The following is a 67,027-nucleotide window of genomic DNA, read 5'->3' on the forward strand; positions in this document are numbered from 1 at the left end:
CTTGGGCATATACCCAAAAGATGCCCCAACATATAACAAAGACAAATGCTCCATTATGTTCATAGCAGCCTTATTTATAATAGTCAGAAGCTGGAAAGAACCCAGATGCCCTTCAACAGAGGAATGGATACAGAAAATGTGGTAACATCTACACAATGGAATATTACTCAGCTATCAAAATCAGTGACTTTATGAAATTCATAGGCAAATGGAGGGAACTGGAAAATATCATCCTGAGTGAGGTAACACAATCACAGAAAAACACACATGGTATGCACTCATTGATAAGTGGCTATTAGCTCAAATGTTTGAATTACCCTAGATGCCTAGAGCACATGAAACTCAAGACGGATGTTCAAAATGTGAACGCTTCAGTCCTTCTTTAAAAGGGGAACAAGATACCCTAGGGAGGGAATAGGGAGGCAAAGTTTAGAACAGAGACAGAAGGAACACCCATTCAGAGCCTGCCCCACATGTGGCCCATACATATACAGCCACCCAATTAGACAAGATGGATGAAGCATAGAAGTACAGTCTGACAGGAACCGGATGTAGATCTCTCCTGAGAGACACAGCCAGATTACAGCAAATACCACTGAACTGAGAACCGGACCCTCATTGAAGCAATTTTAGATAGGACTAAAAAAGCTTGAAGGGGCTTGAGACCCCATATGAACAACAATGCCAACCTACCAGAGCTTCCAGGGTCTAATCCACTACCCAAAGTCTATAAATGGACTGACCCTGGGCTCCTACCTTATATATAGGTAGCAATGTATAGCCTAGTAAGAGCACCAGTGGAAGGGGTAGCCCTTGGTCCTGCCAAGACTGAACCCCCAGTGAACATGATTGTTGGGGGGAGGGCGGTAATGGGGGGAAGATGGATGGGGGAACACCCATAAAGAAGAGGAAGGGGGCGGGGTTAGGGGGATGTTGGCTTAGAAACTGGGAAAGGGAATAACAATCGAAATGTAAATAAGAAATACCCAACCTAATAAAGATGAAAAAAAAAAACAGTTACAAATATTATAAAATACCTTAGGGTGACTCTTCAAAACAAGTAAAATATCTGTGTGATGAGACTTTCAAGTCTCTGAAGAAAGAAATTGAAAAAGATCTCACAAGGTGGAAAGAGCTCCCATGCTTATGGATTTGCAGTATTAATATTGGAAAAATGGTCATCTAGCCGAAAACAATCTACATATTCAATATAATTACCATCAACATCCCAAGTCAATAACTCACAGAGTTAGAAAGAGCATTTGCAAATTCACTTGGAATAACAAAAGGCCCAGGATAGTGAAAACTATTCTCAAAAATAAAAAAAAAAAAAATTGCTGGGAGAATCACCTTCCCTAACCTTCAGCTGTATTACAGAGCAATGGTGATAAAAGCTGTAGGTATTGGTACAGAGACAGTCAGGTAGATCATTGGAATAGAATTGAAGACCCAAAAATGAACCAATACACTTATGGTCACTTGATCTTTGACAAAGGAGCTAAAACCATCCACTGGAAAAAAGATAGCATTTTCAACAAATGGAGCTGGTTCAACTGGAGGTCAGCAAGTAGAAGAATGAAAACAAATCCATTCTTATTACTCTGTACAAAGATTTAGTCCAAGTAGACCAAGAATATCCACCTAAAACCAGGTACAACCAAACTAATAGAAGGGAAGGTAGGGAAGACCCTCAAACACGTGGGCACTGAGGAAAAGTTTCTGAACAAAACATCAATGACTTATACTCTAAGGTCAAGAATAGTCAAATAGGACATCATAAAATTGCAACGCTTCCTTAAGGCAAAGGACATTTTCAATAGGACAAACTGGCAACCCACATATTGGGAAAAGATCTTAACCAATTCTACAACATATAGACGGCTAATATCCAACATATACAAAGAAATTAAGAAGTTAAACTCCAGAGAATCAAATAATCCTTTTAAAAAATAGGCTAGAGAGCTAAACACAGAATTCTCAACTGAGGAATATTGAATGGCGGAGAAGTACCTAAAACAAATGATTAACATTCTTAGTCATCAGGGAAATGCAAATCAAAACAACCCTGAGATTCCACCTTATACCAGTCAGAATGGCTAAGATCAAAAACATAGGTGACAGCTAATGCTGACAAGGATGTGGAAAAGAACACACCTCCATTTTTGGTTGGATTGCAAGCTGGTACAACTGCTCTGGAAGTCAGTCTGGTGGTTCCTCAAAAAACTGGACATACTACTACCTGAGGACCCAGATATACTACTCCTTGGCATATACCAGAAAGATCCTCCAACATTAAACAAGAACACATGCTCCACTCTGTTCATAGCAGCCTTATTTATAATAGCCAGAAGCTGGAAAAAATGAAGATGTCCATCAACAGAGAAATGGATACAGAAAATGTAGTACATTTATACAATGGAATACTACTCATTTATTAAGACAATCACTTCATGAAATTCATAGACAAATGGATGGAACTAGAAAATATCATCCTGAATGAAGTAACCCAATCACAAAAGAACACACATAATATGTACTCACCACAAGTGGATATTAGCTCAAAAGCTTGGAATATCCATGATATAATTCACAAAACACAGGAAGCTCAGGAAGAAGGAAGACCAAAGTGTGGATACTTCAGAACATCTTAGAAGGAGGAAAAATATGCTGAGGAGGAAATATGGAGATCATATTGCGACTGAAGGAAAGGCCAGCCATAGACTGCCCCACCTGGGGGATCCACCTCATATACAGCTACCAATCCTAGACAATACTGCAGATGCCAAAAAGTTCATCCTGACAGGAGCCTGATATAGCTTTCCCCTGAAAGACTCTGCCAGAGCCTGAGAAATACATAGGTAGATGCTGGCAGCTGACCATTGAACTGAGAACAGGGTCCCCAATGGAGAAGTTAGAAAAAGGACTGAAGTAGCTGAAGGGGTTTGCAACCCCGTATGAAAAACAACAGTATCAACTAAACTGACCACCCAGAGCTCCCAGAGACTAAACCACCATCCCAAGAGTATACAGGGATAGATCTATGGCTCCAGATGCATATGTAGCAGAGGATGGCCCTTTGGGGCATCAATGGGAAGAGTGGCCCTTTGCCCTGTCAAGACTTGATGCCTCATCAGGGGGAATGTCTGTGCAAAGAGGTAGAAATGGATATGGGGGTAAGTGAGGGAGAACCCTCATAGAAGCCGTGGCTTGGGGGATTGGATAGTGGGTTTCTGGAAGGGAAACAGGGGAAGGGAATAACATTCAAATGTAAATAAAAATATCCATTAAAAAAAGGAAGAGAAAAAAAGAAAATTAATTTATAGTTAAATATTTCACCATGAAGAAAACTCCAGGCATAGATGCTTGATTAATTCTATCAAAGGTTATCACAAATGCAATGCTCGTTTAATTCAAGTCACTGTTAAAAGGACTGTGCATGGCAGGACCAGGACAATTGTTACCTAGAGCGAAGGCACCACAAGACAACGAAACACATTCCATAATGCTTAGAAACAAGGATGAGATCATTTTACACAAATGATTAGCATGCTACACCTAACTATATTAAAAATAGTATAAGTCATGAACACAGGGATTTTGTGTCAGGAATAAAGTTTCAAGAATGGTAAGTGGTACAATTTACCATATTGACAAACTTAAAAATGAAAGATCTGAGCTATTCAATCATTTTAAAGACAGAAAACACATTTGGCAAAATCCAACATCCATTCTTGATAAAAAACAAAAATGTTCATGAAATCAGGGATATAAAGAGCCTTCCTTTTTTTGGTCAGTGATATCTCCATAAAGCTCTCAGCTGGCACACAGCCAGTCATAGAAACTGCAGTGCCTTCCTACACACACAGAAACAACACAGGCATCCACCTTTACCCACTCTATTTATTATATCATAAACTCAAGTTGTTTTAAGCAATTTTAACATAATTTTACATTTCTACATAATTTATTCTCATTATGATCTTAAGATAATTTCCCTCTCAATGTTTACCTTGATTTTACATGAGTATTATTTTCTCTAACATTTAAAATAAACATGTAAGACAAAAAAATATATTTTCTGAAACACATTATTTATTTATTTATTCATTAATTCATTTATTTATTTATTTATATTCCAATCACTGCCCAACTTCATGGTCCCCCCTCACAATGTCCATCCCCTATCCTTCTCCCCTGAATATTCCTCTACCCTGGTACATCAAGTCACTGCATATACAGTTTCCCACTAGGGCCAGACAAAGCAGTCTTCTTAGGAAATGGATTCCACAGTCAGGCTACAGCTTTAGAGACAGACCTCATTCCAGTTGTTGGGGACTCATATGGAAAATGAATTATATTGTTGCTACATATGTGCCTGGGGCCTTGGTACAACTAGCATATGCTCTTTGCTTGGTGGCTTAGTCTCTGAAAGCACCCAGAAGTTCTACTGTTAATCTTCCTGTGGAGTTCCTATCCTCTTTGAGGCCTTCAATCCTTCCCACAACTCTTCCATAAGAGTCTCCAACCTTCATCTAATGTTTGGCTGTGTCTATCTGCTTCTGTTCCAGTCAGCTACAGAGCAGAGCGTCTCAGAGGTCAGTTATGCTAGGCTCCTTTCTGTGGCCATAAGAGAATATAGTTAATAGTGTCAGGGATTGATTGATTGGGTCTTACTTCAAAACCAATACTCCAAAAAAACTGGAAAATCTAAAGTGGATGATTTTCTAGACAGATACCACTTAACAAAGTTAAATCAAAATCTAGTAAACTATCTAAGCAACCTCATAACCTGTAAGAAAATAGAAGCAGTCATTAGAAATCTCTAAACCAGCTTGCAATCCCACCAACAATAGAGGAGTGTTCCTCTTTCTCTACACCCTCACCAGCATCTGCTGACACCTGAGATTTATTTTCTTAATTTTCTTAGCCATTCTGGTGTGAGGTGGAATCTACAGGGTTTTTTTTGTTTTTGTTTTTGTTTTGTTTTGTTTTTTTGGGGGGGGGTTTGTTTGTTTGTTTGTTTTGTTGTTTTGATTTGCAGTCTAGAGGTTCCTCAGAAAATTGGACATTGCACTACCTACCCAGCTATACTATTCCTGGGCATATACCGAAATGATGCTCCAACATACAACAAAGTCACATGCTCCACTATGTTCATAGCAGCCTTATTTATAATAGCCAGAGGCTGGAAAGAACTCAGATGTCCTTCAACAGAGAAATGGATACAGAAAATGTGGTACATTTACACAGTGGAGTACTTCTCAGCTATCAAAACCAATGACTTCATGAAATTCATAGGCAAATGAATGGAACTAGAAAATATCATCCTGAGTGAGGTAACCTAATCACAAAAAAAGCACACATAGTATGCACTCACTGATAAGTGGGTATAAGCTGAAAAGCTTGAATTACCCAATATCTAATCCACAGACCATATGAAGCTCAAGAAGAAGGATGAACAAAGTGGGGATGTTTCAGTCCTTCTTAAAAGGGGGAACAAAAATATTCATGGGTGGGGATATGCAGATAAAGTTTGGAGTAGAGACTGAAGGAATGGTCATTCAGAGCCTGCCCCACCTGGGGATCCAGCCCATATATATGTAGGTACCAAAACTAAACAATATTGATAAAGCCAAAGAGAACATGCTGACAGGAACCTACTATGGCTGTTTCCTGGGAGGCTCAGCCAGAGTGTGACAAATACAGAGGCAGATGCTAGCTGCAAACCTTTGTACTGAGAACAGGGTCTCCATTGGAGGAATTAGAAAAAGAATTGAAGGAGCTGAAGGGGCTTGCAATCCCATACGAACAACAATACCAAGCAACCAGAGCTCCCAGGGACTAAACCACTCCCCAAAAGTACTCATGGACAGAACCATGGCTCCAGCTGCATATGTAGCAGAGGATGGCTTTGTTGGGCACCAATGTGAGGAGAAGCCCTTGGTCCTGCCAATCCTGGACCAGCCCAGTGTAAGGGAATGTCAGGGTGGTGAGGCAGGAAGTAGGGGATGGTTGAGGAGGGGAATACCCTTATAGAAGAAGGCGAGGTGATGGAATAGGGGACTTATGGATGGAAAATCAGGAAAGGGAATAACATTTTCAATGTAAATAAAAAATATCCAATGAAAAATGGGGAAAAAAGTCACCCTAAGCTTAATTTAAAAGTTATTTTGGAAGGATTGATTCAGTGAGTAGGAGTGCTTCCTAAACAGAATGAAGACCCAAGGTCAAATCCTTAGCATCCAGTGAAGATCTAGCATGGTCATGTGACTCTACTCCCCCACCCAACCCCCACCCTCAGCCCTCCTGGGCTGAAGTGGACAGAGATAGTGGGGTGCTCGTTTGGGTTTGCTCCTCTCAGTCTTACTACAGATTTCATGAGAGACTCCATTTCAAAAGATATGGCAGGGAGTGAAAGCGAGACACTTCACAACCTCTTCTAACTTCCACCCTCTGTTGGACACCTGGAAACGTGGTAATATACTATGTACTTCCACTACACATACACTTGTAAAATAAATGAATTAAAAACAACAAAATAAACTTATTTTGAAAAGAAAAAAGAAGTCTCTAAACCAAAAAAGAGTCAAGGGTCAAGTGGTTTTAGTGCAGACTTCTACTAGACGTTCAAAGATCTAATATCAATACTCCTTAAACAATTCTACAAAATAGAAACAGAAGGAACACTACCCAAATCATTCTATGAGGCCAGAGTCACCCTGATACCTAAACAGCACAAAGACTTAATAAAGCGAAAACCTTCATACCAATTTCACTTATGAATATTGATGCAAAAATACATCAAATGAGAAACAAAACTACTAAGTGGACACCGTGTTATATACAAATTGTTGTTTCATATCTGATCTCATGGGATTTATTTGTACTGTTCCAATTTTGCTTTTTTACTCAAATTTTAATTCTTCAAACATTTTCCAATGATAAAATCAATACAGACTAACAAAGATTCTGCATGCTAGGAATCTTTGGCAAAATCACACATTATTTAGTATTTTTGACCATAGAACTCAATTGACCTGTGGTGCTGTTAGTTATGAAAGGAAAAATGTATTATGTAAAGTTAATTTCCTGCGAACTACACTCAACAATCTGAAATGAAATGGACTATAACTGTCAAGATGTGCGGTAAAAATATAAAAGCAGCAGAACTGTTTTCCACTCTGACAGTTATGCTTAAACGTTACTTCTGACTCTGACAGGCCATTTGAACTAGCACTAATTTATGTCAGATTAGTCTCTCTCCCTCTAGCTCTCTGCTAGCCGCAAACTCTTTTGTTCCAGTTACCAGTTGGCAACAGAGGAAATGCCAGATGGTCTAGGTCAATTTTATCTTGTCTAGGTGGTCATTTTCTCTCTTTATTAACTGGCAGTGAATCTATTCTGTGGATGTACTGTAGATTGAGAATTTAACATGTAAATCTGATTGTTGGGTTATAGTTTGTTGAGTCTTGATTTTAAATGGTGGCTGGAACCATAGAGTTCACAGGTAGCAGAGAGCAACCGGGAGAGATACTAATCCGAGATAAATTAGTGCAAGTTCAAATGGCCTGCCAGAGCCAGAACTAGCATTTAAGCAAAAGAGCCAGGGTATGCATGGAAACCAGTTCCACCACTTTTCTATTTTTTACCACATCAAGAGATATAAAATGAATAACTTTCAATTTTCTCTCTTGATAATTATTTGAATGCTAAGTACTTCAATGTGGGCATACAAAGTTGATAATATTAAAATCATGAAATATGAGCTGGAGCCCTAACCTCGCTAATCCCAAACCCTTAGGAGAGAGAGCTCACTGCCCGGACAGGTGGGCACTCCTGAGACTGCAGAGCGGGAGAGACCACCAGTACTGTCCAACCCTGCCTACATCCTTGGCCCAAGAGTAAACTGTATAGGGCCTCTGGGAATAGGAAGATAGGGGCACTGGAGCTGCAGGTGCTCCAGACACTGCCCAGACCTGAAGAGACTGGATCAACAGTTTTCTGCACCCAAATCCCGTGGGAGGGAGAGCTAAACCTTCAGAGGGGCAGACATGCCTGGGAAGCCAGAAGAGACAACAATCTGCCCACATTTCTGACTCCAGAGGAAAACACCTAATGCCATCTAGGACCCCGGTGCACAAGGGCTCTGGGAAAAGGTGTCACAGGCCCTCCTGGTTGCTGCCTTCACTCAAAAGCAGCCCCCAACGAGCAACTTGAGCTTCAGGACCACAGGTAAGACTAACTTTTCTGCTCCAAGAGACCTGCCTGGAAGACTAAGGACACAGGCCCACAGGAATGGCTGAAGACCAGTAGACCGGAAAGACTACACACTCAAAAGCAGAACACTCTGTTCCCATAATTGCTGAAAGAAAACAGGAAAACAGGTCTATAGCACTCCTGACACACAAGCCTATAGGACGGTCTAGCCACTGTCAGAAATAGCAGAACAAAGTAAAACCAGAGATAATCTGATGGAGAGAGGCAAGCGCAGGAACTCAAGCAACATGGCACCTTCAGAGCCCAATTCTCCCACCAAAGCAATCACTGAATATCCAAACACACCAGAAAAGCAAGATCTAGATTTAAAATCATATTTGATCATGATGCTGGAGGACTTCAAGAAAGACATAAAGAACTCCCTTAGAGAAACACAGGAAAACATAAATAAGCAAGTATAAGCCTATAGAGAGGAATCACAAAAATCCCTGAAAGAATTCCAGGAAAACACAATCAAACAGTTGAAGGAATTAAAAATGGAAATAGAAGCAATCAAGAAAGAACACATGGAAACAACCCTGGATATAGAAAACCAAAGGAAGAGACAAGGAGCCGTAGATAAAAGCATCACCAACAGAAAACAAGAGATAGAAGAGAGAATCTCAGGAGCAGAAGATTCCATAGAAATCTTCAACACAACTGTCAAAGATAATGTAAAACGGAAAAAGCTACTGGTCCAAAACATACAGGAAATCCAAGACTCAATGAGAAGATCAAACCTAAGGATAATAGGTATAGAAGTGAATGAAGACTCCCAGCTCAAAAACCAGTAATTATCTTCAACAAAATCATAGAAGAAAACTTCCCTAACCTAAAGAAAGAGATGCCCATAAACATACAAGAAGCCTACAGAACTCCAAATAGATTGGACCAGAAAAGAAGCTCCTCCCATCACATAATAGTCAAAACACCAAATGCACAAAATAAAGAAGGGAAAATGTCAAGTAACATATAAAGGCAGACCTATCAGAATCACACCAGACATCTCGCTAGGGACTATGAAAGCCAGAAGATCCTGGACAGATGTCATACAGACCCTAAGAGAACACAAAAGACATCCCAGGTTACTGTATCCTGCCAAACTCTCAATTAACATAGATAGAGAAACCAAGATACTCCATGAGAAAACCAAATTTACACAACATCTTTCTATAAATCCAGCGCTACAAAGGATAATAAATGGTAAAGCCCAACATAATGAGGCAAGCTACACCCTAGAAAAAAACAAGAAATTAAACGTCTTGGCAACAAAACAAAGAGAAGAAAAGCACACAAACATAATCTCACATCCAAATATTAATATAACACGAAGCAATAATCACTATTCCTTAATATCTCTCAACATCAATGGTCTCAACTCTCCAATAAAAAGACATAGATTAACAAACTGAATACGCAATGAGGACCCTGCATTCTGCTGCCTACAGAAACACACCTCAGAGACAAAGACAGACACTAACTCAGAGTGAAAGGCTGGAAAACAACTTTCCAAGCAAATGGTCGGAAGAAGCAAGCTGGAGTAGACATTCTAATATCAAATAAAATCAATTTTCAACTAAAAGTCATCAAAAAAGATAAGGAAGGACACTTCATATTCATCAAAGAAAAAAATCCTCCAAGATGAACTCTCAATCCTAAATATCTATGCTCCAAATACAAGGGCACCTACATACATAAGAGAAACCTTAATAAAGCTCAAAGCACACATTGCACCTCACACAATAATAGTAGATTTCAACACACCACTCTCATGAATGGACAGGTCATGGAGACAGAAATTAAACAGAGATGTAGACAGACTAAGAGAAGTCATGAGCCAAATGTACTTAACAGATATTTATAGAACATTCTATCCTAAAGCAAAAGGATACACATTCTTCTCTCCAGCTCATGGTACTTTCTCCAAAATTGACCATATAATTGGTCATAAAACAGGCCTCAACAGATATAGAAAGATAGAAATAATCCCATGCGTCCTATCAGACCACCATGGGCTAAAGCTGGTCTTCAATAACAATAAGGGAAGAACGCCCATATATACGTGGAAGTTGAACAATGCTCTACTCATGGATTAGCAGGATTAATATAGTAAAAATGGCCATTTTACCAAAAGCAATCTACAGATTCAATGCATCCCCGTCAAAATACCAATCCAATTCTTAAAAGAGTAAGACAGAATAATTTGGAAATTCATCTGGAATAACAAAAAACCCAGGATAGCTAAAACTATCCTCAACAATAAAAGGACTTCTGGGGGAATCACTATCCCTGAACTCAAGCAGTATTACAGAGCAATAGTGACAAAAACTGCATGGTATTGGTACAGAGACAGACAGATAGACCAGTGGAACAGAACTGAACACCGAGAAATGAACCCACACACCTATGGTCACTTGATTTTTGACAAAGGAGCCAAAACCATGAAATGGAAAAAAGATAGCATTTTCAGCAAATGGTGCTGGTTCCACTGGAGGTCAACATGTAGAAGAATGCAGATCGTTCCATGCTTATCACCCTGTAAAAGTTTAAGTCCAAGTGGATCAAGGACCTCCACATCAAACCAGATACACTCAAACTAATAGAAGAAAAAGTGGGGAAGCATCTTGAACACATGGGCACTGGAGAAAATTTCCTGAACAAAACACCAATGGCTTATGCTCTAAGATCAAGAATAGACAAATGGGATCTCATAAAACTGCAAATCTTCTGTAAGGCAAAAGACACTGTGGTTAGGACAAAACAGCAACCAACAGATTGGGAAAAGATCTTTACCAATCCTACAACAGATAGAGGGCTTATATTCAAAATATACAAAGAACTCAAGAAGTTAGACCACAGGGAGTCAAATAACCCTATTAAAAAATGGAGTTCAGAGGTAAACAAAGAATTCACAGCTGAGGAATGCCGAATGGCTGAGAAACACCTTAAGAAATGTTCAACATCTTTAGTCATAAGGTAAATGCAAATCAAAACAACCCTGAGATTCTACCTCACACCAGTGAGAATGGCTAAGATCAAAAACTCAGGTGACAGCAAATGCTGGGGAGGATGTGGAGAAAGAGAAACAGTCCTCCATTATTGGTGGGATTGCAAACTAGTACAACTATTCTGGAAATCAGTCTGGAAGTTCCTCAGAAAATTGGACATTGAACTACCTGAGGACCCAGCTATACCTCTCTTGGGCATATACCCAAAAGATGCCCCAACATATAACAAAGACACATGCTCCACTATGCTCATAGCAGCCTTATTGATACTAGTCAGAAGCTGGAAAGAACCCAGATGCCCTTCAACAGAGGAATGGATACAGAAAATGTGGTACATCTACACAATGGACTATTACTCAGCTATCAAAATCAATGACTTTATGAAATTCATAGGCAAATGGAGGGAACTGGTAAATATCATCCTGAGTGAGGTAACCAAATCACAGAAAAACACACATCGTATGCACTCATTGATAAGTGGCTATTAGCCCAAATGCTTTAATTGTCCTACATGCACAGAACACATGAAACTCCAGAGGAATGACCAAAATGCAAATTCTTCACTCCTTCTCTAAAAGGGGAACAAGAATACCCTCGGCAGGGAACAGGGAGACAAAATTTAAAACAGAGGCAGAAGGAATACCCATTCAGAGCCTGCCCCACATGTGGTCCATACTTATACAGCCACCCAATTAGATAAGATGGATGAAGCAACGAAGTGCAGGCCGACAGGAACCCAATGTAGATCTCTCCTGAGAGACACAGCCAGAATATGGCAAATACATAGGCCAATACCAGCAGCAAGCCACTGAACTGAGAACAGGACTCCCGTTGAAGGAATCAGAGAAAGGACTGAAAGAGCTTGAAGGGGCTTGAGACCCCCCTATGAACAACAATGTCAACCAACCAGAGCTTCCAGGGACTAACCCACTACCCAAAGACTATACATGGACTGACCTTGGGCTCCAACCTCACAGGTAGCAATGAATAGCCTAGTAAGAGCACCAGTAGAAGGGGAAGCCCTTGGTCCTGACAAGACTGAACCCCCAGTTAACGTGATTGTTGGGGGGAGGCCGTTAATTGTGGGAGGATGGGGAGGGGAACACCAATATAGAAGGGGATGGGATAGGGTTAGGGGGATGTTGGCCTGGAAACTGTGAAAGTGAATAACAATCAAAATATAAATAAATACTCAAGTTAATAAAGATAAAATATTATGAAATATTTTAAATAAATTAATCTTAGAAAAATAATTTTATTTTTCTCTTATCATTTTTTTTATTATTTAAAACAAATTTTAAATTTTAATGATATTCTTTCCAGCCTCAAATCTAAAATCCACCCCCTCCCCCTACTCAACCAACTTTGTGTTCTTTCTCAAAAAACAAAACAAAAGAAAACCAAAAGAATAAAAGCCTAAACAAACAACAAAAAAAGATAAGATATGCTCAACCAAGAAAAGAAAATAAACCACTACACAAATAAGCAAAACAAACAAACAAAAAAATCAAACTGCAAACAAGTAAATGCACAGGCACAAAAAAAAATCTAGATTTCTTTTATGCATTCATCAGCTACTGTTGAACATGAGAGACCTGCACAGAAGTGGTTGATATACACAGGGTCACTCCATTGTGGATTCATTCTTCCTCCCCACAAGAGATAAATGATATTAGCTTTTCCCATAGAGGCTTGGTTTTCATCTATCCATCCATCCATCCATTCATCCATCCATCCATCCATCCATCCATCCATCCATCCATCCTTCCATCCATCCATCCATTCATTCGTTCATTCACTTAATCTTAAGAAATATAATAAAGTAGATTTAAAACCATCACGTCAAAGTTTGGACTGGGCAAATCAACAGAAGAAAAAGAGTCCAGGAGAGGGTTCAAGATTCAGAGATCATTTGTTAATACACTCACCAATCCCATAAAAGCACTAAACTGGAACTCATAATAAATGTAAACATGACCTGATGCAGGCCCTGTGTTTGCGTCTTTGCTTTCCATGAATTCATATGAGTGTTACTCGTTTTTAAAGGGCCTTGTTTTCTTGTTGTCTCCCATTTTCTCTGCTTCTACACTCTTTCCTCCTCCTCTTCTTCAGGATTCCCTGAGAACTAATAAGGATTTGAAGGGATCATCCCATTTAGAGTTTTGTGTTCCAAGAACTCTCATATCTCATTTGGTGCTATGTGTTTCAAGGACTCTCTCTCTCTCTCTCTCTCTCTCTCTCTCTCTCTCTCTCTCTCTCTCTCTCTCTCTCTCTCTCTCTCTCTCTCTCTCTCTCTCCCCCAAACACCCACCACCCTACCATATGTATGGGGGGGTGCAGGGGGGGACTCTGTATGCTCCCATATGCTGAAGGAGGAAGCTTCTTAAATGATACCTGAATAAGGCCCCTGATCTATTAGAAGAACAGAATATCATTAAGAGTCATTTTATTCCTATTTTTAAATTTATTTATTGAGAACAGTGGCACTTGGTTTTACCCTAGGTCTTTAGGTTAAAAACTGTTGCCTCTGGATTATTTTCCCTCTGAAATGATAGGAAACATATCCTCAAGATATCACTTGTTTCTACAGGGTATTGATGAAAAATAATGACCAAATACCACTTTCTTTGTTTTTGAACAGGGGGTGCCATGGGTAACAGAGGACATTGAATTAGATGATTCAATGTCATCTAGAGGTGAGATTTTGTTTTTGCTTCTCTCTCTGCATTTTAAGGATCTCACCTACCCATTTTCTCTTAGAAATATTTCTCTCTTCTTCTCATAATTTAAAATGTACTTTATTTTGTCAGGAAACTTTTTAAATGAAAATAGTGAGAATGTGAAGAATTCTACAAGTTCCAAATGTAAAATTCTTTTGGCTTCAGGGAAGTTTAAAATTAAACTGGCTTTAATTATCGCATAACAGTATTGAATAGCAAAATCAGTGTAAAAGCTTGAATAGAGAAAAACAGTTTTCTCAAATCAAAATTATTGTACAATATAAAAACTGATGTCTCATCTTCAGAATGACTTAATAAATGCCATACCTGTACAAATCAATATTGATGTTTTGTTCAATATTGGTTTTCTAAGTATAAGTTTTTATGCGTGTCTATATATGTTTACATATCTATTATTTGGTGCAAGACATAATATATACATGTTTCTATATGAGGGGTAGACAGTATTTTTCCTATACAAATGAACTTAGAGCCAAAACTTATTATTACTATCTATGACAACAAATCTCATTCCTTTGTGCCAAAGTCTTCACTAATCCTTGAATTTGTTGTTGTTCAGATAGATTAGCAGTTTGGTCTCAATTTCACAATAATTGGGTTAAATGTGGAGTGATATGGCTTGCTTCTTACATGGTTTCTGAGCATCCCAACTCATATCATAATCAGCAACTGCTCTTATCCACTGGCCAATCTCATTAGCACTGTAAGTGTAATATTTTACTATTTGTCAGAAACCACTTTAGATCTTCTGCACATTTTCCTGATGGCATTCTTGATTTCCTTATTCCTGAATGTGTAAACCATAGGATTGAGCAGTGGTGTCAAGACATTGACAAATATAACCACATATTTCTCGTATGGGAATGGTGATGTAGTTCGTGCATATATTAATATGCATGGGACAAAGAACAAGACAACAACTGTAATGTGGGATCCACAGGTGGAGAGAGCTTTAAGTCGTCCTTCAGTACTGTGTGCTCTCAGAGAGAACAAGATGACACCATAGGAGACAAGCAGCAAGGAGAAGATAATGATGCAGATAGAACCACTATTTGCAAAGACCAAAATGACAAAAATGTGTGTATCAGTACACGCAAGCTTGAGTAATGGAAATAAGTCACAAATATAATTATCAATAACATTGGGTCCACAGAACGGTAGCTGCAATGTAAAGATAATTTGTGTAATAGAATGTAAGAATCCCCCTGCCCAGGCTACCCCCACCAAAACACCACAGAGTCTCCAGGTCATGATGGCAGAGTAGTGAAGGGGTTTGCAAATGGCCACATAGCGGTCATAGGCCATGGCTGCCAGGACAATGACCTCCACACCAGTGAAAAAGTGAAAAGCAAACAGTTGTGTCATGCAGCCTTTGAAGGAGATGGACTTCCTTTCATAGAAGAAATCTAAAATAAGCTTGGGTGTGACAACAGTCGAAGTGCAAGTATCCAGTAAGGACAGGAATATCAAGAAGAAGTACATGGGAGAACCAAGCAATGCAGGGCTGTAGATGATGGTTGCTATAATAACAATGTTGCCTCCAACTGTTGCTAAGTACACCAACAGAAATACAGCAAATAATATCTTCTCAATTCTGGGATTCTGAGAAAGCCCCAGGAGTATGAACTCATTGACAATGCTATGGTTTTCCATGAATCTCAAAAGAAAGCTGGAAGCAAAATATGTTCATGTAAATCTGTAATAATGATAAAATGTCATATAAGTTTGTGATATTTCAATCAACAATTATTGATTGATTTTATTATCATGCAAGCAGAATATTAAAAAATTAAAGATATAGTTCTGAGATAAGTAGGATTAAGATATAAAATTATTGATTACTAAAAATTAATTACATTTTATATTAAGAATAAAAAAATCTAAAAGTATATCCTCTAACTTGCACTAGATAATAGAAATAGTTTACCTTTGAAGTTGCCATTTTTGTCATTTGCTATGAGTTTTTGATATGAAATATTTAAAGATAACTTAAAACTATACTGTACATGTGAACAAAATACTATAACTTGTTAATTGTATCATACATTCAAATGAGATGATGCAGCAGTGTGGATCCTGCTGTGACTGATTGAAGCATTGCCTAATCAGCCAATAGGAAATAAAAAGCAATTTGCTATAAGGTGCTCTTAACATTATGTTCATATTTTAAATTTCTTTAAAAGTACAACATAGATTGGAACTTCAGATAAATTAATTTATTCTTTGTCATAATGAAATAGCTGTGGTGCTGGTGACTATCACAAATCAAGTGATACATATGTTAAAAGAGGTAAACATTTCCCTCTTAACTCATCATTTAAAAACATGATCAAAAGTTTATGAAGATTATGCTGTTGTCAAGGGAACGGAGTGAGATTACTGAAAAAGTAAATGACTGCTGCTCAAGACTCAGCCTTATTGTCAATGTAAGAGGCATACAATGTCTGTAAAAGTTACAATAAATAATTAAGGCACAGGAAACAATTAAAACAATTCAGGAATTTAAGAGACAGAGGCCTCCATACTGACAGGTCTTCCTAGAATCAGAAAAGTATGAAGCTTTCTTCCCTTAGTGACAATTTTATTTCATTGTTGTCTATCTAGTCTACTTTCTATAAACATTAAGGCAACCTTTTATGTTGTCTGTGTTTGAATGGAGTATATTCATGAAGTAAAGAGAGTTAATGCTTATTCAGAAGATGATAGACCAGTCACATATGGAAATTTCTGGCAACACATAGTTGAAGAGAAATAACTTATTCAGTATAATTTAGATTCTTAAGACTCAATTAATTGGCATTCACTTATATGGTGTTAACTTGTTTAAGAAAATATTATTCTATATGTCATGATTTAAATTTATATTAAGTTACCATAAAGGATGTTCATAAATACCTTATATGCTCATCTCTAAGTGTTTTGTAGAAGGTCAAATGAAAATGTTAAAATGTCATTCATATAAAATTTCCTTATTAAGAGCAATTTATTAGTTTGAAGACTCAGCTGCCTTACCTATAGACAGCTGTTCCATAGACATTGCATAAGTACTATTAATAGAGGATGGTGAGTATGAACCCTGTATCCATCCACAAACTAAAGCCAAGGAAAGAACAGTATAAACATATTCTATGAGGAATTAAATCAGACAGTGATCAAAAACAATTGACAAAGAGGTTGATTTACATGTTATCATTCGGAGACAAAGCAAAAAGGCAGAGATGTGCAATGAATAAGAAAAAGACAAGGCATGCTATGTATACATGCTTGAAAACATCATAATGAAACATGGCATTTCTTTCAATGATGATACCTGGAAATAAAAGGAGAAACTGCTCTGGACTTCTGATATTTATATTCAGATACAATTTCTTGCCATTTTTATACAATAGATCAGGTTATGTTATAACCCTAAAAATCTGTAAGCCTTAGGATTCGACTACAAATGTTGATTGCAGCAATAGTGTTGGGGTTTGGTGTCTACAGATGGGATCCCTAGGTGGTAGAGTCTCTGGATAACTTTTCCTTCAGTCTCTGTTCCATCCAAGAAGTGCTTGCAGACAGAACTCTGATTTCATTATCCCCTGAGAGGCTCTGTCAGCACCTAATCAGAACAGATGCAGATACAGCCAACCCATAGCCCTGGAACCTCAGTGGAGGAATTAGGGGAAGGACTGAAGGAACTGAGGCAGATTGCAACCCCATAGGAAGAACAATAGTATCAACTAACCTGACCTCCCAGAACTCCCAGAGACTAAACCACCAACCAAAGTGTACACAGGGCAGGACCCATGACTCTAGCTATATTTGTAGCAGGGGATTTCCTTATCTAACATCAATGAGAGGGAAAGCCCTTGGACCTGTGGAGACTTGATATCCCAGTGAAAAGGAATGCTAGAATGGTGAGGCAGGAATGTGGGTTGGGGAGCATCCTCATAGAGGCAAAGGAGAGGGGGAATTAAATGAGGGGTTTGCAGAAGGAAAACCAGGAAGGGGGACAAAATTTAAAATGTAAATAAATAAAATAACCAGTTTTTTTAAAGGTGATTTAATGGGAAGCTCTTTTGTGAAAATCACATAAAAAATAATGATAACAGTTTCATGGTGGTGGCACATGCCTTTACTCCTAGGCATGTGAGTAAGGAGGAAGAGGCACATAGATCTCTAAGAGTTTGAGATGAGCCTGGTCTACAGAGCAAGTTCTAGGACAAGCAAGAGTACATAGTGAAACCATGTCACAATCCCCTCCCCCAAATAATCAAACACTAAATGAAGAGAAATTATGTATTAAAAATAAGAAGCCTCATGAAATGACACAGGGCTTAGAGGATAATAATAGTTTCAACTCTTGTATTTGTATAGCAAAAGTTCATAAGTGATTTTATTTATACACACAATGTTTAATTTCATTGATTGTAGTAGGAAAAGATGTCTTCAATTCTCAATAGATTCTAACAATCTCAATAATCCATACCACAGTGCATTTGCTCCCATATCCAACCACAGGCATTTCTGTTAAGATTTTTAAATACCAATTTTTTAGTGAGTGCTTCTAATATATGAAGAGAAGTGAATATGCTTACTATAAATTATGTATATGTATGTAATTAACTTTTATGTTCTATTAAAGATGCTCAGTAGTTCTTAAATAATGACGTGATCATTTCTTTATTAAAGTGTTTCTAAAATGTAAGTTATGGCATCCAGAATGGAAGGTACTATGTAATCATATTCATGATCATAAAGTTTATGACATTATCATTTAGAAGTTAACTGGTTTAAAGTAATGAGTGAGCTGAATTGAGTTACACAACATATACAAGGATAATAGTTGAAATTCAGTCTAAACAAGTAAAATTTTCTGTGTTGAGGCAATTGTGTACCTGTATACTTCACTGTGTTTTCATATGCATACATGGCAAACAGTGTAACTATATGCAATGAAACTGAGGGAATGATATCCGAGAAACTTCTATACATTTTTGTATGTGCTATTCAAAATTAGACTACTTAAAACTGTTAGAGATGTTTCTAAATATCTATTTTCTCTATGGGTGCTTCTAAGGGAAAGAGTAAATATGTTAACATAAATTGTGGACAAGTGTGAAATTTTCTAAAAATGAGCTAAATATAATTTTTATAGGTATTCCACAATTTGGCATGTAATAGCCATGTGCAATTGAGTCATCCGTGAAACCTCAAAGAGTTTGGGCAAAGAATATCAAATGATTGTTCTATATTTTAGAAGAGCTCACAAGGTCAGATATAGCACAGCCTGGAAACTAAGTCATCACGTAACTTCTCATGATATTGAACTACTTCACCTCCAAGTACTGAGATTACAAGCTTCTGCTGCCTCATGAAGACCAATCAATAATCTTTGTAAGCATATTGTATCAAAAAGAACATGTGACTATTCATATCAGCATTTATTTAATCAGTGCCTATATATCCAAAGTGTAATGAAATATTAATCCATCAAAAGAAAAAGTCTTTTTATAATCAAATTTTAAAATGTATTCAATTACTGTGATACCACATCATTCATGTGGACATTAAGAACACATATGACAATAATTGGAGCCCCTAAGCATGTTTTCAAATAGGATCCACACCCAAAATTATATTCTAAAATTTAGATGAGAAACTTTTACAATAGAACTTAATATGTTTTCTAAAATACTGAAAGATGAAAAAAGGCGAACAATCAGAAGAGTTAAGATATGCAAATAAGACTATTACAAATTACTATCACATGAGTATAAATAGAACTAATTATAGGACAGTAAAGATGAAGAATTTTATAAGTTTAAGAGAGAAAATAAAATGAAAATGAAATGTTCATTTATAGATGCATGACATATATTCTATAAGATATATTTAAGGTACCATAAGTGGTAGATTTTACATGTAGTAAATGTTTTAATCAAATTATTTAAAATTAAACATTACGATTTCACCCATAAAATTAAACTACAATTTGAAGCTTGAAGATTACTCACAAGATTCATCAAAAGAGGACTAAATGAGCTAACTAACAGACTATCTTATAATAACCATTTTATTCTATTGTCACCTTCCCATGAATGACCATACTATGGATTAATACTTTCCCACTTATAACAGTCTTTGATATCAAATCCATACTGTCATGTAGGGACCAATTAATTTTCTCCATAATTCTCATATACTTCATGACTTTCTTTCCTCTAAGAGTCCTGCACTTTAGGATTCTCTATTTCTGATCTGGTTCAGAGGTTCATCACAGCAGAAACTCCAGCCATCAAGCCATTTCCTGAGAAGTGAACAGGGGGGAGTGTGTCTCCCTGGTTCTACCATTCATATCAGGTCCTATTTCCTTTCCATTCAAAGTTATAGACCCAATTTATCCACATATAGTAGAGTGTCTTTGCTGTCTATGTAGTACATTTATCATACAAAATCATCAGAGGAATGAGAAAGGTTATCATTAGAAAATGTTGATTTAAAATGTATGCCAAAAGAATACTGTTATTATGAATGAAGAAATCCCATATCAAATTGTCCCATGTCTTTAATTCTGTGAATACATCTTAATTCTTATATGAGAGGGTTATCATTCAGTAAATGATGCATTTCCTGTCTGTGTTTGTGGCTAAGCAAGTTATTTTCTATGACTCTCTAGGAAAGCTGTTCTCTTCACATTCCTTATCATTTTGGTTTCTTCTCAATAGTGCTTTTTAATTTCCTTAAATGTATAAATTTACTTCCCTTACTAGTGCTGAAGTGTAAGGGAAAGTATTTTTCACATTTCTCTTAATGTATTTCTGAAGCTGGCTTTGATGTCTTGGTGAGGCATTTCATTTTAAGAGCAAGATGAAGCCACAAGTACCAGCACTGAAGCAGTTCATAACTTTAACTATTTAGATTTCCTGATCAGCTCTGAGGTTAAACCTAATGCTTATGAGAAATTAAGTAGAAATAATTAAACCAGAAGACTTCATTGTGGAACTTTTCACAATCTCTATTAGTGGCATCCCCTGTAACATGTTAGGTGTATTTATGGAAGTAGAACACTTTGAATTTACTATCAGCACATCTGTGAGACAGGAGGGCAGTTCAGTTCATCACACCCCTGTGTCACACATTTATCACACAAGTTCAAAGCTTCAATCCAATCATTAAAATGCAGTTATCTCAGCTCCATGGGCAGCTGATCAGTTCTCAAAAGTGAACAATTCTTCTTACATTTCCTCATGTATCATCTACTAACTTATACCATTGATCACAGGATCATTATTAAGGAAAGAATCTAAGTAGTTAAGTTTATGTTTCTTTCTCAAAAACAAATAGTTATGGTGCAAATAGACCCTGATTTTATTTAGTACACCTCACTGCCCACAATGCCCAATTATTAAACCATTATATCACAAATTAAAATTCATTTCTGAAAATTTATAATATACCTGCTGTACCTCACCAAGTATCTATCACTTCTGTGAAAAATTTGAGGATATCATACTTTCTGGTGAGTCTTGACAAAGATTCTCTGCTTGTTTCCATCCATTCCTTTCACATTTGAGGGAAATTGGAGGGCAGCACTGGCAGTGAGGGTGGAGGATGTCATCTCTCCTTCTCAAGGGCTCTGTTCATCATGGTTGTTGAATGAAACATAAACTCCTCCCTTACTGCATCAGAAATTTAAAGAAGTTTCCCTGAGACATCCTGAACCTATGAGATGAACTTTTAATCTTCTAAGATTTGTAAAATGCCCCCTCCCACACACATTACCAAGATACAGTTCTATGCATTTTTTTAACTTTCTTACATCTATGTTTGTAGAGAGCAAAACAAGCCCTGAGTTAGTGAAATCTTGAAAGCATGTGTATTTTTTGACATAGATATGACCATACAGAGTACTCTAAGGCATACTATCTGTGGTATTCTGGCAAAGCTTTCCCACAAAAGTACAGTCTAAGACTGTTCATCTACAGAGAACTCCTACAGAGATTAGCTAAGCCACCTTCACCTTGCACTGTATATAATAAACGCTCTGATGGTCGAGGTTGTGGTGTTAGTACGTTCAGCTTCATCAGAGTTCACATCCCACCTGGCCCTAGCTTTGCTGGATGTACATGCAGTTCTGTCTTTTCTTCATTCCTTTGCTGTCCTTAGACAGGGTTCTAGAACTGAAGCCACATGTGATATGTGCATCAAAATTATGTTATTTATTCTCTATGAGCATATTTTATTTGTTAATATATTCTTATATCATTAGTTTGAAAGATGGTAAACTATTTGACATTGCAAGAAATTCAATTTTCTATGCTAAATTAGTACAGGCTGCTTTTGTCAGAAATTATATACCAATTAATCTGTAAGGGAAATACACATCATTTATGAAACACTGTGGAAGGCTATTCATTAAAGAAGTAGGTTATATATAAATATATGTGGTATATGTTAATAGGATTGCCAATTTTCTCTAAGAATATTTTTACATTTTACTTAGTTTATAATTTTATGTATTTGTATAATGTATTATGATCACATTATCTACTCATTTTCTTCTCCTTGTAATCTTCAGGATCTTAGTATTATTAGCACATGTCTTTTTACTATATGCTTGTCTTTTTATTGACCACTGAATTTAAAGGGATTTGATTGTATAAGCAGAGAAAAGGGAGGATTTTACTGGACTACAGGCAACTTACCTTTACCCAGACTTATCTCCAATAGGTAAAGATTCGCAAAGGAAAAATTAATTTTCTCCAGTGGAGTTTCTTTAGTAGATAAACCATACTGAAGTACAGGATCCTGTCCCAGCAGTATGTGTCCAACACAAATGAACTGAAAGGTGTTTTAGAGGTTCTATTTATAGGATTTCTGGTTATTCAAACATGTGCCTGTGTGTGTGTGTGTGTGTGTGTGTGTGTGTGTGTGTGTGTGTGTCTGTGTGTGTGTGTGTCTGTGTCTGTGTGTATCTGTGTCTATATGAGTTTCTTGAGCATTTTTGTTGGCTCTTTTTATCTTTTTGCTTATTTGATTTGTCCTATTCTGTTTTGCTTTTATAATATTATTTTCTTATTCATTAATTTTAGGATGCCTTACTAATGAAAGAATATGATAGGGATGTTGCGTAAGTGGGAAGGTGAAGAGGATCTTGAAGAAGTTAGGGCAAGAGAAAGAATGATCAAAATATATTGATGAAAAAGGTTTATTTTCAATATAAAAATGAGCTAAAGCAGTAATTGTTAGGAGAATAGTATGACATTCTAATCTTTAAACTATTAGAAATGAAAATAAGCAGAGACCGCTCAGTGTTATTTTGTGTCTATAATTTGTATTTATTTTCTCCTGGCATATTCTTAACAGAGTCCACAATTGGATATTGGATATAAATTGAATAATCAAGATAATGTTTGAAATTGACATATAAAATATCTGTTTTGATTATTAGATTATGATTGGAATAGTTTATTTCATATTTTCAATTAAAATCACAATCAAAATGTCATAAAGCAATTGAACAAACCAAGAAAATATCTGCATTTTCTAAACCAATGCATAACAAATATATGATTTAACACTAAGGACCTCTATGTTTTCAGTGAGGACATTAAGTAGTCACATCTAACATGAGTCAGATACATGACAGTAACAGAGATTAGGTGAGCAAATCATCCTAACACATACATGCTTTTGTTATTCATTTGGTCTCTTCAATACACTTTATTCAGTTATTGTTCTACCAAAACCTTAATTCTTAAAACATTCTAAAATGGGAAATCAATACAATATCACACATCCTCTACAAGATCTTGTATTTTGACTCCGGTAAATAAAGGGAAAAAGAAACAAGAGTTTTGAGTTATCTTGAACATAAAATTCTACTGGCCTGTTAGTGCTTTTGGTTATAAGGGAAATTATGCTATTAAATTAGTTTTCTGAACATTCTAATTGACAGTTTGGCTTTGAAGTAATGAAGTAACATAGCACATGTGTTAATTTTAGTAATCTCTATTGAAAGTTATTTGAATGTAATGATTTTCATATGTATACATAAAGGAAAAATCCTAAAATCATTAAATTCAATTTATTAATCTTTTTAATACTGATTTTAAATATAGGTTTTCTGGATTCTGTCCTTATGTAAATAATAAAGAAGAATGGTGCTAACTAAGTGAGAATGTTAGTCTTAGTCCAACAGTAAATGGAGCCCAACACATCCCTTTATTTGACCTAGAAGACAGGGTGCCTTGCAGGTATTTCTATATGAAACAGGTGATTGAATTTATTAGCATAGGACAGTGACACCATAGAAGAAAAAAAAGTACTCATGATTTCTCCTAGACAGAAAGTACCCAACTTAAAAACCAAGCCAAATGATGCCAGAAGACCTAAACTTATGGCTCTGCTTTTGCTCCATTCTCTGCATTTCAAGGTTATCAGTTCTCAAAGTATCACTAAGAAACCCACTAAGAAAGTTTTGGGATAGTTTTGTGTGTTGCTTTCCTAGTTTCAGGTACACTAATACTTCTTTTCAACCATTTTTATATAAAATATATGATAATGATACACATTGTAATTGTTAACTTTCTTCAAATATTCTCTGACATGGAAGATAAGATGAAATAGAACTTTTTTATGGAATAATACTAGGTAGTCGATTCACAGTGAACATGTCATCTCCGAAAGAGCTTTCTCAACTCCAATATTGATGCACTTTCTACTGAATGATGTCAAGATGTCATGCTTTTATCTATGTGTAAATTGTGGAATGGTTTTGTGAATGAACACTGACTACTTTCTTCTTTACATTAACTGTTCTAAGTGTAGTTACAGTATTTTTGTCTCCTTGTACATGGAGGCTGTTGTGTTTACGTATACATATTTTTACACATGATGGGAAGGAGATGGTATTTGTGCCTCTGCATGTGAATGTAGAGATCCAAAAGGACAATATATATGTCCATCCATTGTTCTCTATTTTCTTGAGTCAAAGACTGAACTTGCCATTTGTCAGATAAAATATCTGCTTAGCAAGCCTGTAGGATTCACTTATCTCTACCTCAACACTGTTGGTTTAAACACGAGTTACCACATCCAATGTTTTGCATGTGTGCTTGCACTGAGCTCAGGTCCTCTTGGCTGCACACCAAATGCTCATACGTACTGATTCGTCTCTCCAGCACTGTAAAATATTCTTTACTGTTTATCTGAAACGACTATCAATCTCTTCCACGTTTTCCTGATTGCGTTCTTCATTTCCTTATTCCTGAATGTGTAAACCATAGGATTGAGCAATGGTGTCAGGATATTGGCAAATATAAGTGTGTTTTTTTCAAAGGAGAATGGAGATGAAGGCCGTGCATATATTAATATGCATGGAACAAAGAATAGAACAACAACTGTAATATGGGATCCACAGGTGGAGAGAGCTTTATGTCGACCTTCAGAGCTGTGGGTTCTCAAAGAGAACAAGATGACACCATAGGAGACAAGCAGCAAGGAGAAGATAATGATGCAGATAGAACCACTATTTGCAAACACCAAAATAACAAAAATGTGTGTGTCAGTGCAGGCAAGCTTCAATAATGGGAACAAGTCACACATATAGTGATCAATAACATTGGGTCCACAGAAGGGTAATTGCAAGGTAAATATGATTTGTATGATAGAATGCAATAATCCCCCAAACCATGCTATGCCTACCAAAACACCACAGAGCCTCCTGCTCATAATGGAAGAGTAGTGCAAGGGCTTGCAAATGGCCACATAGCGGTCATAGGCCATGGCTGACAGGACAATCACCTCAACTGCAGTAAAGAAGTGTATGGCAAAGAGTTGGGTCATGCAGCCTTCAAAGGAGATGGTCTTCATTTCATATAAGAAGGCTATGATCATCTTCGGTGTTACAACAGTAGAAGTGCATGCATCCAGTAAGGACAAGAATACCAAAAAGAAGTACATGGGGGAACCGAGCAATGCAGGGCTGTAGATGATGGTCACCACAATTATCATATTGCCACCAATAGTTGCAAGGTAGATCAACAAAAATAGAAGAAACAATATTTTCTCAACTTTTGTGTTCTGAGAAAGACCCAGGAGTATAAACTCACTGACAAGACTTTGATTTTGCATGATTCTCAGGAAGTTGGAAGCAAAATATGTTCAAGTAAATCTGCAATAATAAGGGGGAAATGTGTCATATTATTTAAAAAATTACCATTGAGTTGTTTTATCTTTATGCTGTTATAATAATTGACTTTGTTACCATTGACAGTAAGATATTAGAAATAATCAAATGAATCAAATCAATGATACAATTTTGATTTGTATCATTGTATAGAATGTTAAATGGAAATTGAGACAAATTATGTAATATTTAAAACAGTCACATTTTATTTTTGAAAGGCCAGCTTTTATCAACTTCTAGAAGTAAAAGATTAGCATGTCTTTTGACATTAAACCTAGATATGAGCAAAACAACAGAATTCATGAAGTATGCCTTCCATCACCATAGGGCAGAGCAGCCTTCAGTGAGTGGCCGGCAATGGCCCTGCCTCTTCTGTTATTACTAGAAAAGACAAAAGTCCTGTAAGGACATGCAAAACCATTGCTACATCTTCAATGTGTTGACAAGCAAAACATGTATTTAAATCTCAAATAAATTAATCTTTTTTAAATAGGAAATTTGGTGGAGGAAGTGTTTAGCTCTATACATGGTACATGTGATGGGTCTTATGTGTTGAAATTTCACTGCTAAGTGATCAACTGAAAACATCAGTAGAAATTTACTGAAATCATGCTGATATCAGGTGATAAAACACAATAATTCCAAAAAAAAGAAAAAAAACCCTACTTTCCATTTTTCGAGGTTCCATTCACTAGTACATTGCAGGGGTTATTGTTGATATTTTTATATAAAGGAAAGGAGCTTAAACTGAATTCCCCAAGATGTAAAAACAGAAATGGTGGGATTTTTTTATCTGAAGAACTTCAGTGTGTGGGCTATCTTTCTGTGTCCTACTTTTGGACATCAAAGCATCTTACATTGTTATTGTTTGAATGACATATCAAAGGGCAACAAAGTAAAAGGCTGATGGTTCAGAGACCATGGACCAATCAGCTATGTTATTTTGTGAGAATGGGAAGCTAAAGAAGGGAAACAACTCATTGAATAAAGATGCCAATCTTGACACTTTTTTCTTTGCTGCTTATTATACAGTGTTAACATATAAAATGCTAAAAGAAAATTAATTCTACAAAATGTACTATCTGAAATTTATATTAATTAATAAAACTATAAAAATATATTTTTAAACAGTTTACCCACTCATCTACAAGAATTCTAGGAGAGTCCATTTGAAAATATCCAAATGTTATTAGTGTTAAGGAAACCTTAAAACTCTAGAAGTATGCCATTTACTTGTAAATGGAAGATGCTCAAAGGGACATTTGACTCAGACACCTTTCATTTACAAAGAAAACCAAACAGAGGGAGAAGTTTCAAGGGAACCAAGACCCAATGTTAATTTTAAAATTGAGTAAATCTTAGCTTTATCCTCTATATTCTACTTCAGATGCTCAGTAGTGCCAAAAACATTGGCACTGTCATATCTCCAATAAAACAGTATCTTAATATTTGGCTTAGATATTTACAATGGAGAGTAGGGTAATTGTGGTTTATGATTACAAGGATGATGATCTTTTTTAAAAGATGATTGAACCAAATACAAGGTATAGTCTAAATTGAGTCCTATATCATAAAAAAGAGCAACAGTTGAAATTTAGGGTAAATATCAGTAAACATTGTTATTTCGATAAGGCAAATATATCCATGTTTTCTTCATAATCTTGATACATGGATGCACAATAAAAAAGTCTGGCAGTATCAAACAAGCTTCTTCTGTGTGATTTCCTGGAGTCTTCTCTTCTCTGTAATCTATGCTAATCTAAAATTATAGTACAAGGTGCTGAGAGTAAAACAGCAAACGGATAGTCCTACATGATGTATATTTGTCAATTTTCTTTACAACACACACATACACACACACACACACATATATGTACATCCATGTGAATACATACATGTACATACTTGTGCGCACACACACACACACACACACACACACACACACACACACACATGCACAAACAATCCTAAATAGAAAAATAGTGAAAAGATCTTTACATGTAGTAGGAGCTAGCAGACTTCAAGGTTTTGGTCCCTAAAGATCAAATTAATTATTCCTCATTTTTGTGGAGGCCTAACCAGTTCTGATATAGTTCAGGTTAGACTGACACTCACTGTTTAGCCTTGGAAAAATTTAAAGTCCAAATCTCATTTTCTCCACCTCCAAACTTGTGTCTCTATACCTGGCCAAATCTAAAATTTATTTCAAGATATGCCGCATAACCTACAAAAGAAGGATACATATATTAATGTCAGTATTTTTAAAATAGCATCTATACAAACATTAATGTAAAAATAATTACAAAATGTTTTAAAGTCTTATTTGAAAATTGATACATGCTTTAATTGTATTATTAAAAACATACTAGAAAATAATCTCCAAATATAAGCACGTTTAAATTCTTGTACTGATAAGCCCAGGGCTCAGATTCTATTCTAAAAATAAAATAATCTTTTACATTAGAAGGTTGTGTAGTTCAGAGTATTGAAAAATGCACTAAGACATTCATAGTATGTATGATTTGTAAATAAAACTCTTAACAAATTACAATCACATGATACTCTAATTTAAACACTAACAGAAAGACCTGAACCATGATGCAGGTTTCCAGTGTGTTAAGTGATAAATTGATAGGAAAATTAAGTCCTCATTAACACCATACCTACATCATTATATAAAATAGAAGATAGCACATGACCAAAAGTTAGAATTAGCTGAGTATAGTGGCACACATCTTTAATCCTAACACTCAGGAGGTGGATCTTTGTGATTTTGAAGATAGTCTGGTCTACAGAGTATGTTGAAGGACAGCTAGAGCTATATACATAGTTACATGGTGATATTCTGTCTAAAAATTTAGAATTTATTTGCAATATGTGCTATAACTATGATCAAAATGTTTTAAATCAAACATCAAAATAAAACTCACAAAATGAGATTAACTTTAAAGTTCTAGTAAAGTTTGTGAAGCTGTCAATCATGCATTAGGATAGTAAGTCAGATACCAACAGCATAATATCTTCCTTCAACATTTTTTCACTAATTGCTATGTAGTAAAGATCTGACCCTCATTTGACCATCACCTTGAGGCATGGACTTGGGAAGTATACTGCCTTGTGCCCAACTATCTCTATTTCCCATTATTTTCCATCAATCTTAGCAATAAAACTAATTGTAACACTGTGTAAACTGTGTGTAACATTTAAAACAATCAGGGATGAACAGAGGGGTTGACATTCTAAGCAATTAATTTTAAATTAATTTCAAATAAATATTTAAATATTATTGCAATGAGAATCATAAGTTAAAAATCTTATTTGAAACTGTCTTTATGTTAAATTTTATAGGTCTATCATATTTTACTTAAGATTATTACCTACCAATGAAATATTATTGCATTGCAATGAAAATCCCTTTCCATTACTCTATAAGAAATGCATTCCCCTCAGATTATTAATCCTTTGTCTCTCTGTATGTTCTCTTGAGTCCCTTAATATCTCAAATTTACCCATCTTCCTATTTTGAAATGTGTGGAACAGGACGTTCTTCTTGTGTAATTCTCTTTACATGTCTTGATGATTCATCTCATTTTAAGAAAGAGATAAGACAAGATATAAAATTAGCTGAACTGGAGCAGTTCAAAGCTTCAATTTAGTTTTTTCTGAAGAATTCAGAGGCAGAAATCTAACGCTTAGGGAAATAGAGGTGGATATGAATCAGCACAATTCACTTTGTAAATTAAGTCACTCTGAAAACAAAGTGTTTCCTCTGTGTACTATGAGTTAGGGTGGAAATAGACCATTTTATAATAGTCATTATTAATACTACAGTTTGGCAACATTTTAATATACTGTGACCCTACAACAGCCTCAAGGTTATGTAAGCATAAGAATATTTTGGATACTAGTATGTAAATTACGATGTTTTAGAGAACATAAACCAAAACATATTATTTGAGGGATAATAGAGGAAAAAAGCTGATGGCTTTAATGATTTGCTTTAGGTATAAAGTTGAAAATATGTTTATTTTAATTAACGAAAAGAAACAAATAACCAGAGGGAAGGAAGAGAACTAAAGAAAGAGATCATTGGAATAAAAGGAAGTAAAGAAGAAAGGAAGGAAGGAAAGAAGGAAGGAAGGAAAGAAGGAGGGAAGGAAAGAAGGAAGGAAGGAAAGAAGGAAATAGAAAAGGGAGCATTTACATTCCAACAATTGTTATTTATTGGACTTAAACAGTTCTGACTTTGAGGTCCTATTTTCTGGGCTCCTTGAGTATCTTTTTATTCACTGCTCTTTGCCCTGTTTTTGGCCAAAAACTTCCCACTGAAAGCACCAGACTTTAAATAACAGAATACAGCAGTAAAATGAAAACTAAGTATTTGTATTAAATGTAATAAAATGACCACAAACTCAAAAATTTGAGGAACTTCATCACAATGTAAAAATCATTTCTGAAAATATAATATATGACTTAGAAAACTCACCACGTGTCAGTGTGTTTATAATCTGAGAAAAGCCATCTCTTGTATTCTAGAGACCAGTTCATTCAATGTTATCCAAAATGATATGATTGTAGTCAATTCTTCATTCTACATTTAAAAGAGAAAAATCCCTGGCAGTGAAAGTAGAAGATTTTAAAGTATTAAGAGGTAAAGTGTTTCTCTTGTGTTGTGTTCAAGATTGAGAATAAAGGAAAAGTAAAGGAGCCAAAATTCTTTTGTAATCACAAGTGGAATTTAATATAGGTTAGGCTATGAGACTTATTCTTAGCTCCCCAAAGGTTTGGGCAATTTTTGGCCCCAGGAGTTTCAAAGACATAAGTTTGTGTGCTTTTGCAATCGCCAGAGTGTTTGTAATACTTCAACCCAAAGTTAATTCTCAAATTGGGTAATAAAAACTAGAAACTTCCCTGTAGCTACTTGCCTAAAGAAAATGATACCTCTTTCAAGTAAACCTTATTTTGTTAAAATCTCTTCAGTGAAGCAGTGGTACTCATTTGTGTCTCTCCCATCCATAAAGCAAGGTTGAAAGGAAAGGTTTATATCATTGCTGTGCAATTATCTCCTATTGCTGTTTGTTCATAATCACAATGGCTTGGTCAGATACAAAAAACAACACTTCATAACATTCCTTCCCATACCCCAACTCCGACAGTTTTTCTGCTCTCTCTTTCACAGTATTCCCTCATTTTAAGAGGGAATAATATAGCTGTTCCGTTTAGAAATGAACATTTAAGGGGTTGGGGATTTAGCTCAGTGGTAGAGCGCTTGCCTAGCAAGCGCAAGGCCCTGGGTTCAGTCCCCAGCTCAAAAAAAAAAAAAAATGAGCATTTAATGCATTTAATGGGTACTTAAGTTCAGAATGTCAGAGTTGTAAGCCCCCACTCACTGTGAAAAGAAGCTACTTCAACAATATATAAGAAGTACACTGGACAATGGGTACACACAATTTTTAGTCAAAATGTCCTTTTAGAAAAACTACAGTGGGTGCTCTTCAAGGACTTGTAATCCTTTCCATAGACCTATGACCAAATTGACAGTACCAGCTAAGTAATATCCTTTATTGAATACATCTTAAATCTATTCTGAAACATTTTGGTTAACCTCAAAATATCCATGCTACCATTGTACCAGTGAATATATCTTCCATTTTGGGTCAGTATTCTAGTATGCCAAATCCACAGCTGGTAAGACCATTAATTTTTCTCCCAAAGCAAATTGTATAACATGTTTTGGAACTGTGAAAACTGCCCCGGATGGTAGAATGATCTCAACAGGTTCTTATTTGTGAGTGAACTCATATGGAACAATAAGTAGTTTACTACTTCCTACATAAAATTTCACACAGTAACTATTTCTACTTCATTAAAAAAAGGTATGGAATCCTACTAAGTGATAACAAAACAGAAGCAAGAACAACAGATCCAACTCCAAAGTCTTCAACTTCCTACACTGTGGCATTTGAGACTTAGAATCATTTGAGATATAAGAGCACAAGAAAGCTCTTCCAGTCTAGCTCTTCTGCCTATCATATAAGCATCCTCTCTCCTCAGTTGTTTCTACTCCTGCTTGGAAACTACTTCTGTCTATGTCCCATGCCCTGGCACCATAAGAACCCTGGTGTCTCCATTGTACCTTAGGTTTCACATTATTTGGTTACTCAGTGTCCTTTCAGAAGCTGCTGGAAGAATGTCAAAAGCCCTCTATATATTGCAAACCTTCAGTGTCTTTATAAAACAATTGATCAAGATCACATGACCCTCAATTCTTACATTTTTCCAAGCCCACAAGGCTAGTACCAATGTGCAATATTCTAAGACTGCATAATATGGAAATGCCCACCGTTGTTCAGCAGCAATGTGAGCTTCTGTACACTGATAGTGTAGTCCAAAGGAGTCACTTTCTTTGGCAGTTGTTTCAAGAGAATTGGACTTAACGCAACTCCATTTTTATATCAAGCTTTCTACTTTCAAATGTATTTGTTTTTCTATAAGTTGGAAACAGTGATGGATGAGACATGGTTAAATAGCATGTTTCCTATCATTCTAGTGACTGGTAAGAGGAATGTCTTTGTAGCTTAAAACCTCTTTTCAGAGACATGTAGTCTGTCAAAGTTGATTTGTTTGAATTATTTCTTTCCCAATAAGTCCCACATTTAAAAATATATTGGTCTATCTTTCTCCCATTTTTTCTCCGCATACTTGAGTATGTGCTACAGCCTAAATGTTCTTTGTGCTTAAAATTTATCTACCAAAATAAACTAAATCATTATTTTTAAAATCACTTTTACCCACACACTCAGGACATAAGCAGAATAAAGCCAGATTCTTGGCCCAAAAATTACAGTTTCTAATAGAGTTTTTGAATCACTCTGAGACTTACTGAGTTGGGCCTCTAATGTTTATATTCCAGTATTTTGCCATCCAAACTTCCAACAAAATGGACTAGGACTCTCTGTATTCTTTATACTAGAGATTTTGTAGCTCAGTGGAACAAACTTACATTCATTGAAGCCACAAAACTGTTAAAAGCATAAAAATAATGTATTTCTTTTTATAAGAGAAGCAATTCATAAAACCAGAAATTTAAAATGTCAGGCTTTTAGTTTTTCATACAAGTTGAGGATACAGTCTATTATGGTGTGGTGGTTTAAATAGGTTTAGCACAGGGTCTGACGCTATTAGGAGATAGACCTTGTGGGAGGAAATGTGTCACTGTAGGGATGGGCTTGGAGACCGGAATACAGTGGTCTTCTGGCTTCCTTTCGATGAAAATATAGAACTATTGGCTCCTCTGGCAACTTGCATGCCTAGACACTGTCATGCTCCTGCCATGATAATGGGATAGGCCTCTGAACCTGTAAGCAAGTTCCAATTAAATGTTGTCCTTTATAATAGTTGCCTTGGTCATGGTGTCTTCTCTTAGCAATGGATATTCTAACTAAGACATATGGTGAAGAAATTATTGCCACAGTAGATTGAAGCAAATTTTATATGGTATCAACTGTAAAAAGTGAGTTATGACCATCTGTGCTCATGTATCATTTTCATGAGATCTGAAAAAATTGTGTGTGAGATGTTTAATACTATAGAATACAGTCATGAGACTAGGACATAAGCAAAATCTTTGAAGTTGATTTTTCTACCATACTTCAAAAACTTCACCTAATATTTTGTTGTATTATACAATTAAAAACATTCATCCCAACGCATTTTAGAACCTATGAATTTTGATAACCAGAAATTCCATGACTTTTAAAGATAATAAATTCAAGATACAAGGATCATTTTTATTTTATATGGAAATTTACTCTTTGTCCTAACACAGGAAAAATCCCTAACATGAATTATATCTTATGTAAATTGTGTTGACATTTGTTAAATAATTGTCACAGTTTGATCCTCACAATATCTCTATCCCTAACCCTCAGATTCAAGTATTCTGAATATATTTGTATTCATTGCACTGCTTTCTTTAATTATATATTAACACTATCTTTAGAATTACAGTGAAATAACATAATTAATATTATGAAAATGCATTGTGATACATATTATGAGGAATATATGTTACGAATGAATTTTATTGTAAATAATGTAATCATATAATATACTCTAATCGTGATTTCTCATCCTCTGATTCTTACTATCCCTTCCCACCTCCCAATCCATAATTCCCTCACATCTTCCTTCTTTCTCTTTAGAAAACAAACAGATGAATGATAAATGCAAACAAACCATAATTTAAAGATAGTAAACAAAATGCACAAGATATACACACAAACACAAACACACACACACATACAGAGAGAGAGAGAGGGAGAGGGAGAGAGAGAAGTGCAACTGAAAGAATTCACAAAAAACAGAAATCATAATACATAATACATAAGCAAAAGAACAGTAATGTAGAGGTTTGGTCTGTTGCTATGCATTATAATGCTAAGGGCATGCCCCTGAGGCCTGGTTGCCCCAGAGATGAGTTTGGAAGATTCAAGTGAGGTTATGTGAACTTGTCCCCAAGTTATTTGTGATTGTTGAACAAAGATGTTTACAGCATACAGCTGGACAGAATTGAGGTAGGCAGGGCTTGGTGTTCCCTGACTTGGGGTTGGAAAACACTATGCGAAGAGAAAGAAGAAGCTGGGAAGAGGAGAGAAACCCTGTGGGATAAGAGTCACAGTCATGAGGGCTGATCAACTGGAGTTAAGAACATCCTAGATAAAACATGATAAGTTATTACTTGGAGATATGAATAGAAAATAGATTTTAGCAGCATAGAGGGTACATATCTGTCTAGCTTTAGAGCTGAGGTATATCGTAAATAATAAAGTTGTGTATCTTGAAAGGTCAAAAGCAGGGTAGAAACCTTGTGTTGGGTAAATATTTTTTTTCAACACAGTAAAACAAAAAATTACCAAAGCAATATAAGGATTCAATGCAATCCCCATCAAAATTCCAATTCAATTCTTCTTAGCATTAGAAAAAGCAAATTGCAAATTCGTTTAGAATAGCAAAAAACCCAGGATAGTGAAAACTATCCTGAACAATAAAAGAACCTCTAGGGAAATCACCATCCCTGAACTCAAGCTGTATTGCAGAGCAATAGGGATAAAAACTGTATGGTATTGGTACAGAGACTGGCAGGTAAATCAGTGGAATAGAATTGGAGACCCAGAAATGGTCCCACACACCTATAGTCACTTGATCTTTGATGGAAGGAGCTTAAACTATCCCATGGAAAAAAGAGAGCATTTTCAATAAATGATGCCTGTTAAACTGGAGGTCAGCATGTAGAAGAACACAAATCGATTCATTCTCATCACCCTGTACAAACTGCAAGTTCAAGTGGGTAAAGGACCTCCACATAAAACCAGATAAACTTAAACTAGAAGAAGAAAAATTGGGGAAGAATCTCAATCACATTGGCACTGGAGAAAATTTTCTGAATATAACAGCAGTGGCTTATGCTCTAAGATCAAGAATTGACAACAGTGACCTCATAAAATTGCAAAGCTTCTACAAGGCAAGGACACTGTCATTTGGACAAAATGGCAACCAACAATTCTGGAAAAGATCTTACATCCTGTAGAGGGCTAATATCCAAAATATAGAAAGAGAACCCAAGAAGTTAGACTCCAGAGAATCAAATAACCCTGTTAAAAATGGGCCACAGAGCTAAACAAAGAATTCTCAACTGAGGAATATTGAATGACCAATAAGCACCTAAAAAATTATTAACATTCTTAGTCATCAAGAAAATGGAAATCAAAACAACCCTGAGATTCCACCTCACACCAATCATAATAGCTAAGATCAAATTCAGGTGACAAAAAATGCTGGCTGGGATATGGAGAAAGAAGAATACTCCTCCATTTTTCGTGGGATTGCAAGGTGGTACAGCCTCTCTGGGAATCAGTCTGGAGGTTCCTCAGAAAACTGGACATAGTACTACCTGAGGACCCAGCTATAACACTCCTGGGCATGTGTCCATAAGATGCACCGACAGATGACAAGGGTACATGCTCCATTATGTTCACAGCAGCCTCATTTATAATAGCCAGAGGCTGGAAAGAACTCAGATGTCTTTAAACAGAGGAATGGATACAGAAAATGTGGTACATTTACCCAATGGAGTACTACTCAGCTATCAAAAACAGTGAATTCATGATATTCACAAGCAAATCGATGGAACTAGAAAATATCATCTTGAGTGAGGTAACCCAACCACAAAATAACACATGTGGTATGAACACACTGATAAGTGGATATTCCCCCAAAACTCTGATTACCCAAGATACAATTAACAGACCACATGAAGTTCAAGAAGTACGACCAAAGTGCGGATGCTTCAGTCTTTCTTAGAAGGGGGAACAAAGATATTCATAGAAGGAAATACAGAGACAAAGTTTGGAGCAGAGACTGAAGGGAAGGTCATCCAGAGGCTGCCACAGCTGGGGATCCAGTCCATATACGTATAGTCACCAAACCCAGACAATATATAGTGATGCTAAGAAAAGCATGCTGACAGGAGCCTAATATAACTGTCTCCTAGAGATTCTACCAGAGCAAATACAGAGACGAATGCACACAGCCAACCATTGAACTGAGAAAGGTGTCCCCATTGAAGGAGTTAGAAAAAGGATTAAAGGAGCTAAATGGGTTTGCAACCCCATCAGTACAATAATACCAACCAACAAGAGCTCCAAGGGTGTAAACCACCATTCAAAGAGTACACAAGGAGACTCCACTGCTCCAGCTGCATATGTCACAGAGCGTGGCTTTGTCGGGCAACAATGTGAGAAGACCTTGGTCCTGCCAAGACTAGACCCCACAGTGTAGGGGAACGTCAGGGCAGGGAGGCAAGAAATGGGTGGTTGGGTGAAGGAACACCCTCAAAGAAACAGGGGTATGGTTAGGGGAAGGCAGTTTATGGATGGAAAACCAGGAAAGGGGATAAAATCTGAAATATAATTTTAAAAATATCTAATAAAAGTAAAATAAGGCTCTATATCCATAAAAATGTTACCAAACATAGCAAGATGTGAGAGTGCTCTACAAAAATTCCCATGAGTTCCTTTTTTATTTTTCTCTTTTCTGTCTGTTATTTATTTATTTATTTATTTATTTATTTATTTATTTATTTTCTCCATCTTTATTAACTTGGGTATTTCTTATTTACATTTCAATTGTTATTCCCTTTCCCGGTTTCCTGGCCAACATCCCCATAACCCCCCCTCCCCTTCTATATGGGTGTTCCCATCCCCATCCTCCACCATTACCGCCCTCCCCCCAACAATCACATTCACTGGGGGTTCAGTCTTGGCAGGACCAAGGGCTTCCCCTTCCATTGGTGCTCTTAATAGGTTATTCATTGCTACCTATGCAGTTGGAGCCCAAGGTTAGGCCATGTATAGTCTTTGGGTAGTGGCTTAGTCCCTGGAAACTCTGGTTAGTTGGCATTGCTGTTGATATGGGGTCTCAAGCTCCTTCAAGCTCTTTGAGTCCTTTCTCTGATTCCTTCAACAGGGATCCCATTCTCAGTTCAGTGGTTTTTTGCTGGCATTCGCCTATGTATTTGGGGTAGTCTGGCTGTGTCTCTCAGGAGAGATCTATATCGGTTTGCATTCAGCTTGCACTTCTTTGCTTCATCCATCTTCTCTAGTTTGGTGGCTGTATATGTATGGGCCAAACGTGGGGGAGGCTCTGAATGGGTGCTCTTTCTGCCAATGTTCTAAACTTTGCCTCCCTATTCCCTCCCAAGGGTATTCTTGTTCCCCTTTTAAAGAAGGAGGGAAGCATTGGCATTTTGGTCATCCATCTTGAGTTTCATGAGTTCTGTGCATCTAGGGTAATTCAAGCATTTGGACTAATAGCCACTTATCAATGAGTGCATACCATGTGTGTTTTTCTGTGATTGGGTTACCTCACTCAGAATGATATTCGCCAGTTCCATCCATTTGCCTATGAATTTCATAAAGTCATTGTTTTTTATAGCTGAGTAGTATTCCATTGTGTAGATATACCACATTTTCTGTATCCATTCCTCTGTTGAAGGGCATCTGGGTTCTTTCCAGCTTCTGGCTTTTATAAATAAGGCTGCTATGAACATAGTGGAGCATGTATCTTTGTTATATGTTGTGGCATCTTTTGGGTATATGCCCAAGAGAGGTATAGCTGGGTCCTCATGTAGTTCAATGTCCAATTTTCTGAGGAACCTCCAGACTGATTTCTAGAATGGTTGTGTCAGTCTGCAATCCCACCAGCAATGGAGGAATGTTCCTCTTTCTCCACATCCTCACCAGCATTTGCTGTCACCTGAGTTTTTGATCTTAGCCAATCTCACTGGTGTGAGGTGAAATCTCAGGTTTGTTTTGATTTGTATTTCCCTTATGACTAAAGATGTTGAACATTTCTTTAGGTGTTTCTCAGCCATTTGGTATTCCTCAGCTGTGAATTTTTTTTTTTTTTTTTTTTGTTACTCTCTGGCTGATCGGAAAGGAAGAACTAAAGTCCTGGCTGTGAATTTAAAATGAAGAATCAAATCCAGTGTGGAACCCCAAATTTGATTTTTATTTTATATTTTATTTGCTCCATCAAACAAGCCCCAATTTTCTCATTCATAAGCACGGAACTGAAAAGGACTTGCCTACAAGACTTTATGACAATGAAGTGAAATACTCTATTTAATGCCTTTAGATTAAAGTAAAAAAACAGTAAGTCCTTGAAATGATGTTGAGAGTGATGAGAAGGAAAATTAATCTTCCTTGCCTCCTTCAAACTCCTTTTAGTTTAGGGAGAAGAGAGAGATGGGGAGTCATTTTTTTTCTTTATTAATGAGTATTTCTTATTTATATTTCGATTGTTATTCCCTTTCCCTGTTTCCAAACCAACATCCCCCTAACCCCTCCCTCTCCCCTTCTATATGGGTGTTCCCCTCCCCATCCTCCCCCATTACCACCATCCCCCCAACAATCAAGTTCACTGGGGGTTCAGTCTTGGCAGGACCAAGGGCTTCTGCTTCCACTGGTGCTCTTACTAGGCTATTCATTGCTACCTATGAGGTTGTTACCCAGGGTCAGTCCATGTATAGTCTTTGGGTAGTTGCTTAGTCCCTGGAAACTCTGGTTGGTTGGCATTGTTGTTCATATGGGGTCTCGAGCCCTTTCAAGCACTTCCAGTCCTTTCTCTGATTCCTTCAATTGGGGTCCCGTTCTCAGTTCAGTGGTTTGCTGCTGGCATTCACCTATGTATTTGCTGTATTCTGGCTGTGTCTCTGTATATGGCTTTTACTATGTTTAGGTATGGGCCTTGAATTCCTATTCTTTCCTGGACTTTTATCATGAAGGGGTGTTGAATTTTGTCAAATGCTTTCTCAGCATCTAATGAAATGATCATATGGTTTTGTTCTTTCAGTTTGTTAACATAATGGATCATGTTGATGGTTTTCCATATATTAAACCATCCCTGCATGCCTGGGATGAAGCCTACTTGATCATGGTGGATGATTGTTTTGATGTGCTCTTGGATTCGGTTTGCCAGAATTTTATTGAGTATTTTTGTGTCGATATTCATAAGGGAAATTGGTCTGAAGTTCTCTTTCTTTCTTTGGTCTTTGTGTGGTTTAAGTATAAGAGTAATTGTGGCTTTATAGAAGGAATTCGATAGTGCTCCATCTGTTTCAATTTTGTGGAATAGTTTGGATAGTATTGGTATGAGGTCTTCTATGAAGGTCTGATAGAATTCTGCACTAAACCCCTGTGGACCTGGGCTCTTTTTGGCTGGGAGACCTTTAATGACTGCTTCTACTTCGTTAGGAGTTATGGGGTTGTTTGAATCGTTTATTTGTTCCTGATTTAACTTCAGTAACTGTTATTTGTCTAGGAATTTTTCCATTTCCTCCAGATTTTCAAGATTTGTTGTATTAAGCATTTTTAGTAGGATCTGATGATTTTTTGAATTTCCTCTGGCTCTGTTGTTATGTCTCCCTTTTCATTTCTGATTTTGTTAGTTTGGACACACTCTCTGTGTCCTCTCGTTAGTCTGGCTAAGGGTTTATCTATCTTGTTGATTTTCTCAAACAACCAACTTTTACTTCTGTTGATTCTTTGTATAGACCTTTTTGTTTCTACTTGGTTTATTTCAGCTCTGAGTTTGATTGTTTCCTGTTTTCTACTCCTCCTGGCTGTGTTTGCTTCTTTTTGTTCTAGAGCTTTTAGGTATGCTGTCAAGCTGCTGATATATGCTCTCTCCTGTTTCTTTCTGCAGACACTCAGAGCTATGAGTGGAATAATTTCCATCTTCTAATTGAAAAATAATTCTCTATTACCTGCTTCCAGGTATGAAAATACACTTTCTTTATTTCTTTTACTACTAACAATATTTTTACAAAAATTATTCAAATATGGCCAGTTATGATGAGGAATATGTTCAGTCTCTACAATGCAGAGGCCAAGCCTGGGAGATATCTCTGAGTCAAAGGCCAGCTAGATAGTCAGACCCTCCGTCAAAGTATTAAACTACAAAAAGCTAACTAAAACAAATAAACTGTATTTAAAATTTACAGTAGCTAAAATAAGTCAACAAAGTATTAATATAGTTTACAGTGCCTCAAAACTAAAATATTTTGATGAATTTCAACTTGCCTAAACAAAATCAACACAGAAAATAGAACAAAAAAGATGAGCAACATCTGTTAAGACAATCTCAGCGAATTCTTAAAGTTAGTGTGAATAAAAGTGTCTTCATTTGGTACATCTACACAATGGAGTACTACTCAGCTATCAAAAACAATGACTTCATGAAATTCATAGGGAAATGGAATGAACTAGGAAATATCATCCTGAGTGAGGTTACTCGGTCACAGAAAAATACACTTGGTATGCACTCATTGATAAGTGGATATTAGCCAAAAAGCTCAAATTACCGAAATTACAGACCACAGGAAGCTAAGAAGAAGGATGACCAAAATGCAGATGCTTCCACTCCTTCTTAAAAGGGGGAAAATATTCATAGGAGGGGATATGGAAGCAAAGTTTAGAGCAGCAACTCAAGGAATGGCCATTCAGAGCCTGACACACATGTGCCCCATGTATATACAGCCACCAAAACTAGATAAGATTGACGAAGCTAAAAAATGCATGCGGAAAGGGACTGGATATAGATCTCTCCTGAGAGACACATCCAGAGCATGTCTAATACAGAGGTCAATGCTAGCAGCAAACCCCCTGACCTGAGAACAGGACCCCCTTGAGGGGAATTAGAGGAAGTATTGAAAGAGTTGAAGGAGCTTGGAACCCCATAAGAACAACAATTCCAACCAACCAGAGCTTCTAGTGACTAAACCACTACTGAAAGACTATTCATGGACTGATCCAGGGCTCCAACAGCATATGTAGCAGAGAATAGCCTTGTTGGGGCACCAGTGGAAGGGAAAGCCTTTGGTCTTGCCAAAGTTGTACCCCCAGTAAAGGGGAATATGAGGGAGAGCATTAAGGGGGATATATAGACGGAATACCCGTATGGAGGAGGGGGAGGGGAGGGGATGGGGGCTTATGGACAGGAAACCAGGAAGGGGAATAACCTTTGAAATGTAAGTAAAGAAATATATAATAAAAAATTTAAAAAAAAAAGAAAGAAAACGACACGCCAGCCGGGATAGATGAGTGGAAACACAGCATGCTTGACAAGCTGAGCTCAGTTTTCAAGACCAACATGATAGAAAGAGAAAAAACCCATCAGCTGTTCTCTCCCCTCCACATGGGAGCTGAGGAATGTGCCTTTATGCATAGATATACACAATATGTATGGTCACACAATACACAAATATAAATAAACCATATCTCTTGCTGTGGTTGAAGCCAACGAGTCAGAGTTGTGGCAACAGATGTTACAAAGAACATGGTAGGACAGATCACACTGACCAGTAAGTTTTCTCAGTGGTTGATTGAAGATACGATGTCCAATGTCAGTTTGCATTGCAGCCCTATCTAAAATCAGAGCCAGCCTTCCTTACTTAGGATCTTCAAAGAACTGTGCCAGTAAATGCCCGGGGAACTCTTAGATGCCTTAAACCTCACTTTTTAACTCCCTACAGTGTCTATTTTGATAAAACTTTCATCCTGGGGCTGGAGAGATGGCTCAGTGGTTCAGAGCACTGGCTGCTCCTCCAAAAGTCATGGGTTCAATTCCCAGCAACCACAGGGTGGTTCACAACCATCTGTAGTGGGATCGGATGCCCTTTTCTGGTGGGTCAAGGACAGTGTTGGACATATACATAAGATAAATAAATTTAAAAAAAAAACAAGAAAAAAAAGAAAAAAAATTGAATTTTATTTTCCTACTGTTACCTCACCTGTAAAGTTCCCAATTGGTCATTGGGTATTAAAGTAATATAAATTATATTTGAATTAAATGTAATGAAACAAAAATAAGTCTATTTTGGTTATGACATTGTAGTCAGAATAACGTTTTATTAAATGACTCCTTCTGAAACACCAGATTCACAGCTTGATAAAGCTATTGATTGAACAAAGTGTGTTAGAGCTCTATGTTTTCAGCTAATTTCTGGGGGGCAAATGAACAACTCAGCATCAGAAACTTCTGTGTATAGGGAAGGGTCATCAAGAAATCAGGACAGGCACAGAGAAGTGGACAAATATCCTTAGCACATCTATGCTTTAGATAGGTTGTCGAGATACTGTGGTAAACCCTGTCCTAATTCTTCATTCACTTTCCAATGGGAAATAATACAACCTCATGTATCTTTTGGAGGCTCCTGTACATTTGCTCTGTCATCTAAAATTCAGGAGTAACAAACATAGTTATGCTTGCAGACTGGAGCCTAGCAGAACTGTCTGCTGAAGGTTCTATCTAGCAGTTAACTAAAACGGATGCAGAGACTCAACCAAACTTTGGGAGGAGCTCAGAGAGTCCTGTGTCAATATTTTAGTCCTACTCCTATCACCAGGACTAATTCTATTAGCACGTGCCTAATACCTGTCATTGGTGTTGTTGCTGTATCAGAAAGTGCTTGGGAGTATTTTCCTATAGAACTGGGTCACAGGGCTCATTAGATTGTGGTAGTCAATTTACCTCCCAAAAAATCTGGCTCATCTTATAATACTTTGTCATGAAATTTAAGAACTAACTCAAAATTTCTCCCAGAAATGAGTGAACCCACATTATAATTATATAACACAGGCATAAAGTTTAGGTTCTGTTTGTCAAAATATTTCTGCATTTATAGCATTTAATGTCTCACAATATCCCTTAGAAATTTTTATTCCTTAAAATTATTTCAGTAGTTTTCTAAAGTCAAATGCACATTTATAATTGCCAACTATTTTTTAAGTATGTGTGGCTGTTTTACTTGCACGTGCATTTGTATACCACAGGGGTGACTGCAGCCTTTGGGAGCCAGAACAGAATGATAGATCCCCTGAAATTGGAGTACAAACATTTAAAAACCACCATGTGGGTGAAGAAAATTGAATCAAGGTCCTATAGAATACCAAAAATTACTTTTAATTTCTAAGCCTTCTCTCCCACTCCTTCAAAAATTTTAGAAATAAAACATAGAGTAAAGGAAGGGCAAGCATTTTAAAACTTGAGCCTATTCTAATATACCATTACATTTACATGAACATAAAATGCACAGTCTTTAATTTTCTTATGACAATATTTATTGGTCAATTGAAATATGTTATATTAAATGGTATCATTCTTTTCTGTAAATGAATAATCACAATGTTTATTTAAAAATAATGACTGCTTAATTTTTACATTATTTTCCAACTGTACTTTTCTGTTCATTTGTGATTGTGTCTCTGTGTCTAGGTGTGGATAGTATAAATATGAATGTACACAGATTAGGTAGAAGGTTTTATGCCTGTGTACATGAATATAGAGAAAGGAAAGGGCTTTACACTATAAAGGGTATACACTATACCTAAATTCTTTGGGACCAGTTATCACTGGACCTTGAACACTGTTTCTCTACTAGATGAGCAATCCTTTGAGCCTTTGTAATGCACCTGTTTCTTCTTCATTAGCACTGTGTTAAAGCTACTCTGCTGTACCTGGATTCAGATATGGTTTCAGGACCTCCTGTTATATAGTAAGTAATCTTCCTACCACCTGGCTTCTGACATGGGATCTGGAACTAAGGACCTAATGCTTGTATAGAGAGTTCTCTTCCACACTGATCCTTATCTCCAGCATGGAAAGTAATATTTTAAAATGTATTAGAAACCACTATCAATTTCCTACTCATTTTCCTTATGGCATTCTTCATTTCTTTATTTCTGAAAGTGTAAACCATAGGATTGAGCAACGGTGTCAGGACAGAGGCAAATATAAGTGTGTTTTTCTCAAAGGAAAAGGCAGATGAAGGCCGTGCATATATTAGCATGCATGGGACAAAGAACAAAATCATAACAGTAATGTGGGATCCACAGGTTGAGAGAGCTTTCCTTCGTCCTTCTGAGCTGTGACGTCTTAGAGAGAAGAGGATGACACCATAGGAGACAATCAACAAAGAGAAGATAATGATGCAGAAAGAGCCACTGTTAGCAAACACCAAAATGACAAAAATGTGTGTGTCAGTGCAGGCAAGCTGCAGTAATGGGAACAAGTCACATATGAAATGATCAATAAAATTGGGTCCACAGAATGGTAGCTGCAACGTAAAGATAACTTGTGTGATAGAATGTAAGAATCCTCCTGTCCAGGCCACGCCTACAAGGGTGCCACAGAGCCTCCGGGTCATGATTGAAGAGTAGTGAAGAGGCTTGCAGATGGCCACATAGCGGTCATAGGCCATAGATGTCAAGATAATCACCTCAACTCCTGCAAAGAAGTGGCTGGTAAACAATTGTGTAATGCAACATTCAAAGGAGATGGTCTTCCTCTCATAGAAGAAGTCTACAATCATCTTGGGAGTGACAGTAGAAGAAGTACATGCATCCAGTAAGGACAAGAATATCAAGAAGAAATACATGGGGGAGCCCAGCAGTGCAGGGCTGTAGATGATGGTCACCACAATCATTATATTGCCCCCGATAGTTGCAATATAGACCAATAAAAATACAACAAATAGTATTTTCTCAACTTTTGGGTTCTGAGAAAGCCCCAAGAGTATGAACTCATTGACAAAACTCTGATTCTGCATGGTTCTCAAAAAGAATGTAAATTTAAAATATGTTCATGAAAAATCTGCAGTAATGAGAAAAAAGACTATTACAATTGAGAACAGAATGTTATAAATTCTTGAAAATATAGAATTATGTTAAAAGTAGAAACGTTTTTAAACAGCTACAGTTTGAATATTGGTGATTTAAACAACTCTGTATGATAGAAGAGAAATGTTTTATTATAAATGTATTGAGAATTTTTGGATTGAAACATTAAAGTTCATTTTGAAACCATATTCTAGATACTATGAAAAAGTCAAGATTACCAGTCATGTGTGCCAACTCTGTTGTAAGGAGTTTGTGATAACTAATTCACACACTACCTCTATCTAAAGAGGCAAAAGGTACTTTGTGTGCATTTGAAAATCTTGGCTACAAAATAAAACTGTTTAAGTCACCAAATCATAATGGCATTATTCATCCTGGAGCAGGGAACTCTGTGAGAAATACTCAGCACTTTTCATGACACATCAGTTGAAAGTGTTGAAAATTAACATTGATTCAAATTTTAAATGTGGTAGAATTTTAAATGTTTCCATACAAACTAAATGAAATTAGTGTAAAAAATAGCAATAAAAGTAAGCAAAAATAAGTACTCTAAGGGCTCAGTTTTCTAGTCAACACTATGAGGCAAAGTCATTGATTTGATTTTATTATACTAAAATTATAACTAAACAGGTTGAGGTTTAAAAAAAGACAACCTTGGGTTTAAAAAAAAGACAATCTTGTGTTTTTTTGTTTTTTTTTTGTTTTGTTTTGTTTTTGTTTTTTTCGGAGATACTGGACTGAATGCACATGAGGTCTCCTAGGATGGTCTCATCAGTATGGGACTGTAATTTTTTTTTCTCAGTGAGAACTTCAGAATAGTTGCTACCTCCCACTCTTCTTAAAGTTTAAAGAATCTTATCAAGTGGTTCATGAATTAATGACTCATTTTATAAAGAGAAGAGAGAAAATGATCAAGAATCAGAAGCAGTGATGATAAAACTAGTAGCAACACATAACTGATGATGAAAAATTATTTGTTGAACATAATTTAGACTCTTGAGACTCAATTATTTGCCATGTGTTTATACAATACAACTGTTCTCAGAAAACATAATTCTTTGAAATGTATGGTTTGCAATTCACATAAACTTTCTATAAAACATGTTTATAAACAGCTTACTTGCCAATTCTCCAATAAGATTAAACTTGAACATACCAAAATATTACTCATGGTAATTGTCAGTACAAATATCTGGAGAAAATGGTTCATTTTTAATGCCAGATGTTTTACCCACAGAAATCTTCATGAACCATCTGGGTAAATATTCCAGCTCTCAAATTAATTTTCTCCACATAATGTCAGCCTCATGGCCTATCTATAGTTTTCTGCAAAGGTCTTTGTGTATAGCAGGAAGACATTTCTCTGATTAGTGATAATACTTAATTATGGATATAAGGAAAAATAATAAGAATGTAGGTAGGAGAGTGCTGGTTGTGGATTCTCCTCCAAGATCCATTACTTTACTAGTCCTAAATAGTTGGTTTGTTTCTGGTATCTGGCATGACTTCTCTCTTTCTGAGTAGGCCTAAGGGGACAAAAAATTTTAAGATTTTATAGAACTGTAGTTTTCTGTCAAATTTATGTCCAAATAAGATCACAGAAGCTACACCCAAGACATCTCAGTGGCATGGCTGCCAGAACAAGACGTGAACAAGGATTACACTAATGGACATGCCAATGGAGAAGGAAGAAATATCATGGGCCTCAACCCCAGACAAAAACTATAAACAAATAAGCAATGCTGAGAATGGGAAAAATATTTGTCCCCAGGGAAAGAGCCTCCAATTGGTTTTCTAATATCAAGTAAATAAGCTTGAAACCATAAACATAGAAATAACATTGTATGGGCTGATCAAGGTGTATTTATATATTTAGGAAAGTGTGTGTTTGTGTTTATGAAACAAAAATTAAATAAATAGAAACAATAAATTTAAGAAAGAACTAAGGGCTATATGGAAGAACCTGAAGTGAGAAAAGGGAAAGGGAAGATTATATATCTATATTTTCATTCAAAAATAATTTAAAAGATTTCTGTTGTATCATGTATTAACAGCACAATAGTATAATAAAATTTTATGCATGAATATTTACTTTCATACACATATACACTGATACACACATACACACATGAACACATGTACATGTATACAAATATACTTATGCATGTATATATACATATGCATGAATCATTATATAATGGTTACAGAGGAAGTGACATTTCTTCAGTGGTATAACCACTGCTAAAATTATTCATGCTCCTGTAAAAAAGCCAAATGAAACTCACTGGGTTGGGGCTAGGACTGTAGCTTAGTTGGTAGGGACTGCCAGACTCTGCATTCATTTCATGAATATATGTATGAATATATCCATATGTATATGTATCTAGCAATTGTATATACATATATTGTTTATAATACATGTATGTATGTGAAAATATGTATACACATATATTGTAATAATTTTTTTTTATAAGTTGTTATTTATTTTATTAGTATAAATGCATAATTAACAATAACATATTTGTACTGAGGAAAGAAGACTATGATCATTTAAATGACTGTCATGTAATAAGAATAAATAACTTTGACTTATTAATAAATATTTTTATAACACTGCATATTTGTGAGTTTAAAACAAACATTTTTTTTGACAGTCTCAGAAGTTTATCATTACCATCAAAGATGAAGTCTTCATCTTCTTACAAGCTAGACCCCAGGAAACATTAATAAAAAACAAACAAAATAGATCAGGCAGAAACCATTTAAGATAGACTAATATGATCCTGCATAATTTACCAACTGTCACTCAAGACCAAATGAAGATGGATGAAAATTGGAATGAATAAAGGAGATCATAGGTCTTAGTGCATACATGAAGCATCAGAATGAAGCCTGGTATTTCTTATATTGCTGAAAATAGAAAACAAGTCAAACTATTTCGAATCTTGACACCACTCAGACCAAAACCCACACAGTTATCAATGGCATGACTCAAGCTACTTTTTGATTCTTAACAATTCTATAAGCCTTGGGTTTCATTTGTGCAAATGATATACTAGGGAGGATTTTCAAAATTCTTTTGTTAAAAATAATATAAAAATTATCAAGAAAACTGGAATGTAGAAGGAGATGTCAAATATTAAAAATAGTTTGTCTCAAAGAATCAATGAACCAGAGCAGAAAAGTTAATTTTAGATTTTATCCTTACTTTTATATAGTACATTGCTAAGTCCTTTTCATTACATTTATTTACAAAGTAATATACTTTATTTTATAGGCTGTAATAAGACATGATTTCTTCAGTACATAGTGTATCCTAATGTTCTTAACAATCAATGTTAATGTATTAAGGCCTTCAAAAACACTAACAGTTCTGTTTCAGATAACCTTGTTGGCCAAAGAAAAACAATGAATGCGTGGATCCAAGGAAAACCAAACTCTATGTATATTCTTTTTCTATAGTCCAGTGACACCAAACAAAGCAATATAATCATTTTTACACCAAGGTAAATTCTAAAATTTGTGTTAAAATATCAATAATGGGGACTACATTCCAATAATTTTGATTAGGTTATGATTTTATATAATGTAGAAGATAACTGACCAAAACATAAGTAGTAACCTAAATTTAATTATTAAACAAGGATAACATTGCAAAATTAATCTGCAAATTTTGGAACTAAAAAAATATATTTATATATAATAAATGTCTACAAATGTTCTTAATTATTTTGAAACTAAAATCATATATATATATGCATATATATGATAAATGTCTACAAATGTTCTTTATTATCTTGTCAAATGCATTCTCAGTGAATCAGTGTGGTATCATCAAGTCAATCTATGCCAGTGATATTCAGGAATATCTGCTTCCATTTTGTTTTTCTTAATCTAATTTTAGAGTAAATAATTATTAAACAGAAAATGTTCTTTTTTTCTACTAGGAGAGACTTGTGGAAGAGGGTAAGAGGGGTAGATATGCTGATAAAATATTGTTTAACAAATTAAATTTTCAAAATAAATAAAAAATACATTGTATAGTGGGTAACAAAACACATTTATGTATAATATTGATTTTATAATAGAAATGGACTAACATACCTCAGGCCATCAGGTCCATGAAAAAAGCAAGTAGTTGCTTTTATTTTTTAGTATGAGTTGACAAAAAATTTAATGTAGCCTAGGATAGATTCATACTCACCATATAGGATAGTATGACATTGAACTCTTGAAGTATTTCTGCCTTTATCTCCATATTCTGGAATTTTAATTTTTTTTTTCAGAGCTGGGGACCGAACCCAGGGCCTTGCGCTTGCTAGGCAAGCGCTCTACCACTGAGCTAAATCCCCAACCCCTATTCTGGAATTTTAAACTTATGCTAGTACATTCAGCCAAATCCATAGTTTCTATCATCATATTCTGCAAACAATATTTCAAAAGGAACTTTTGAATAGTGAGGCCCATGTTATTTGAACAATGTCTGCACATCTAAACCATGATAAAGAGTAGAATAAGTCAAAAGAAAAAATCCTTTATGATTACATTTTAAAATGTTTTCAATTAAAATGAAACTTTTTCAGTCATGCAATGCATTCAGAGCACAGTTTAAACAATCATTGCAGAACTCTAAGTATGTTAAATGTATTGAGGTAGCACTCTAGCTCCAAAACGTATCCTAAAAATAAAATAAGATGACGGAAATTTACAACAGAATATAATATAGAATCTAAAATATTGAAAAATGAAATATCTAAATCATTCATAAAAGTATGATATATATATATATATATATATATATATATACTATTACTATCATAAGACACTTATATAAATAAAGCTAATAATATGAATATATCAGCAGTGAAATACTTTAACTTTCTGTTAAGCAGAAGGAAGGTAAAGGTTCATTTATAATATTTGAAATATATTTTATAGCATACAAATAAACATATAAATTATTTATAACTGACCTGTTTTTATTTTGACAAGTTACTTAAAATTAAACACTGAGATAAAAACCCACAGAATCAAAATACATTTAAATTTCTGAAAACAGCTTGTGGCTTGCAGATCATTCACCTGGTTACCAAAAGATGGAAGCAACAAGCTCACTTAACATAGCACCTCACGTGAACTATTTTGATTCATTATCATGTTTTCATGAATGGTCTTCTGATGAGTTTAACTCATTCCTATTCTTAGTGCCTTTGATTTAAAGGCTGTTTTCTCATATAGGAATCAGCTCAGTGTCTCTATATTTCTCTTTAAATATTCTTTGATCAAACACCCATGAATTTAAAAATTATAGAACTATTCCTTATCCGGCTCAGGGTGTTCTCACAGAAAAAACTGTGCACAGAAACATCTCCTGAGCAGTGACCTTGAGTCATGCATAACCTTGACAAGATGCTCCCATTACCATGGGCATTGTCCACTAACTCCTTACTTTACCAAAAAGTTATTTATAGCAATAATTTACCTGCAGATAGGATGTCTTTGTTAACTGTGATATAGCACTCAAACTTGTCAGAGGGTAGAGTAGCATGGTATCAATATAAGCAATTGCTTTAAAGTACATTGCATACAAGTAAATAATGTCTTACAAATAACAGGAAATTATAATCTCACTTAAAATTGTTCTATACATTAAACTCCAAAAGACCATCATATTTTTAATTTAACAGTCCTATTTTCAGTATTTATGGCTAAGAAAACTCCCTTCTAAGATTCTGTGGAAAAGACTTCCTCTTCAAATTAGTTTCTTTTTCCCTCTCCCAACTGTTGTTCTCCAGATTTCCCAAAATGTCTCAATTTGTCTTCTCATAGTGTTTCTGAAATGAGAACAAAAGGATTCTCTTCTTTTTTTAAATGTCTTATTTAATGGATGACAACTTGGTGATGGAGTTTACATTCCAAGAGAAAGATACTAGAACTGAAGCAGTTCAGAGTTTCAAGCACATTTCTTCAACCTGTCTGAATTGGAAACTAAAGATTAGGAGAAATAAAGTAGACCAGATTAAATAAAAAAAAAAATCACTCTGTGATGTAAGTCACACTTTTTGAGCATTAGTGTCCTCTTCTGTGTTACATGTTAGGTCTGTATTTGTGAAAACAGCCTGTTTATTTGCTATCAATAACTATAAAATATATAAAAGCCTTTTAATTACCATGTGTCAATACCTGAATTCTTTAAACAACCTCCAATTATACCAGCTTTAAATATAAATGTAATATTTTTGAGTCTATGAAGACATAAATCAAAATTATTTAGAAAAACAAAAGTTTTGAACAGATAAAAGTAAAACTTGTATCATATTTCTGAGTTGTTTGCTTCCAACTTGAAGATGAAACATTTAAAGTATGTTCTTGGCCAGGAGGAAAGAGGAAAGAGTAAAATAATAGAAGGAAGGGAGGGAATTTGTATTATGATAACCGTTATTTGAGCCCTGTGATCACTTTAGCAAGTAGTCATTATGAAGTGCTTTTCTATAATCTCCCTGTGTGTCATTTTAGTCTCCTCAGAAACACTGACATTGGTCATACAATCTAGGTAAAAAAAAGTAATATGAGCACCAGGATTTTTGCTACTCTCAAGAATATGTAATGAATAGATCATGATTATATTAAATGTTAAAGCTTTACCACAATTTGAACATCATCTCTGAAAGTGAAATAATGTGCTTTATAAGCCTCACCATGTATCATTTTGGGCAAAAATTTGAAGATAGACATCCTTTGTTATCTGTAGTCAAATATCCACTCAGTGGTGGTGAAGATTATCAGTTTATTTCCAGGAGAGCAGCTCCTGCAGTGAGGAGAAGGATGCTGTCTCCATTACTCAAGTGCTCTATTCATCATCGTGGAAAACCAAACAAAACTGAAGAATCCAAAATTCCTTATAGACTGCTTCTGCAATTTAAAGAGGTTTCTGCAGACATCATGAGTCTGTGAAACGAAATATTATTTCCCTCAGGATTTGTAAAATTTCTGGTCTCATGAGAACCCTACACACCATTTGTATATCTGTTCACTTAATTGTTTATTTATAGTTCTTTGTCTACACAAAATCATGCTGTGTTTTTATTTAATTTGGGGAGGGTTCTATATGCTTTCATATGGCATCATCTTAATAAATAAATACACTATTTTACAGTAGAAGGCATGCAGTACATGTGTAGAATTTAGACAAAATGTTTCTGTAAATGACATCTGTTAATGAATTTATAAGAAAAACATACATAGGTTTGGAAAATATTATCGGCATTTGTTTGCTTAGAAAAAGCATTATATGTATAAATAGCTGAGATATGCACATTCATAGATCATCATTTTATCTATGAATATTTTATCATTTACATGATTTTGACAATTTTATGAATACATACAGTGTACTATAATCATGCTGACTAATTATAATCATTTCTTCTCCTCATCCTCATTAACCAGAAACCCTTTTTATCACTCCCTTCCTTATATTCATGTCATTTGTTTAGCTACTGAATTTAATTAGAGTTGCCTATATGAGCACAGGTATGTGGTTAATTGATAAACCATGAAAAACTCACCTACATCTACACATCTGAAGAAAATACTACCCTCTCTACATTTAAATGTCAATAGCTCCTTAGTAAGAAGTAAGGCTGCTCATAGCTCCCTGCTCCCAAATCCTCTGGTAGAGAGCTGAATACCCTGAAGTGCAGGCAATCCTGAGACTGCAGGGAAGGACAGACTGCCACTTCTGCCCACCTTTGCCCACATCCGTGGCCCCAGAGGAAACTGCATAGTGCCTCTGAACACAGAAATGTAGGCACAGTCAAGCTGCAGGAGCCCCGCGGTTCAGATCTGTGGCCAGGTCTGAACTGAACTGATCAAACAGCTCCCTGCACCCAATTTCCGTGGGGGTCGGGGGAGAGCTAGACCCTCAGAAGTGTGGATATTCCTGTAGAATCAGAGGAGGCTACTTTCTGCCCACATTCCTTGACTAGGAAAATGCCTGGTGCTATCTATACCCCCAGCACACAGGAACCTAGGAGAAATAGGGGCAGTACCCTTCTGGTTGCTGCCCTCAAGGAGAGGTGAAAGCCAGCCAACAGGAGCGACTACACACATGAGAACTACATTCTGATCCCACAACTGTCTGAAAGAAATCAGGAAAATGCGTCTACAGCAGTACTGACACATAGGCCCACAGGAGGGTTAAGTCACCATTAGAAACACCAAGAAAGGCTAAAACCAGAGACAACCTGATGGTGAGAGGCAAGCTCAGGAACAAGCAACAGAAGCCAAGACTACTTGGTGTCATCAGAGCCCAGTTCTCCCACGAAAGCAAACACTGGATATCAAACATACCAGAAAAGCAAGATCTGAATTTAAAATCACCTTTTATCATAATGATGGAGGATTTTAAAAAGGTCATAAATAACTCACTTAAGGAATTACAGGACAACACAAGTAAACAAGTAGAAGTGTGTAAGCAGAAACACTAAAATCCCTTGAAGAACTACTGGAAAAACAACCAAACAGGAGAAGGGAATGAACAAAACCATCCAGAAGTTAAAAATGGAAAGAGAAACAATAAAGAAAGTACAAAGGGAGACAAATCTGGAGATAAAAAATCTAGGGAAGAGATCAGGAGTCATAGATCTCATCACCAACAGAATATAAGAGATAGAAGAGAGAATCTTAGGAGCAGAACATATCATAGAAAACATCTACACAACGGGCAAAGATAATGGAAAATGGAAAAGGTTCCTGGAACAAAACACACAGGCAATCCAGGATCCAATCAGAAGATCAAACCTAACGATAAAAGGTATAGAAGAGAGTGAAGACTCCCAACTTAAAGAATCAATAAATATCTTCACCAAAAACATAGAAGAAAACTTCTCTAACCTAAAGAAAGAGATTCCCATAAACATAAAAGACACCTACAGAACTCCAAATAGATTGGACCAGAAAAGAAACTCCTCCTGTCACATAATAGCCAAAACACCAAATGCACAAAACAAAGAAAAAATATTAAAAGCAGTAAGGGAAAATAGTCAAGTAACATATAAAGGCAGACCTATCAGAATTACACCAGACATCTCAACAGAGACTATGAAAGACAGAAGATCCTGGACAGATGTCATACAGACCCTAAGAGAACACAAATGCCAGCCCAGGTTACTGTATGCAGCAAAACTCTCAATTAACATAGATGGAGAAACCAAGATATTCCATGACAAAACCAAATTTACACAATATCTTTCTACAAAACCAACCAAACAAAGGATAATAAGTGGCAAAGCTCATCATAAGGAGGTAAACTACACCCTAGAAAAAGCGAGAAAGTAATCTTCTTGTAACAATACCAAAAGAAGAGAGGCACAAAAATATAATCCCATCTCCACATACGAAAAGAACAGGAAGGAATAATCACTATCCTTAATATCTCTCAACATCAATGGGCTCAATTCCTCAATAAAAAGACACAGATTAACAGACTCGATATGTAAGGAGGACCCTGCATGTTGCTGCATACAGGAAACACACCTCAGAGACAAAGACATACACTACCTCAGAGTAAAAGGCTGGAAAACCACTTTCCAAACAAATGGTCTGAAGAAGCAAACTGGAGTAGCCATACTAATATCAAATAAAATCGACTTTCAAACAAAATTCATCAAAAAAGGAAGGACACTTCATATTCATCAAAGGAAAAAATCCACCCAGATGAACCCTCAATCCTACATATCTATGCTCCAAATACAAGGGCATCTACATACATACATACATACATACATACATACATACATACATACATACATACATACATACAAAAAAAACCTTACTAAAGCTCAAAGCACACATTGCACCTCACACAGTAATAGTAGGATATTTCAATACCTTACTCTCATCAGGGAAACAGAAATTAAACAGAGACATAGAGAGACTAACTGAAGTTATGAAACCAATGGACTTAACAAATATTTATAGAACATTCCATCATGATACCTTCTCCATAATTGGACATATAATCGGTCACAAAACAAGCCTCGACAGATATAGAAAGTTAAAAATAACCCATGCATCCTATCAAACCACCACAGACTAAGGCAGGTCTTCAATAACAATTTACATGGAAGTTGAACAATGGTCTATTCAACGATAACTTGGTCAAGGAAGAAATAAAGAAAAATTTAAAGACTTCTTAGAATTTAATGAAAATGAAGGTACAACATACCCAAACATATGGGATACAATGAAAGCTGAGCTAAGAAGAAAACTCGTAGCTCTGAGTGCCTGCAGAAAGAAATAGGAGAGAACATACATCAGCAGTTTGACAGCACACCTAAAAGCTCTAGAACAAAAATAAGCAAACACACCCAGGAGGAGTAGAAGGCAGGAAAAAACTCAGGGCTGAAATCAACCAAGTAGAAACAAAAAGAACTATACAAAGAATCAAAAGAAACAAAAGCTGGTTCTTTGAGAAAATCAACAAGATAGATCAGCCCTTTGCCAGACTAACCAGAGGACACAGAGAGTGTGTCCAAATTAACAAAATCAGAAATGAAAAGGGAGACATAACTACAGAATCAGAAAAAATTCAAAAATCATCAGATCATCCTACAAAAGACTATATTCAACAACACTTGAAAATCTGGAGGAAATGGACAATTTTCTAGACAAATACCAGGTACCAAAATTAAATCAGGAGCAAACAAACCATTTAATCAACCCCATATCTCCTTAAGAAGTAAAAGCACTCTCTCCATACTTATTGAATATAATTCTCAAAGTCCTAGCCAGAGCAATCAGGCAACAAAAGGAGGTCACAGTGATACTAATTGAAAAGGAAGAAGTCAAAATATCACTATGTGCAGATGATATGGTAGTATACTTATGTGACCCCAAAAGTTCCTCCTGATAAACAACTTCTGTAAACTGGCTAGGTATAAAAGTAACTCAAACAAATCAGTAGCATTCTTCTACTCAAAGGATAATCTGGATGGGAAAGAAATTAGGGAAATGACACTCTTTATAATAGTCCCAAATAATACAAAATACCTTGGTGCAACTTTAACTGAACACATGAAAGTTCTGTCTGATAAGAACATCAAGTCTCTGAAGAAAGAAATTGAAGAACATCTCAGAAGATGGAAAGACTTCCCATGCTCATGGATGGACATAATTAATTTGGTAAAAACGGTCATTTTGCCAAAAGCAACCTAAAGATTCAATGTAACCCCCATCTAAATTCCAATCCAATTCTTCATAGAGTTAGACAGAACAGTTTGAAAATTCATTTGAAATAACAAAAACCCATGAAAGTTAAAACTTTTCTCAACAATAAAGGAATTCTGGGGGAATCACCAACCTTGACCTCAAGCAGAATTACAGAGCAATAGTGATAAAAAACTGTATGATATTTACACAGAGGCAGGAAAATATTCAAGTGGAACAGAATTAAAGACTCAGAAATGAAATCACACACCTATGGTCACTTGATTTTTGACAAAGGAGGCAAAACCATCCAATGGAAAGAAGATAGTATTTTCAACAAAGGGTGCTGGTTCAAATGGATGTAGGCATGAAGAATGCCAATCGATCCCTTTCTATTGCTGTTTTACATAAAGCTTAAGTCCAAGTGGATCAAGGACCTCCACATCAAACCAGATACCTCAAATAATAGAAAAAAAAGTGAGGAAGAGTCTGGAACTCTCATGGGACACTGGGGAAAATTTCTGACCAAAACACAAATGGCTTAATACCTAAGATCCAAGAATTGACAATGGGATCTCATAAAACTACAAAGCTTCTAGGGCAAAGGATTCTGTTATTACAACTAACAATGGCTTTGTTAACTGCCTATATTTGGTGGTCCTGGAAATTTCTCTAGAATCCAGACTGTTTTTGAAGTGAGATATATGCTTACATCTGTTCCCCCCAAGTGCTGGTATTAATAGTGTGCATCATTATACTTAGCCCCAAGCTTTTATTTTCTTTCCATAATTTGTAAGCTTGGTTGAGTGGAGTCTTATCATGAAATCACCATTCATTTATTTTTTCCATTCAGGATCAGGCTTTTCTTCAAACATTTTCCTAGTATTCATTTTCTTCACAAACTGTGTATATTTTATTAGATTGTTCTTTTTCATTATACATATTTATCAGACTGTCCACTAATAAGAACACAACACAGTCAATACTAGGATTATGTTATATTACTAATGCTTTTAATCCAAAATTCTTCAATTTAGCTTCAGGAAGATTTATTTTAGCCAAGGGCCAGAAACAGTCACATTCTTCATCAAAATATATCAAGAAATGTTTCTAAGCTGTATTTTAATATTCTTCTCTGAACCTCATGTGTCAGCGTGTCATAGTTCATGTCACTTTCAGCACAATTGTCTTCCATGTTCATATTACTATGGCCCCTTATGGTCAGCTTGAAAATTCAATTGCTTTTCTCTACAAAAGTCCCAAAGTTCACATTTCTCAAAACAAAAGCACAGTCTAGCTTATCACAGTAATAGCATAGTCCCTGGTACCAATTTCTCTCTTAGAGTTCTATTGATTCAAAAACACAACATGACTGTTGTGGCACTAGGAAGAGAGAGACCTTGGCTTGGCTTGATCTTCTGATACTACATTTATTCAAACCATCCTAACTTTCAGCCTGTATCCCTTACATCTCTTTTGTCTTATTGCTCTAGCTAAGAGGTCAAATACTATATTGAACAGGTATGGAGAGAGTAGACAAAATTGTCTTATTCTTGATTTTATTGGAATTTTCTTCTCCTCCTTATCCAACAATCCACCACAGAGTTTGCAAATCCCATACTTCCTCCCTGTCCCCCTGAACTCCCTCCCTCATCTCCACTAGGATGTCTCCACCTGACCCACCCCAGCAGACCTCTAAACTTCCTGGGGCCTCCAGTCTTTTGAGGTTTAGCTGCAACTTCTCTGACTGAATCCAGACCCAGGTGTCCTCTGTTGTATATGTGTTGGAGACCTCATCTCAGCTGCTGTGTATTGCCTGGTTGGTGATCCAATGTCAAAGAGATCTCAGGGTTCCAGGTTAATTGAGATGGCTGGTCCTCCTACAGGATTTCCATCCTTCTTAGCTTCCTCCAGCTTTTCCCTAATTCATCAAGAGTGGTAGCAGCTTCTGTTCATTGGTTGGGTTCATATCTTCATCTGACTCTTTCAGCTGCTTGTTGGGTCTTTTGGAGAACTGTCATGTTTGGTCCTTTTTAGTAATGGTGTCAGGTCCTGGGGGCCTCCTTTTGAGCTGGATCCCACTTTGGGTCTGTCACTGGACCTTCTTTTCATGTGGCTCTTCTCCAATCCATCCTTGCATTTATTTCAGACAGGAAGAATTATGGGTTAGAGCTTTGACTGTAGGATGGCAACCCCATCCTTCATTTGATGCCATGACTTTCTGCTGGAGATGGATTCGATAAGTTTCCTCTCCCCACAGTAGGACCATTTATCTAGGTCCCCACCTTTGAGTCCTAAGAGTTTCTCTCTTCACAGGTTTCTGGTACATTCTAGAGGGTCTTTATCAATGCCCTTCCTCCAGAGGACTCTTGTTTCCATTCTTTCTGTAGACCCTCAGGGATTAAGTATTTTTCCCCACCCAATAAAAGATCATGTTCTCCTTGCCCCCAACACCTATCCCCTTTCATTCCCTGTCCATTCCTCCCCCGCTGCTTGTGATTTCTTCATTCTTCACCAACCCCCCAAGTGGAACTGAGACATATTCATTTGTGCCCTTCAGCTTTGTGACCTTTTTGAATTCTGTGGACTCTATCTTGGATATTCTCTATTTTTTTTTTATTTTTTGCTAATAACCACTTATTAATGAGAACATACCATGCATGTTTTTGTTTTTGTTTTTGTTTTTGTTTTTGGCTATGAGCACCTCACTCAGGACGACATTTTCTAGATGCATCCATTTGCCTGCAAAACTTAGGATGTCATTTTTTTGGATATTTTTATTTACATTTCAAATGTTATTACCTTTTCTGGTTTCCCAAACCCCTTTCCCATCTCTATCCCCTTCTACTATAAGGTGTTTCACTCCCCATCTATGCCTGATTCAAAATATTACACTACACTGGGGGTACAAGCTTGGCAGAACCAAGGGCTTCTCCTTCCATTGCTGCCCAACAAGGTCATCCTTTCCTACATATGAAGTTGGAGCCATGAGTCAGTTCATATACAGTTTTTAGGTAGTGGTTTAGTCCCATGAAACTCTGGGTTGGCATTGTTGTTCTTATGGGGTTGTAAGTCCCTTATGCTCTTTCAATCCTAACTCTATTTTCTCCAACAGTGGTCCTGTTCTCAGTTCCGTGATTTGCTGCTGGCATTCACCTCTGTATTCGGCATGCTCTGGCTGTGTCTCTCAAGAGACATCTATATCCAATTCCTGTCAGCATGCCTTTCTTAACTTCATGAATTTTATCTAGTCTTGGTGGCTGTATAAATATGAGCACATGTAGGGCAAGCTCTGAATAGCCATTTATTCAGTCTGTGCTCCAACGTCTGCTTCCATATCCCCTACTATGAATATTTGTGTTCCCCTTTTTAAGAAGGAGTGAAGCATCTGCACTTTGGTCATCCTTCTTCTTGAGCTCCATGTGTTTGGTGTACTGTATCTTGGGTAATTCAAGCTTTTGGGCTAATACCCACTTATCAGTGAGTGCACACCATGTGTGTTCTTCTGGGATTGAGTTATCTCACTCAGGATGATATTTTCTAGTTTATTCCGGTTGCCTATGAATTTCATGAAATCATCATTTTGATAGCTGGGTCATAGTCCATTGTGTAGATGTACCACATTTTTTTGGATCTATTTGTCTACTGAAGGGCATCTGGGTTCTTTCCAGTTTCTGTATATTACAAATAAGGCTACACTGAACGTAGTAGAGCATGTGCCACTATGTTGTATATTGGATCATGGGTATATGCCCAAGAGAGGTATAGCTTTGTCCTCAGGTAGTTCAATGTCCAATTTTCTGAGGAACCTCCAGGCTGAATTACAGAATGGTTTTACCAGTTTGCAATCCCACCAACAATGGAAGAGTGTCCCTCTTTCTCCACATGCTCCTCAGCATTTGATATCATCTGAGGTTTTTTTTTTTTTCTTTCTTTTTTCTTTTTTTTTGTACTCATTCTGACTGGTTTGAGATTTACACCTCATCTCAGGGATGTTTTGATTTGCATTTCCCTGATGACTAAAGATCCAAAGATGTTGAGCATTTATTTAGGTGCTTCTTGGCCATTTGATATGCATCAGCTGAGAATTCTTTGTTTAGCTCTATGCCCCATTTTTAATAGAGTCATTTGGCTCTCTGGAATATAAATTATTGAGTTTGTTGTATATTTTAGATATTAGCCTTCTATCAGATGTAGGATTGATAAAGATCATTTCCCAATCTGATGGTTGCCATTTTGTCTTAATTACAGAAGCTTTGCAGTTTTATGAGATCCCATTTGTCGATTCTTGATCTTAGAGCGTAAGCCATTGTTTCATTAACAAAATTTCCAGAGTGCCCATGTGATCGAGACACTGCCCCACTATTTCTTCTACTAGTTTGATTGTATGTGGTTCGATGTGGAGGTCCTTGATCCAATTGAATTTAAACTTTGTACAGGGTGATAAAAATGGATAGATTTGAATTCTTGTACATTCTGACCTCCAGTTGAACTGACACAATTTGTTGAAAATGCTATCTTTTTTTCCATTGGTTGGTTTTAGCTTCTTTGTCAAAAATCAAGTGACCATAGGTTTATGGTTTAATTTCTAGTTCCTCAATCCTATTCCACTAATCTACCTGCCTGTCTCTGTGCCAATACCATCCAGTTTTCTGTAATACTGATAGAGGTCAAGGTTTGTGATTCCCTCAGAATTTCTTTTATTGTTGAGTATAATTTTCACTGTCCTGGGTATTGCAGATTGCTCTTTATAGTTCTATGAAGAATTGGGTTGGTAGGTTGATAGAGTTTGCATTGAATTTCTAGATTGATTTCGGGAAATTACCATTTTTACTATAGTAATCCTGCCAACCATGATCATGGGAGGTATTTCCAACTTCTGAGATCTTCAATTTCTGTTGGGAGCAATGCCCTTGAAACTCTTCATTATTGATGTTAATATTATGGTTAGAATTAAGTATGACTGGGTTCATGAAAAATCCCCAGTCAGCTGCAGAAGACTAATACAATCTGGTGGTCAGGATGAATAATGATATGATAAAGTTCTGATCTTGCTGAGAAATACATCTGATGTCAAGTTGTACAATGTGATGACCTGTAAGCTTTCTGAAAAACCACCATCCTATTGCCATCAGCTGACCACACGAGTACTGTGTCCTTGACCTGCATAAATGTTTCCCACTTCCCCCCACTCTCTGTTACCTCTGTTATGGTCTAAATTCAGCCTTGGGAAAAAATAAAATTGTCGCCTTGATCCTATTCTTGTCTTGACGTCCTTCTTCACGTCTCTTGTGCATTCTCTTCCAGGTACGCTCAGCACCCTCGTTGACAAATTTCTTTCTTCAGACACTTGAAGTTCTTGTTATACAGATATTACACTTCCTTGGTTAAAGTCACACTGAGGTATTTTATATTATTTGGAACTATTGTGAAGGATGTCATTTCCCTAATTTCTTTCTCAGCCTGTTTATCCTTCGAGTAGAAAAGGGTTACTGATTTGTTTGTTTTGATTTTATACCTAGCCACTTTGATAAAGTTGTTTATCAGGCTTAGTAGTTCTCTGGTAGAAATTTTGGTCTCACTTATGTATACTTCCATATCATCTGCAAATAGTGATATTTGACTTCTACCTTTCAAATTTGTATCCCTTTGACCTCCTTTGGTTGTACAATGGCTCTGGTTAGGAATTACAGTACTATATTGAATAAGTAGGAATAGAGTGGGCAGCCTTGTCTCATCTCTGAATTTAGTGGGATAGACTTTAATTTCTCTCCATTTAGTTTAATATAAGCTACTGGTTTTCAATACATTCCTTTTACTATGTTTAGGTATGGGCCTTGAATTCCTGATCTCTCCAGGACTTTTATTATAAAGGGATATTGAATTTTATCAAATGCATTCTCTCAGTACCATCATGTGGGCGTGTTGTGTGTGTTTACAGAGTGATTGTTGCTGGTTTTCTGTATATTGAACCATCCCTGCATCCCTGGGATGAAGCCTATTTGTTCATGCTGGATGATCATTTTGATGTGTTCCTTGATTTGGTTTGTGAGAATTTTATTGAGTATTTTTACATCGATATTCATAAGGGAATTTGATATGAAGTATTCTGTTGGTTCTTTGTGTGGTTTAGGTATAAAAGTAATTGTGGCTTCATGGAAGGAATTGGGTAGTGATCTGTCTGATTCTATTTTGTGGAATAATTTGAACAGTATTTGTATGTGTTCTTCTATGAAGGTCTGATAGAATTTCTGAATGCTGCTATGATCTTACTTTGATGATAATGAACTGCATCTCTGAACATGTAAGCAAGCCCCAATTAAATTTTGTCCTTAAAAGAGTTTCCTTGGGCATAATGTCTGTTCATACCAGTAGTATATTATGTAATATATGTATATCTCACCCTGTAGAAAACTTAACGTAAAGTAGACCAAAGACCTCAAATTAAAGACACACTAAATCTAATAGAGCAGAAATTGGGGAGTAGCCTTTAATTCATTGGCACAGGAGACAACTTCCTGAACAGAACAATGTCTCATCCTATAAGATCAATAATTGATGGATGGGACCTCCTGAAACTATAAAGTTTCTGTAAAGCAAAAGACACTAACAATAGGGCAAAATGTCAGCCTACTTTTTGGTAAAGATTCTTTGCCAGCCCTACATCTGACAAAGGGCTAATATCCACTTCATAAAGAATTCATGAAAGTAGAAACAACACTCCAATAACCTAGTGAAATAATGGGAACAGAATGAAAAATAATTTTCAAGAGTGGAATCACAAATGACTAGAAGCACTTAAAGAAATGTTCAATGTCCTCAGTTATCAGAAAAAAGAAAATCAAAACAACTGTGAGTTACCATCTTACATCTCTCAGAAGGGCAGATCAAAACTAAAATCAATTACTCAAATGATGGCACATACTGGGTAAGATACAGAGAAAGGGAAACATTCCTCCATTGTTGGTGGTAGATCAAACTTGTACAACCACTTTTGAAATCAATTGGGTTGAAAAATGAAGTTAGCACGAGACACAGCTATACTACTCATTGGCATGTACCCATAAGAAACCCAGCTATATCACAAGAACATTTGCTCAACTCTGATAATAGAAGCTTTATTTGTAACTGTCAGAAACTGGAAACAACCTGTATTACCCTAAACTGAAGAATGGATAAAGGAAACTTGATATAGACTGTGCCTGTGCCTGGAGTTGACCCAGTTCCACAGAGCCCTGACCCCAATCCCATGGGGTAGTGAGCTCAACTTTCAGAAATGCAGACAATCCTGAGACCTCAGGGGAGACCACCACTTCTGCTCATATTCTTGGCCCAATAGGAACCCCCCTAGATTATTCTGACAGAGAAACTTAGGAACAGTCATGGGCAGGATCCTTATGGTCTCTGCCTGTGCCTACAGATGAAATCAAGTTTCCAGGAGCTTCTGACACACCTGAGAGCAGAGGTAAGATCAATACTTCTGCTCTGAGGGACCAGTCTGAAGTTCTCAGGACACAAGAACCAAGGAAACATCTGGGGCATTATCCTTCTGTTTTCTGCCTGCGCACTGACCTGAGCCAGTCCCACAGCTTTTTGTACCCAGATCCCAAAGGAACAAAGACAACCTCCAGAAATACTAGCACACAGGGTTATTGGACATCAAGCTACTGTCAGAGACAGAAGACCAGCTAACACCACAGACAACAAGATGGCAAAAGGCAAGCATAAGAAACTAGACAACAAAAACCAAGACTACTTGGCATAATCAGAGCCCAGTTCTCCCATTAAACTAAATCATATGCTACATATCCCAACACACTGGAAATGCAGAATTTGGATTTAATCACAGCAGATTTTATCACATCTCATGATGATGATAGAGCACTATAAGTAGGTCATAAAGAACTCCCTTAAAGAAATACAGGGAAAAAAACATGTATAGAAGATCTTAAAAATGGAAACACAAAAATCCCTTAAAGAATTACAGATTAACACAGTCAAACAGGTGAAAGAATTGAACAAAACCATGCATAGTCTAAAAGTGGAATAAGATGCAATAAAGAAATTACAAAGGGAAATAACTTTGGAGTTAGAAAACAGAAAAGAGATCAGTAGTCATAGACACAAGTATCACCAACAGAATACAAGAAATAAAAGAGCCAACTCACGGCAGAAGATTCCATAGAAAACCTTGACAGAACTGTCCAAGAAAATGTAAAATGCAAACTCCTAACACAAAACCTTCAGGAAATCCAGGACATAATGAGTAGATTAAATCTAATGGTAATACATGTAGAAGAGAGCAAAAATTCCTAACTTAAAGGGTCAGTAAATATTTTCAACAAAATTATAGAAGAAAATTTCCCTAACATAATGTTAGAGATGCCCAGAAACATAAAAGAAGCCCACAGAACTCCAAATACATTGAACCAGGAAGGAAATTTCTCCCTTCAAATAATAGTCAAAATACCAAATGCACAAAACAAAGAAAGAATACTAAAAGCAGCAAGAGAAAAACGTGAAGTAACATATAAAGGAAGACCTATCAGAATTACATCAGATTTCTCAACAGAGACTATGAAAGCCAGAAGATCCTGGGCAGATGTCATGAAGACCCTAAGAGAACAAAAATGTCCACTTAGGCTACTATATACAACAAAACGTTCAATTAACTTAGATGGAGAAACTAAGATATTGTATGGGAAAACCAAATTTACACATCTTTTTACTATTCCAGCCCTACAAAGGATATTAGATGTAAAACTCCTATACAAGGAGGAAAACCACATACAAGGAGAGGCAAGAAATAGTCTTCTTGCATCAAACCCAAAAGAGGAGTCCCACATAATTCCACCTCTAACAACAAAAATAACAGGAGAAACCTATAACTATTCCTTAATATCTCTTAACATCAATGGACTCAGTTCCACAATAAACAGACATAGACTAATGTACTGGATATATAAAGCAGGCACCATGTTTGTCTGCATACAGGAAAAACTCTTCATTGGGCTAAGACAGACACTACCTCAGTTTAAAAGTCTGAAAAATAAATTTACAAGAAAATGCTTCCAAGAAATAGGAAGGAGTAGCCATTAGACTATTCAATAAAATCAACTTTCAACCAAAACTTATCAAAAAGATAAGGATGGAAACCTCATATTCATCAAAGGAAAAATCTGATAAGATCAACTCATAGTCCTGAATATCTATTCTCCAAATGTAAGGGCACCTACATTCATAAAAGAAACCTTAATAAAGCTTAAAGCACATGTTGCACCTCACAAAATGAGAGTGGGAGACTTCAACCCCCAACTCTCAGCAACGGACAGATCATGGAAACAGAAACTAAACAGAGACACAGTCAGAATAACAGAAGTCATAAATCAAATGGGTTTAACAGATATTTATAGAGCATTTCATCACACAACAAAAGAATATACCTACTTCTCAGCACCTCATGGTATCGTCTTCAAAACTGAAAATATAATCAGTCACAAAACAGGACTGAACAGACACAGGAAGATTGAAATAATCCTGTGCTTGCTATCAGATCACCATGAATAAAGGCTGATTTCAATAACAAAAAGTGGCATTAATCCCACATACACATGGACAATAGACATTGATGTACTCAAAGAAAAATTGGACAAGGAAGAAATAAAGAAATAAATTAAATACTTCCTGGAATTTAATGAAAATGAAGGTACAACATAACCAAATTTATGAGACAAAATGAAAGCAGTGCTAAGAGGAAAGCTCATAGCTTTCAGTACTTCAGAAATACATTTCCTATCTATAGGCTTCTGCTTATTTATCTGTGTTTTCCTGCATTTCTCTAAGGGAGTTGTTTATGTCTTTCTTGAAGTCCTCCATCATCATGATCAAATGTGATTTTAGATCTAGATCTTGCTTTTCTGGTGTGTTTGGATATTCAGTGTTTGCTTTGGTGGGAGAATTGGGCTCCGATGATGCCATGTAATCTTAGTTTCTGTTTCTTGGGTTCCTGTGCTTGCCTCTTGCCATCACATTGTCTCTGGTGTTACCTTGTTCTGATATTTCTGACAGTGGTTAGATTGACCTATAGGCTTGTGTGTCAGAAGTGCTGTAGTCCTATTTTCCTGTTCTCTTTCAGCCACTTATGGGAACAGAGTGTTCTGCTTTCAGCCGTGTAGTCGTTCCTGTCTACTGGTCTTCAGGTGTTCTTGTGCGCGTGTGTCCTGAGTCCACCAGGCAGGTCACTTGGAGAAGAAAAGTCTGGTCTCGGGCCTGGAGTCGCTCCTCAGAGCTGGGTTTCAGCTCTCCATGAGGGCAGCAATCAGAAGGGCCTGACCCACCTTTGCTCAGGACCATGTGCACAGGGGTCCCAGATGGCGCTAAACATTTACAGAAGTCTATAAA

The 67,027-nt window shown here is 36.3% G+C and overlaps 3 protein-coding genes across 3 annotated transcripts; all 3 read right to left on the reverse strand.

Moving 5' to 3' along the window:
* Positions 1-14,725: 14,725 nt before the first annotated feature.
* LOC116900442 (olfactory receptor 4C15-like) lies at positions 14,726-15,661 on the reverse strand. The gene has a single exon (XM_032902182.1). It carries the CDS (start codon positions 15,656-15,658, stop codon positions 14,726-14,728), a length of 933 nt encoding a protein of 310 aa, XP_032758073.1. The 5' UTR covers positions 15,659-15,661.
* Positions 15,662-25,189: 9,528 nt separating this feature from the next.
* LOC116900443 (olfactory receptor 4C15-like) lies at positions 25,190-26,128 on the reverse strand. Its single transcript, XM_032902183.1, has one exon. It carries the CDS (start codon positions 26,123-26,125, stop codon positions 25,190-25,192), a length of 936 nt encoding a protein of 311 aa, XP_032758074.1. The 5' UTR covers positions 26,126-26,128.
* Positions 26,129-44,412: 18,284 nt separating this feature from the next.
* On the reverse strand, positions 44,413-45,351 carry LOC116900444 (olfactory receptor 4C15-like). The gene has a single exon (XM_032902184.1). It carries the CDS (start codon positions 45,346-45,348, stop codon positions 44,413-44,415), a length of 936 nt encoding a protein of 311 aa, XP_032758075.1. The 5' UTR covers positions 45,349-45,351.
* Positions 45,352-67,027: the final 21,676 nt, after the last annotated feature.

The sequence above is a fragment of the Rattus rattus genome, chromosome 5, assembly GCF_011064425.1.
Source record: "Rattus rattus isolate New Zealand chromosome 5, Rrattus_CSIRO_v1, whole genome shotgun sequence".
In the NCBI taxonomy this organism is placed as follows: domain Eukaryota; kingdom Metazoa; phylum Chordata; class Mammalia; order Rodentia; family Muridae; genus Rattus; species Rattus rattus.

Excerpts from the sequence above, each read along its gene's own strand:
- LOC116900444 (XM_032902184.1), bottom strand. The coding sequence starts at position 45,348 with ATGCAGAATCAGAGTTTTGTCAATGAGTTCATACTCTTGGGGCTTTCT.
- LOC116900443 (XM_032902183.1), bottom strand. The coding sequence starts at position 26,125 with ATGCAAAATCAAAGTCTTGTCAGTGAGTTTATACTCCTGGGTCTTTCT.
- LOC116900442 (XM_032902182.1), bottom strand. The coding sequence starts at position 15,658 with ATGGAAAACCATAGCATTGTCAATGAGTTCATACTCCTGGGGCTTTCT.